Genomic DNA, 72089 nt, shown 5'->3' with positions numbered 1-72089 from the left:
CTCTATAAGCTGGGAGCTGGACGCTAACGACCCGTGCATGCGCCACACAAAAGGTAACTCGACTAACTACAAAACGCATATTGTGATGTAGAAAGTTGGCTCGACTGTTTGAATCAGCTGCAGCTGCGGTTTACTCACGAAGTGAATTGCACGCTTGTTAGAAGTACATTCGGAGCACTTAAAAAATACATCGCTCTCATCGAGTTCCGTCTCAGCGTTCACCGGCTGATGGGCAAGAGCGTGACATGGGATCGCCAGGAACTTACTTAAGGACTATCATCTCATTTGGCATTTACTCACGGACCCAAGAAACCAGTTCCGAAAAATGGTCGAGAATTATAACTTGTCTAATAGCAACTGGAAGATATGTTGCGTCATAAGCCTCTGATGGTTCACAAGGTGCACGGTCCACTCGAAATCCTAATGCTGTATTAGTAGTAAATACACTAAGTCTTCTCTGTTGATGTCAGACTAGAGTTTTATTAGAGTTTTACTTTGCAACAATGGGATTCGAGCAATTGATATGTATATTTTTAATAGTGCACAATGCTACTATTCCTAGGCTGAATGTATGACATGGCTCTTGTGTATCATTATGTATCGTTTCCATTAAGTACTAATTTAAATAAAGTCCCTCTGTCCTCAGTGCTAGGTTGTGGGTTTAATACACATTATTATGATCAACCTGTTGAATAGTATAATAACACTATTCCTGTACAAGTCATTTAGTAATGAACAACCTCAGTTCTGTGAAAGAACATCATGTCTCTGATGTGTACACTGCAGGCCTGACCGGGGTTTGCACGCAAGGGCCTGTGTGTGTGTGTGTGTGTGTGTGTGTGTGTGTGTGTGTGTGTGTGTGTGTGTGTGTGTGTGTGTGTGTGTGTGTGTGTGTGTGTGTGTGTGTGTGTGTGTGTGTGTGTGAAACAAATAAAGATAAATATAGCTAGTGCGGCCACGAGCGGTCGTGCAGGGTAGAGGCTGTTCGAAAACGCCTCTAAAAACAAGCGCGTGCCCACGCCCGATCCGTGGAAGCACGTAGAACTAGCAAACGTACTAGCAGAAATCAACGATCGCACACGGGTCATTGAGTGTGTACAGGGTTCGTCTGCGTGTGTGGCATTGGGCAATCTAGCGGCAACCGAGTGGCCTGAAGGCAGAACCGGCCAACCCGTCGCCCTCACCATCGTTGCGCTTCGAGATGAACTATTGCTAAAGATGATCGTCCTCATCAACCACGGCGCTACCAGAGTAGCTCGTAACGAAGACCCTCTCCGCGACCTCGCGGCCAGTGTGCGCAGTGTACAGCAAATGACAAACGATGTTGCGAGCGATATATCGGAAAAACTTTGCACTGACGCGACGGTCGCCACTGCAGGTTGTGTGAGTCTTGCGCAAAGTGCCATATCAAACGTGCGCAAGCTAGTGACAAGCAACTTCACCAGTTTCGTAGATTCTGCATACGCTCGGATACGAATGAAAGTATCGAGAGATAACACCGACACGAGTTGCGCGACGGCGCTGGCTGCAGTCGCTACAACACTGAATTTATTAATCAACGTAATTGTGATCGTAATGGCGTTTCGAGTGTGCACCAGAAACTACAACCATTACTACAGAAAACTGGCATGAGGGTCGCAGTCTAACGTTATGTTGGTGTCTCGCATCGACCGTCGACGGCCGTTTGCCAGCGGCTGAAAATGGCACAGTTGACGAAATGGAAACGCCGACCGTCGATAGTGCACTCTCGCAAGTTCCAACCGCACCATCTCAGGAGACAGACCACAGAGTCATATTAGCGGAGGGTAGATAGAAAATGCGCAAACCGCCGCAACCGCCCATATACATACTATACGAGTTCAACATAGAGTGGAGTAAGAAGTTACTACCGATCGTATTTCCAACGTGAAAGCAGCTAGTGTGTGACGCTTTACTTGAGTATTACAGAGGTTGCGATGTCCTGTGTTCCACGAGCGCATGGAAACAAGTGAACGAATTTCTACGGACCGTACTGTTGGGGTATGAGCGAGCTGTAAAATCAATACACACTAGACACGCGGACTTTGCCGCATTACTGGACACGCATATCGCCACAACAAAACCGGGTCAAGTGTTCGGGGCGTCACCGCGCTCGACTATACACGTCTTGGCCTACCACGAGTACATGAGCCCACAGATCCTAAGCGAGGTCGAAGCCGTTGTGTCTATCCAACGCAAATTCAGCACAGCCGTGCGCGCTAAGACAAGTCCATCTAGACTGCTGGAAACTTTGGAAACGTGGAAGGCTGGCGTGTACGCGCTTTCTACACATCTCAACGGTATGATCGCGATACTCTCGGCCGCACAACAACTAATGGTCATGTGTTCGGAAGGTCTGATCAGGTCTGACATGACCCGTTGTCAATCCACGTCGAGCGTGCACTCACACACGGATATCCTGGCGTACAGTAAAGCAAAGGCGACCTCTACGCTCACGTTGATCGCCGATGTTTCGAAGGGCAATCGAGTGTGTTGGCTGACGAAAGCTATGGTGACCGACGGTCGCGTCGACTACAATGTGCCTCACTGCGACTGGAGAGGCGTATGTGATCCTTTGCAAATCGACAACACCACCGCGGTCGAGTGCGAAGTCACGGTCGGCGGCGTGTTGTCCTTACTGTGCCCCATACAATGTGACGGTCCGTGTCACGGACCGGTGTGTTACGACCCGACTAACGAAACGTACCAGGTGATAACATTCCATCCGCCCATTACAGCGGAGCGAGCGTTTCGCCACACTCCCAAACCAAGGTTAATAGTTGTAGCGCACGCCCTTTCGGACCTCGGTGCACGCGAAACACTGGCGTACACTCACAACAATGCGCTCGAGACAGCTCAAGCGTTACGCGAAACAAAGGACGTGTTCAAATTCATAGAGAATATACGGTCTTTAGCGTATGCGTATATAAAGAAGGTCGATGAATTTGCAGACCCGGCGGCGTGGGCACCACAGTTGAAGAACAAGGTGCTCTCAAGCGCACACAGATACTGGCCGCATTATCACTCTTGATGTCTATCCTGGCATGCCCGTTTCTGATTTCTATGTATATTAAATTATGACAAGAGCTACTTTAGGTGGTTACGATTACACTCTGACCACGTGCCTTAGTTTCTGCTAGTGACCTATAAATACATTTGCCCACTTGCTTTCGCTGCCATTAAAGCGGCTGTACCCACACGTACAACACCCAAGAAAAAAAAATGATCTCGCTGTCTGTACTGGGTGTACTCTCAGTAGTCGCAGTTGGTCAGGCCATGGTGGTACGCTCACATAATGCCTCTGAGATACGTCCCATCACACCACCTCCTAGACTACACGCGAAGGAGTATTCAACACCCCCTTTGTACGAAGACAACCATTATAACGAGCACAGCACAACGCTTGCTGCACGCGAAGACAACATGCAGGGGACAACGCTACCACCTGTCGTGAGAACAACGGATTCGAGTGACAACGATCGCGACTATGACGAGCACATTACAACACCCTCTGTGCACGAAGACCAGGTGCAGGAGACAACGCTACCACCTGTCGTGAGAAACAAGAGTTTGGTTAACAATGATCATCGTCGTGTCCCATTGTAAACGGGCACGCCATCGCACACATCGTACATGTGTTAACCCACCTGTATGCGACAGATTTTGTGTGTTGCATGACATCGAGATGTATTGACGTATGTGTCAATACAGGACTCTATAAGCTGGGAGCTGGACGCTAACGACCCGTGCATGCGCCACACAAAAGGTAACTCGACTAACTACAAAACGCATATTGTGATGTAGAAAGTTGGCTCGACTGTTTGAATCAGCTGCAGCTGCGGTTTACTCACGAAGTGAATCGCACGGTTGTTAGAAGTACATTCGGAGCACTTAAAAAATACATCGCTCTCATCGAGTTCCGTCTCAGCGTTCACCGGCTGATGGGCAAAAGCGTGACATGGGATCGCCAGGAACTTACTTAAGGGCTATCATCTCATTTGGCATTTACTCACAGACCCAAGAAACCAGTTCCGAAAAATGGTCGAGAATTATAACTTGTCTAATAGCAACTGGAAGATATGTTGCGTCATAAGCCTCTGATGGTTCACAAGGTGCACGGTCCACTCGAAATCCTAATGCTGTATTAGTAGTAAATACACTAAGTCTTCTCTGTTGATGTCAGACTAGAGTTTTATTAGAGTTTTACTTTGCAACAATGGGATTCGAGCAATTGATATGTATATTTTTAATAGTGCACAATGCTACTATTCCTAGGCTGAATGTATGACAAGGCTCTTGTGTATCATTATGTATCGTTTCCATTAAGTACTAATTTAAAGAAAGTCCCTCTGTCCTCAGTGCTAGGTTGTGGGTTTAATACACATTATTATGATCAACCTGTTGAATAGTATAATAACAATATTCCTGTACAAGTCATTTAGTAATGAACAACCTCAGTTCTGTGAAAGAACATCATGTCCCTGATGTGTACACTGCAGGCCTGACCGGGGTTTGCACGCAAGGGCCTGTGTGTGTGTGTGTGTGTGTGTGTGTGTGTGTGTGTGTGTGTGTGTGTGTGTGTGTGTGTGTGTGTGCGTGTGTGTGTGCGTGTGTGTGTGTGTGTGTGTGTGTGTGTGTGTGTGTGTGTGTGTGTGTGTGTGAAACAAATAAAGATAAATATAGCTAGTGCGGCCACGAGCGGTCGTGCAGGGTAGAGGCTGCGCGAAAACGCCTCTAAAACAAGCGCGTGCCCACGCCCGATCCGTGGAAGCACGTAGAACTAGCAAACGTACTAGCAGAAATCAACGATCGCACACGGGTCATTGAGTGTGTACAGGGTTCGTCTGCGTGTGTGGCATTGGGCAATCTAGCGGCAACCGAGTGGCCTGAAGGCAGAACCGGCCAACCCGTCGCCCTCACCATCGTTGCGCTTCGAGATGAACTATTGCTAAAGATGATCGTCCTCATCAACCACGGCGCTACCAGAGTAGCTCGTAACGAAGACCCTCTCCGCGACCTCGCGGCCAATGTGCGCAGTGTACAGCAAATGACAAACGATGTTGCGAGCGATATATCGGAAAAACTTTGCACTGACGCAACGGTCACCACTGCAGGTTGTGTGAGTCTCGCGCAAAGTGCCATATCAAACGTGCGCAAGCTAGTGACAAGCAACTTCACCAGATCCGTAGATTCTGCATACGCTCGGATACGAATGAAAGTATCGAGAGATAACACCGACACGAGTTGCGCGACGGCGCTGGCTGCAGTCGCTACAACACTGAATTTATTAATCAACGTAATTGTGATCATAATGGCGTTTCGAGTGTGCACCAGAAACTACAACCATTACTACAGAAAACTGGCATGAGGGTCGCAGTCTAACGTTATGTTGGTGTCTCGCATCGACCGTTGACGGCCGTTTGCCAGCGGCTGAAAATGGCACAGTTGACGAAATGGAAACGCCGACCGTCGATAGTGCACTCTCGCAAGTTCCAACCGCACCATCTCAGGAGACAGACCACAGAGTCATATTAGCGGAGGGTAGATAGAAAATGCGCAAACCGCCGCAACCGCCCATATACATACTATACGAGTTCAACATAGAGTGGAGTAAGAAGTTACTACCGATCGTATTTCCAACGTGAAAGCAGCTGGTGTGTGACGCTTTACTTGAGTATTACAGAGGTTGCGATGTCCTGTGTTCCACGAGCGCATGGAAACAAGTGAACGAACTCCTACGGACCGTACTGTTGGGGTATGAGCGAGCTGTAAAATCAATACACACTAGACACGCGGACTTTGCCGCATTACTGGACACGCATATCGCCACAACAAAACCGGGTCAAGTGTTCGGGGCGTCACCGCGCTCGACTATACACGTCTTGGCCTACCACGAGTACATGAGCCCACAGATCCTAAGCGAGGTCGAAGCCGTTGTGTCTACCCAACGCAAATTCAGCACAGCCGTGCGCGCTAAGACAAGTCCCTCTAGACTGCTGGAAACTTTGGAAACGTGGAAGGCTGGCGTGTACGCGCTTTCTACACATCTCAACGGTATGATCGCGATACTCTCGGCCGCACAACAACTAATGGTCATGTGTTCGGAAGGTCTGATCAGGTCTGACATGACCCGTTGTCAATCAACGTCGAGCGTGCACTCACACACGGATATCCTGGCGTACAGTAAAGCGACGGCGACCTCTACGCTCACATTGATCGCCGATGTTTCGAAGGGCAATCGAGTGTGTTGGCTGACGAAAGCTATGGTGACCGACGGTCGCGTCGACTACAATGTGCCTCACTACGACTGGAGAGGCGTATGTGATCCTTTGCAAATCGACAACACCACCGCGGTCGAGTGCGAAGTCACGGTCGGCGGCGTGTTGTCCTTACTGTGCCCCATACAATGTGACGGTCCGTGTCACGGACCGGTGTGTTACGACCCGACTAACGAAACGTACCAGCTGATAACATTCCATCCGCCCATTACAGCGGAGCGAGCGTTTCGCCACACTCCCAAACCAAGGTTAATAGTTGTAGCGCACGCCCTTTCGGACCTCGGTGCACGCGAAACACTGGCGTACACTCACAACAATGCGCTCGAGACAGCTCAAGCGTTACGCGAAACAAAGGACGTGTTCAAATCCATAGAGAATATACGGTCTTTAGCGTATGCGTATGTAAAGAAGGTCGATGACATTTGCAGACCCGGCGGCGTGGGCACCACAGTAGAACAACAAGGTGCTCTCAAGCGCACACAGATACTGGCCGCATTATCACTCGTGATGTCTATCCTGACATGCCCGTTTCTGATTTCTATGTATATTAAATTATGACAAGAGCTACTTTAGGTGGTTACGATTACACTCTGACCACGTGCCTTAGTTTCTGCTAGTGACCTATAAATACATTTGCCCACTTGCTTTCGCTGCCATTAAAGCGGCTGTACCAACACGTACAACACCCAAGAAAAAAAAATGATCTCGCTGTCTGTACTGGGTGTACTCTCAGTAGTCGCAGTTGGTCAGGCCATGGTGGTACGCTCACATAATGCCTCTGAGATACGTCCCATCACACCACCTCCTAGACTACTCGCGAAGGAGTATTCAACACCCCCTTTGTACGAAGACAACCATTATAACGAGCACAGCACAACGCTTGCCGCACGAGAAGACAACATGCAGGAGACAACGCTACCACCTGTCGTGAGAACAACGGATTCGAGTGACAACGATCGCGACTATGACGAGCACATTACAACACCCTCTGTGCACGAAGACCAGGTGCAGGAGACAACGCTACCACCTGTCGTGAGAAACAAGAGTTTGGTTAACAATGATCATCGTCGTGTCCCATTGTAAACGGGCGCGCCATCGCACACATCGTACATGTGTGTTAACCCACCTGTATGAGACAGACTTTGAGTGTTGCATGACATCGAGATGTATTGACGTCTGTGTCAATACAGGACTCTATAAGCTGGGAGCTGGACGCTAACGACCCGTGCATGCGCCACACAAAAGGTATCGTACATGTGTTAACCCACCTGTATGCGACAGACTTTGTGTGTTGCATGTGTAACACTCTCTCAGAATTACTTGTGACTCGATTTCAGATTTACCTCACTAAAGTAATTATACTCAAAAAGGGTTCGGACCAGTAGGTTCGGCTACTCACAGAAGAGGTGAAAAAGGAATGAGACTCAGGACAGTACTTCCAATATTTTAGAAATGCCAGCTGGACAAATTTAATGAAGCAAATTTAAAAGAAAAATTAAATAAAACTATTTCGGTCCGAAATATGTCTTTTCCTTTGATACCAACAATTTCGGAGTGGCAATATCTTTTCACAATCGCAACAATTGTTTTTTTTTTTTCTCTGGGTGCACCCTTTTTAGTAACTCAATCTTTCAGATTGGATCAGTACCAGTTCAACATACAATGTCTGTCTGACAGGGTAAAATTTTCAGCTTCCTGCAACAAAACCTCAACTTTTGTTGGAATGGCTCCGACCTGAAACACACCAAATCAGTCCTCGTGTAACGATGTGGATAGTCCAAAACAAAAAGAAAATAGTCCTAAATAATAAGGCGGGATGTCCAAGAGTCCAAGGGAATATGTAGGTGTACGTAAAAGATGCAAGGAGAGGGAATTGGCGTGGTGGGATCCCTTTAGTTTTTTTCCTTTTTTTTTCACTCCTACCACACTCCACCGTGCAGCAAGGATGGAGGAAGTCGCTGCTGATCTGGTTCATCCACGGGACTGGCTCGCCATCAACATCAGAATGTTCATATGTCACAAAAAACCTGACCGATTCCACGAATGGGCAGCACAACAGCATAAAATGGCGCCGCCTCTAAGCTCTGGCCTTCTACAACTCTTTTTTTTCCGAAACGCCGTGCCTACTTTCTCCGCTGGTGTTCTGATCGTGTTCTGCAGCCGAAAAGAACTAACGAGGGCCTGCAGTCCGAGACAGAGAAGATGGGCGGGACATGCAGCGTTTAGCCGCAGCTCATTGGCTGAGAGTGATGCCTTCAGCTCACCCGGGATTTAACCCTTTTTACACTAGAACCGTGGGTTATTAAATTAAACTAAACGTAGCTCTTAAGCTAATAACTTATTTCTTGTTTTTAAAGATTAAAATAAAATGTAGCTGCTTCTTTTATTGTTTTAAGAGACTGAACTCTAAAATATCTCAGGCACATTTATATGTGGGTTACACCCTCCCCACTTCGAAGGTATGCACGTCCCTGTGCATCTAAATGGCTAAACTGCATTGAACTGGAGATAGCTTCATTTAGGCTAGTAAATACTGCATTAACAACATATAGTAACGGGTTACCTAACGTTGAATATTGCAACCTTTCTGGTCTCGGATGTGACCTCTGGGATCGACGAAGGATGTCTTGACCTTCTTGAAGACTACTCCGCACATTAGGTGAACTAGGCTGCTCAGTGACAATGGCTTCTTGCTCATTTTGCGATGCTGATGATATCACTTTTTCCCTAGGCACCATTGGTTCCCTAGTTTGATAATTAGTTTCCACTGGTTCATCTAGCTGAATGTCGGGCTCCGACAAACCGGGTTCAGGTAAGTTCTTACTTCCCTTGGTTTCCTGTTTTTCTCGTTCGTCTCTGCTTGTTGGATTGTCACGTTCAGTTGGATCTGAACATTCAGCAGAATTGTCTTGTTCGGGTTTCTGGACTTGTTCGGTTTGACTGCCACATTCTAGTTCATCACCGGTAACAACCTGTCTTTGGACACTTTCAGTGCCGGGCACAGCAAAAGCTAATGACATTTCAGGCGGTTTGGTAGAGGCGGAAAATGACATGGGAACAGGTAGGTACAAGGGAGGTATTGAGTCATAATCTGGCTCTGAGCCAAAATCCTCCTCATCCTCCTGCACCACGGTCAGCCTGGTCGTCTGGCGAGTCTGAGGCTTTTGAACACTGCTTTCTCTTGAACCCGAGGTATGTATAAAACTACAGGGGAGAAGTAAGTCTCGGTGGAGTGTTCGGACTGGTCTCTCTTTGCCTTCCGGCTTAACTGTATAAATTGGTAGATCGCCTGCTTTCCTCAGAACTACATAAACATCATCCTCCCATCTGTTTGCCAGCTTATGCTTTCCTCTGAGTTTAACATTACGCACGAGAACCTTATCGCCTATGTCGAGAGTTGAGTCAACCACTTTTTTGTCAAAGCGTACTTTATTGCGCTCAGCGTTCTTTTGTGCGCTTGAAGTTGCGAGTTTAAAACTTTCCTCCAATCTGTGTTTCAGGTCACTGACATACTGAGAGTGTGACTTCTTTTCAGCATTAACAGGCAACCCAAATGTTAAGTCGATAGGGAGTCTCGGCCGCCTTCCAAACATTAGCTCATAGGGTGAATAGCCGGTTACGTCATTCTTAGTACAATTATACGCATGTACTAAAGGTTTTACATGGTCTTTCCAATGCAACTTTTCACCATCACTCAGAGTACCAAGCATTTGGAGGAGTGTCCTATTAAACCTCTCAACTGGATTGGCTCTAGGGTGATATGGTGTTGTTCGTATCTTCTTCATGCCAGTAATTTCACATAGCTCACGAATGGTTTTTGATTCAAAATCGGTGCCTTGATCACTTAAAAGTCTCTCTGGGACACCATAAGGAACTATAAAGTTTTCCCAGAGAGCTTTTGCGACGGTTCGAGCTCTTTGATTAGGTGTAGGAATGGCTACCGCAAACTTTGTAAAGTGATCAGTCATGACTAATACATCTTTTGTGTTAGACTGGTCTGGTTCAATAGATAAGTAGTCTATACAGACTAACTCCAGGGGCCTATTCGTCTGTATGTTCATTAGAGGGGCTGCCCTCTCAGGCTTACTCTTCCGACGAACACAGCGTTCACATGTGCTGATCATTGCGCTGTGCTCGTTATAATGGTTGTCTTCGTGCAAAGGGGGTGTTGAATACTCCTTCGCGAGTAGTCTAGGAGGTGGTGTGATGGGACGTATGTCAGAGGCGTTATGTGAGCGTACCACCATGGCCTGAGCAACTGCGACTACTGAGAGTACACCCAGTACAGACAGCGAGATCATTTTTTTTCTTGGGTGTTGTACGTGTTGGTACAGCCGCTTTAATGGCAGTGAGAGCAAGTGGGCAAATGTATTTATAGGTCACTAGCAGAAACTAAGGCACGTGGTCAGAGTGTAATCGTAACCACCGTAGCTCTTGTCATAATTTAATATACATAGAAATCAGAAACGGGCATGTCAGGATAGACATCACGAGTGATAATGCGGCCAGTATCTGTGTGCGTTTGAGAGCACCTTGTTGTTCTACTGTGGTGCCCACGCCGCCGGGTCTGTAAATGTCATCGACCTTCTTTATATACGCATACGCTAAAGACTGTATATTCTCTATGGATTTGAACACGTCCTTTGTTTCGCGTAACGCTTGAGCTGTCTCGAGCGTGATGTTGTGAGTGTACGCCAGTGTTTCGCGTGCACCGAGGTCCGAAAGGGCGTGCGCTACAACTATTAACCTTGGTTTGGGAGTGTGGCGAAATGCTCGCTCCGCTGTAATGGGCGGATGCAATGTTATCACCTGGTACGTTTCGTTAGTCGGGTCGTAACACACCGGTCCGTCACACGGACCGTCACATTGTATGGGGCACAGTAAGGACAACACGCCGCCGACCGTGACTTCGCACTCGACCGCGGTGGTGTTGTCGATTTGCAAAGGATCACATACGCCTCTCCAGTCGCAATGAGGCACATTGTAGTCGACGCGACTGTCGGTCACCATAGCTTTCGTCAGCCAACACACTCGATTGCCCTTCGAAACATCGGCGATCAACGTGAGCGTAGAGGTCGCCGTCGCTTTAATATCCGTGTGTGAGTGCACGCTCGACGTCGATTGACAACCGGTCATGTCAGACCTGATCAGACCTTCCGAACACATGACCATTAGTTGTTGTGCGGCCGAGAGTATCGCGATCATACCGTTGAGATGTGTAGAAAGCGCGTACATGCCAGCCTTCCACGTTTCCAAAATTTCCAGCAGTCTAGAGGGACTTGTCTTAGCGCTACGGCGGTGCTGAATTTGCGTTGAGTAGACACAACGGCTTCGACCTCGCTTAGGATCTGTGGGCTCATGTACTCGTGGTAGGCCAAGACGTGTATAGTCGAGCGCGGTGACGCCCCGAACACTTGACCCGGTTTTGTTGTGGCGATATGCGTGTCCAGTAACGCGGCAAAGTCCGCGTGTCTAGCGTGTATTGATTTTACAGCTCACTCATACCCCAACAGTACGGTCCGTAGAAGTTCGTTCACTTGTTTCCATGCGCTCGTGGAACACAGGACATCGCAACCTCTGTGATACTCAAGTAAAGCGTCACACAGCAGCTGCTTGCACGTTGGAAATACAATCGGTAGTAACTTCTTACTACACTCTATGTTGAACTCGGATAGTATGTATATGGGCGGTTGCGGCGGTTTGCGCATTTTCTATCCACCCTCCGCTAATATGACTCTGTGGTCTGTCTCCTGAGATGGTGCGGTTGGAACTTGCGAGAGTGCACTATCGACGGTCGGCGTTTCCATTTAGTCAACTGTGCCATTTTCAGCCGCTGGCAAACGGCCGTCGACGGTCGATGCGAGACACCAACATCACGTTAGACCGCGACCCTCATGCCAGTTTTCTGTAGTACTGGTTGTAGTTTCTCGTGCACACTCGAAACGCCATTACGATCACAATTACGTTGATTAATAAATCCAGTGTTGTAGCGACTGCAGCCAGCGCCGTCGCGCAACTCGTGTCGGTGTTATCTCTCGATACTTTCATTCGTATCCGAGCGTATGCAGAATCTACGGATCTGGTGAAGTTGCTTGTCACTAGCTTGCGCACATTTGATATGGCACTTTGTGTGAGACTCACACAACCTGCAGTGGCGACCGTCGCGTCAGTGCAAAGTTTTTCCGATATATCGCTCGCAACATCGTTTGTCATTTGCTGTACACTGCGCACACTGGCCGCGAGGTCGCGGAGAGGGTTTTCGTTACGAGTTGTGTAATATCCGCTGACTTGCCGATTCAATTCTGGTGGCGCTGACCCAAACGAGAACGCTTTTAAGGCGCATGTCGTGGTAACTCTGGTAGCGCCGTGGTTGACGAGGACGATCATCTTTAGCAATAGTTCATCTCGAAGCGAAACGATGGTGAGGGCGACGGGTTGGCCGGTTCCGCCTTCAGGCCACTCGGTTGCAGCTAGATTGCCCAATGCCACACACGTAGACAAACCCTGTACACACTCAATGACCCGTGTGCGATCGTTGATTTCTGCTAGTTTGTTTGCTAGTTCTACGTGCTTCCACGGATCGGGCGTGGGCACGCGCTTGTTTTAGAGGCGTTTTCGCGCAGCCTCTACCCTGCACGACCGCTCGTGGCCGCACTAGCTATATTTATCTTTATTTGTTTCACACACACACACACACACACACACACACACACACACACACACACACACACACACACACACACACACACACACACACACACACACACACACACACACACACACACACACACAGGCCCTTGCGTGCAAACCCCGGTCAGGCCTGCAGTGTACACATCAGAGACATGATGTTCTTTCACAGAACTGAGGTTGTTCATTACTAAATGGCTTTTACAGGAATATTGTTATTATACTATTCAACAGGTTGATCATAATAATGTGTATTAAACCCACAACCTAGCACTGAGGACAGAGGGACTTTATTTAAATTAGTACTTAATGGAAACGATACATAATGACACATAAGAGCCATGTCTTACATTCAGCCTAGGAATAGTAGCATTGTGCACTATTAAAAATATACACATCAATTGCTCGAATACCATTGTTGCAAAGTAAAACTCTAATAAAACTCTAGTCTGACATCAACAGAGAAGACTTAGTGTATGTACTACAAATACAGCATTAGGATTTCGAGTGGACCGTGCACCTTGTGAACCATCAGAGGCTTATGACGCAACATATCTTCCAGTTGCTATTAGACAAGTTATAATTCTCGACCATTTTTCGGAACTGGTTTCTTGGGTCCGTGAGTAAATGCCAAATGAGATGATAGTCCTTAAGTAAGTTCCTGGCGATCCCATGTCACGCTCTTGCCCATCAGCCGGTGAACGCTGAGACAGAACTCGATGAGAGCGATGTATTTTTTAAGTGCTCCGAATGTACTTCTAACAAGCGTGCGATTCACTTCGTGAGTAAACCGCAGCTGCAGCTGATTCAAACAGTCAAGCCAACTTTCTACATCACAATATGCGTTTTGTAGTTAGTCGAGTTACCTTTTGTGTGGCGCATGCACGGGTTGTTAGCGTCCAGCTCCCAGCTTAGAGAGTCCTGTATTGACACAGACGTCAATACATCTCGATGTCATGCAACACACAAAGTCTGTCGCATACAGGTGGGTTAACACATGTACGATACCTTTTGTGTGGCGCATGCACGGGTCGTTAGCGTCCAGCTCCCGGCTTATAGAGAGTCCTGTATTGACACAGACGTCAATACATCTCGATGTCATGCAACACACAAAGTCTGTCGCATACAGGTGGGTTAACACACATGTACGATGTGTGCAATGGCGCGCCCGTTTACAATGGGACACGACGATGATCATTGTTAACCAAACTCTTGTTTCTCACGACAGGTGGTAGCGTTGTCTCCTGCACCTGGTCTTCGTGCACAGAGGGTGTTGTAATGTGCTCGTCATAGTCGCGATTGTTGTCACTCGAATCCGTTGTTCTCACGACAGGTGGTAGCGTTGTCTCCTGCATGTTGTCTTTGCGTGCGGCAAGCGTTGTGCTGTGCCCGTTATAATGGTTGTCTTCGTACAAAGGGGGTGTTGAATACTCCTTCGCGAGTAGTCTAGGAGGTGGTGTGATAGGACGTATCTCAGAGGCGTTATGTGAGCGTACCACCATGGCCTGAGCAACTGCGCCTACTGAGAGTACACCCAGTACAGACAGCGAGATCATTTTTTTCTTGGGTTTTGTACGTGTGGGTACAGCCGCTTTAATGGCAGTGAGAGCAAGTGCTCAAATGTATTTATAGGTCACTAGCAGAAACTAAGGCACGTGGTCAGAGTGTAATCGTAACCACCGTAGCTCTTGTCATAATTTAATATACATAGAAATCAGAAACGGGCATGTCAGGATAGACATCGCGAGTGATAATGCGGCCAGTATCTGTGTGCGCTTGAGAGCACCTTGTTGTTCTACTGTGGTGCCCACGCCGCCGGGTCTGTAAATGTCATCGACCTTCTTTATATACGCATACGCTAAAGACCGTATATTCTCTATGGATTTGAACACGTCCTTTGTTTTGCGTAACACTTGAGCTGTCTCGAGCGTGATGTTGTGAGTGTACGCCAGTGTTTCGCGTGCACCGAGGTCCGAATGGGCGTGCGCTACAACTATTAACCTTGGTTTGGGAGTGTGGCGAAACGCTCGCTCCGCTGTAATGGGCAGATGCAATGTTATCACCTGGTACGTTTCGTTAGTCGGGTCGTAACACACCGGTCCGTGATACGGACCGTCACATTGTATGGGGCACAGTAAGGACAACACGCCGCCGACCGTGACTTCGCACTCGACCGCGGTGGTGTTGTCGATTTGCAAAGGATCACATACGCCTCTCCAGTCGCAATGAGGCACATTGTAGTCGACGCGACCGTCGGTCACCATAGCTTTCATCAGCCAACACACTCGATTGCCCTTCGAAACATCGGTGATCAACGTGAGCGTAGAGGTCGCTGTCGCTTTACTGTACGCCAGGATATCCGTGTGTGAGTGCACGCTCGACGTCGATTGACAACCGGTCATGTCAGACCTGATCAGACCTTCCGAACACATGACCATTAGTTGTTGTGCGGCCGAGAGTATCGCGATCATACCGTTGAGATGTGTAGAAAGCGTGTACACGCCAGCCTTCCACGTTTCCAAAGTTTCCAGCAGTCTAGAGGGACTTGTCTTAGCGCGCACGGCTGTGCTGAATTTGCGTTGGGTAGACACAACGGCTTCGACCTCGCTTAGGATCTTGTGGGCTCATGTACTCGTGGTAGGCCAAGACGTGTATAGTCGAGCGCGGTGACGCCCCGAACACTTGACCCGGTTTTTTTGTGGCGATATGCGTGTCCAGTAACGCGGCAAAGTCCGCTTGTCTAGCGTGTATTGATTTTACAGCTCGCTCACACCCCAACAGTACAGTCCGTAGAAGTTCGTTCACTTGTTTCCATGCGCTCGTGGAACACAGGACATCGCAACCTCTGTGATACTCAAGTAAAGCGTCACACACCAGCTGCTTGCACGTTGGAAATACAATCGGTAGTAACTTCTTACTCCACTCTATGTTGAACTCGTATAGTATGTATATGGGCGGTTGCGGCGGTTTGCGCATTTTCTATCTACCCTCCGCTAAAATGACTCTGTGGTCTGTCTCCTGAGATGGTGCGGTTGGAACTTGCGAGAGTGCACTATCGACGGTCGGCGTTTCCATTTCGTCAACTGTGCCATTTTCAGCCGCTGGCAAACGGCCGTCGACGGTCGATGCGAGACACCAACATAACGTTAGACCGCGACCCTCATGCCAGTTTTCTGTAGTACTGGTTGTAGTTTCTGGTGCACACTCGATACGCCATTACGATCACAATTACGTTGATTAATAAATCCAGTGTTGTAGCGACTGCAGCCAGCGCCGTCGCGCAACTCGTGTCAGTGTTATCTCTCGATACTTTCATTCGTATCCAAGCGTATGCAGAATCTACGGATCTGGTGAAGTTGCTTGTCACTAGCTTGCACACGTTTGATATGGCACGTTGCGCGAGACTCACACAACCTGCAGTGCCGACCGTCGCGTCAGTGCAAAGTTTTTCCGATATATCGCTCGCAACATCGTTTGTCATTTGCTGTACACTGCGCACACTGGCCGCGAGGTCGCGGAGAGGGTCGTCGTTACGAGTTGTGTAATATCCGCTGACTTGCCGATTCAATTCTGGTGGCGCTGACCCAAACGAGAACGCTTTTAAGGCGCATGTCGTGGTAACTCTGGTAGCGCCGTGGTTGACGAGGACGATCATCTTTAGCAATAGTTCATCTCGAAGCACAATGATGGTGAGGGCGACGGGTTGGCCGGTTCCGCCTTCAGGCCACTCGGTTGCCACTAGATTGCCCAATGCCACACACGCAGACGAACCCTGTACACACTCAATGACCCGTGTGCGATCGTTGATTTCTGCTAGTACGTTTGCTAGTTCTACGTGCTTCCATGGATCGGGCGTGGGCACGCGCTTGTTTTAGAGGCGTTTTCGCGCAGCCTCTTCCCTGCATGACCTCTCGTGGCCGCACTAGCTATATTTATCTTTATTTGTTTCACACACACACACACACACACACACACACATACACACACACACACACACACACACACACACACACACACACACACACACACACACACACACACACACACACACACACACACACACACACACACAGAAACACACACACACACACATACACACACGCACACACACACACACACACACACACACACACACACACACACAGGCCCTTGCGTGCAAACCCCGGTCAGGCCTGCAGTGTACACATCAGAGACATGATGTTCTTTCACAGAACTGAGGATGTTCATTACTAAATGACTTTTACAGGAATATTGTTATTATACTATTCCACAGGTTGATCATAATAATGTGTATTAAACCCACAACCTAGCACTGAGGACAGAGGGACTTCATTTAAATTAGTACTTAATGGAAACGATACATAATGATACATAAGAACCATGTCATACATTCAGCCTAGGAATAGTAGCATTGTGCACTATTAAAAATATACACATCAATTGCTCGAATCCCATTGTTGCAAAGTAAAACTCTAATAAAACTCTAGTCTGACATCAACAGAGAAGACTTAGTGTATGTACTACAAATACAGCATTAGGATTTCGAGTGGACCGTGCACCTTGTGAACCATCAGAGGCTTATGACGCAACATATCTTCCAGTTGCTATTAGACAAGTTATAATTCTCGACCATTTTTCGGAACTGGTTTCTTGGGTCCGTGAGTAAATGCCAAATGAGATGATAGTCCTTAAGTAAGTTCCTGGCGATCCCACGTCACGCTCTTGCCCATCAGCCGGTGAACGCTGAGACGGAACTCGATGAGAGCGATGTATTTTTTAAGTGCTCCGAATGTACTTCTAACAAGCGTGCGATTCACTTCGTGGGTAAACCGCAGCTGCAGCTGATTCAAACAGTCAAGCCAACTTTCTACATCACAATATGCGTTTTGTAGTTAGTCGAGTTACCTTTTGTGTGGCGCATGCACGGGTTGTTAGCGTCCAGCTCCCAGCTTAGAGAGTCCTGTATTGACACAGACGTCAATACATCTCGATGTCATGCAACACACAAAGTCTGTTGCATACAGGTGGGTTAACACATGTACGATACCTTTTGTGTGGCGCATGCATGGGTCGTTAGCGTCCAGCTCCCGGCTTATAGAGAGTTCTGTATTGACACAGACGTCAATACATCTCGATGTCATGCAACACACAAAGTCTGTCGCATACAGGTGGGTTAACACACATGTACGATGTGTGCGATGGCACGCCCGTTTACAATGGGACACGACGATGATCATTGTTAACCAAACTCTTGTTTCTCACGACAGGTGGTAGCGTTGTCTCTTGCACCTGGTCTTCCTGCACAGAGGGTGTTGTAATGTGCTCGTCATAGTCGCAATCGTTGTCACTCGAATCCGTTTTTCTCACGACAGGTGGTAGCGTTGTCTCCTGCATGTTGTCTTCGCGTGCGGCAAGTGTTGTGCTGTGCTCGTTATAATGGTTGTCTTCGTACAAAGGGGGTGTTGAATACTCCTTCGCGAGTAGTGTAGGAGGTGGTGTGATGGGACCTATCTCAGAGGCGTTATGTGAGCGTACCACCATGGCCTGAGCAACTGCGACTACTGAGAGTACACCCAGTACAGACAGCGAGATCATTTTTTTTCTTGGGTGTTGTACGTGTGGGTACAGCCGCTTTAATGGCAGTGAGAGCAAGTGGGCAAATGTATTCATAGGTCACTAGCAGAAACTAAGGCACCTGGTCAGAGTGTAATCGTAACCACCGTAGCTCTTGTCATAATTTAATATACATAGAAATAAGAAACGGGCATGTCAGGATAAACATCGCGAGTGATAATGCGGCCAGTATCTGTGTGCGCTTGAGAGCACCTTGTTGTTCTACTGTGGTGCCCACGCCGCCGGGTCTGTAAATGTCATCGACCTTCTTTATATACGCATACGCTAAAGACCGTATATTCTCTATGGATTTGAACACGTCCTTTGTTTCGCGTAACGCTTGAGCTGTCTCGAGCGTGATGTTGTGAGTGTACGCCAGTGTTTCACGTGCACCGAGGTCCGAAAGGGCGTGCGCTACAACTATTAACCTTGGTTTGGGAGTGTGGCGAAACGCTCGCTCCGCTGTAATGGGCGGATGCAATGTTATCACCTGGTACGTTTCGTTAGTCGGGTCGTAACACACCGGTCCGTCACACGGACCGTCACATTGTATGGGGCACAGTAAGGACAACACGCCGCCGGCCGTGACTTCGCACTCGACCGCGGTGGTGTTATCGATTTGCAAAGGATCACATACGCCTCTCCAGTCGCAATGAGGCACATTGTAGTCGACGCGACCGTCGGTCACCATAGCTTTCGTCAGCCAACACACACGATTGCCCTTCGAAACATCGGCGATCAACGTGAGCGTAGAGGTCGCCGTCGCTTTACTGTACGCCAGGATATCCGTGTGTGAGTGCACGCTCGACGTGGATTGACAACCGGTCATGTCAGACCTGATCAGACCTTCCGAACACATGACCATTAGTTGTTGTGCGGCCGAGAGTATCGCGATCATACCGTTGAGATGTGTAGAAAGCGCGTACACGCCAGCCTTCCACGTTTCCAAAGTTTCCAGCAGTCTAGAGGGACTTGTCTTAGCGCACACGGCTGTGCTGAATTTGCGTTGGGTAGACACAACGGCTTCGACCTCGCTTAGGATCTGTGGGCTCATGTACTCGTGGTAGGCCAAGACGTGTATAGTCGAGTGCGGTGACGCCCCGAACACTTGACCCGGTTTTGTTGTGGCGATATGCGTGTCCAGTAACGCGGCAAAGTCCGCGTGTCTAGCGTGTATTGATTTTACAGCTCACTCATACCCCAACAGTACGGTCCGTAGAAGTTCGTTCACTTGTTTCCATGCGCTCGTGGAACACAGGACATCGCAACCTCTGTGATACTCAAGTAAAGCGTCACACACCAGCTGCTTGCACGTTGGAAATACAATCGGTAGTAACTTCTTACTCCACTCTATGTTGAACTCGTATAGTATGTATATGGGCGGTTGCGGCGGTTTGCGCATTTTCTATCTACCCTCTGCTAATATGACTCTGTGGTCTGTCTCCTGAGATGGTGCGGTTGGAACTTGCGAGAGTGCACTATCGACGGTCGGCGTTTCCATTTCGTCAACTGTGCCATTTTCAGCCGCTGGCAAACGGCCGTCGACGGTCGATGCGAGACACCAACATAACGTTGGACCGCGACCCTCATGCCAGTTTTCTGTAGTACTAGTTGTAGTTTCTGGTGCACACTCGAAACCCCATTACGATCACAATTACGTTGATTAATAAATCCAGTGTTGTAGCGACTGCAGCCAGCGCCGTCGCGCAACTCGTGTCAGTGTTATCTCTCGATACTTTCATTCGTATCCGAGCGTATGCAGAATCTACGGATCTGGTGAAGTTGCTTGTCACTAGCTTGTGCACGTTTTATATGGCACTTTGCGCGAGACTCACACAACCTGCAGTGGTGACCGTCGCGTCAGTGCAAAGTTTTTCCGATATATCGCTCGCAACATCGTTTGTCATTTGCTGTACACTGTGCAAACTGGCCGCGAGGCCGCGGAGAGGGTCTTCGTTACGAGCTACTCTGGTAGCGCAGTGGTTGATGAGGATGATCATCTTTAGCAATAGTTCATCTCGAAGCGCAACGATGATGAGGGCGACGGGTTGGCCGGTTCCGCCTTCAGGCCACTCGGTTGCCGCTAGATTGCCCAATGCCACACACGCAGACGAACCCTGTACACACTCAATGACCTGTGTGCGACCGTTGATTTCTGCTAGTACGTTTGCTAGGTCTACGTGCTTCCACGGATCGGGCGTGGGCACGCGCTTGTTTTTAGAGGCGTTTTCGTGCAGCCTCTACCCTGCACGACCGCTCGTGGCCGCACTAGCTATATTTATCTTTATTTGTTTCACACACACACACACACACACACACACACACACACACACACACACACACACACACACACACACACACACACACACACACACACACACACACACACACACACACAGGCCCTTGCGTGCAAACCCCGGTCAGGCCTGCAGTGTACACATCAGAGACATGATGTTCTTTCACAGAACTGAGGTTGTTCATTACTAAATGACTTTTACAGGAATATTGTTATTATACTATTCAACAGGTTGATCACAATAATGTGTATTAAACCCACAACCTAGCACTGAGGAAAGAGGGACCTTATTTAAATTAGTACTTAATGGAAACGATACATAATGATACATAAGAGGTATGTCATACATTCAGCCTAGGAATAGTAGTATTGTGCACTATTAAAAATATACACATCAATTGCTCGAATCCCATTGTTGCAAAGTAAAACTCTAATAAAACTCTAGTCTGACATCAACAGAGAAGACTTAGTGTATGTACTACAAATACAGCATTAGGATTTCGAGTGGACCGTGCACCTTGTGAACCATCAGAGGCTTATGACGCAATATATCTTCCAGTTGCTATTAGACAAGTTATCACAATTACGTTGTTTAATAAATCCAGTGTTGTAGCGACTGCAGCTAGCGCCGTCGCGCAACTCGTGTCGGTGTTATCTCTCGATACTTTCATTCGTATCCGAGCGTATGCAGAATCTACGGATCTGGTGAAGTTGCTTGTCACTAGCTTGCGCACATTTGACATGGCACTTTGCGCGTGACTCACACAACCTGCAGTGGCGACCGTCGCGTCAGTGCAAAGTTTTTCCGATATATCGCTTCCAACATCGTTTGTCATTTGCTGTACACTGCGCACACTGGCCGCGAGGTCGCGGAGAGGGTCTTCGTTACGAGTTGTGTAATATCCGCTGACTTGCCGATTCATTTCTGGTGGCACTGACCCAAACGAGAACGCTTTTAAGGCGCATTTCGTGGTAACTCTGGTAGCACCGTGGTTGACATGGACGATCATCTTTAGCAATAGTTCATCTCGAAGCGCAACGATGGTGAGGGCGACGGGTTGGCCGGTTCCACCTTCAGGCCACTCGGTTGCCGCTAGATTGCCCAATGCCACACACGCAGACGAACCCTGTACACACTCAATGACCCATGTGCGATCGTTGATTTCTGCTAGTACGTTTGCTAGTTCTACGTGCTTCCACGGATCGGGCGTGGGTACGCGCTTGTTTTAGAGGCGTTTTCGCGCAGCCTCTACCCTGCACGAGCGCTCGTGGCCGCACTAGCTATATTTATCTTTATTTGTTTCACACACACACACACACACACACACACACACACACACACACACACACAAACACACACACACACACACACACACACACAGGCCCTTGCGTGCAAACCCCGGTCCGGCCTGCAGTGTACACATCAGAGACATGATTTTCTTTCACAGAACTGAGGTTGTTCATTACTAAATGACTTTTACAGGAATATTGTTATTATACTATTCAACAGGTTGATCATAATAATGTGTATTAAACCCACAACCTAGCACTGAGGACAGAGGGACCTTATTTAAATTAGTACTTAATGGAAACGATACATAATGATACATAAGAGCCATGTCATACATTCAGCCTAGGAATAGTAGCATTGTGCACTATTAAAAATATACACATCAATTGCTCGAATCCCATTGTTGCAAAGTAAAACTCTAATAAAACTCTAGTCTGATATCAACAGAGAAGACTTAGTGTATGTACTACAAATACAGAATTAGGATTTCCAGTGGACCGTGCACCTTGTGAACTTTCAGAGGCTTATGACGCAACATATCTTCCAGTTGCTATTAGACAAGTTATAATTCTCAACCATTTTTCGGAACTGGTTTCTTGGGTCCGTGAGTAAATGCCAAATGAGATGATAGTCCTTAAGTAAGTTCCTGGCGATCCCATGTCACACTCTTGCCCATCAGCCGGTGAACGCTGAGACGGAACTCGATGAGAGCGATGTATTCTTTAAGTGCTCCGAATGTACTTCTAACAAGCGTGCGATTCACTTCGTGAGTAAACCGCAGCTGCAGCTGATTCAAACAGTCAAGCCAACTTTCTACATCACAATATGCGTTTTGTAGTTAGTCGAGTTACCTTTTGTGTGGCGCATGCACGGGTTGTTAGCGTCCAGCTCCCAGCTTAGAGAGTCCTGTATTGACACAGACGTCAATACATCTCGATGTCATGCAACACACAAAGTCTGTCGCATACAGGTGGGTTAACACATGTACAATACCTTTTGTGTGGCGCATGCACGGGTCGTTAGCGTCCAGCTCCCGGCTTATAGAGTCCTGTATTGACACAGACATCTATACATCTCGATGTCATGCAACACACAAAGTCTGTCGCATACAGGTGGGTTAACACACATGTACGATGTGTGCGATGGCACGCCCGTTTACAATGGTACACGACGATGATCATTGTTAACCAAACTCTTGTTTCTCACAACAGGTGGTAGCGTTGTCTCCTGCACCTGGTCTTCGTGCACAGAGGGTGTTGTAATGTGCTCGTCATAGTCGCGATCGTTGTCACTCGAATCCGTTGTTCTCACGACAGGTGGTAGCGTTGTCTCCTGCATGTTGTCTTCGCGTGCTGCAAGCGTTGTGCTGTGCTCGTTATAATGGTTGTCTTCGTACAAAGGGGGTGTTGAATACTCCTTCGCGAGTAGTGTAGGAGGTGGTGTGATGGGACGTATCTCAGAGGCGTTATGTGAGCGTACCACCATGGCCTGAGCAACTGCGACTACTGAGAGTACACCCAGTACAGACAGCGAGATCATTTTTTTTTCTTGGGTGTTGTACGTGTGGGTACAGCCGCTTTAATGGCAGTGAGAGAAAGTGGTCAAATGTATTTATAGGTCACTAGCAGAAACTAAGGCACGTGGTCAGAGTGTAATCGTAACCAATGTAGCTCTTGTCATAATTTAATATACATAGAAATCAGAAACGGGCATGTCAGGATAGACATCGCGAGTGATAATGCGGCCAGTATCTGTGTGCGCTTGAGAGCACCTTGTTGTTCTACTGTGGTGCCCACGCCGCCGGGTCTGTAAATGTCATCGACCTTCTTTATATACGCATACGCTAAAGACCGTATATTCTCTATGGATTTGAACACGTCCTTTAGTTTCGCGTAACGCTTGAGCTGTCTCGAGCGTGATGTTGTGAGTGTACGCCAGTGTTTCGCGTGCACCGAGATCTGAAAGGGCGTGCGCTACATCTATTAACCTTGGTTTGGGAGTGTGGCGAAACGCTCGCTCCGCTGTAATGGGCAGATGCAATGTTATCACCTGGTACGTTTCGTTAGTCGGGTCGTAACACACCGGTCCGTGACACGGACCGTCACATTTTATGGGGCACAGTAAGGACAACACACCGCCGACCGTGACTTCGCACTCGACCGCGGTGGTGTTGTCGATTTGCAAAGGATCACATACGCCTCTCCAGTCACAATGAGGCACATTGTAGTCGACGCGACCGTCGGTCACCATAGCTTTCGTCAGCCAACACACTCGATTGCCCTTCGAAACATCAGCGATCAACGTGAGCGTAGAGGTCGCTGTCGCTTTACTGTACGCCAGGATATCCGTGTGTGAGTGCACGCTCGACGTCGATTGACAACCGGTCATGTCAGACCTGATTAGACCATCCGAACACATGACCATTAGTTGTTGTGCGGCCGAGAGTATCGCGATCATACCGTTGAGATGTGTAGAAAGCGCGTACACGCCAGCCTTCCACGTTTCCAAAGTTTCCAGCAGTCTAGAGGGACTTGTCTTAGCGCGCACGGCTGTGCTGAATTTGCGTTGGGTAGACACAACGGCTTCGACCTCGCTTAGGATCTTGTGGGCTCATGTACTCGTGGTAGGCCAAGACGTGTATAGTCAAGCGCGGTGACGCCCCGAACACTTGACCCGGTTTTGTTGTGGCGATATGCGTGTCCAGTAACGCGGCAAAGTCCGCGTGTCTAGCGTGTATTGATTTTACAGCTCGCTCATACCCCAACAGTACGGTCCGTAGAAGTTCGTTCACTTGTTTCCATGCGCTCGTGGAACACAGGACATTGCAACCTCTGTGATACTCAAGTAAAGCGTCACACACCAGCTGCTTGCACGTTGGAAATACAATCGGTAGTAACTTCTTACTCCACTCTATGTTGAACTCGTATAGTATGTATATGGGCGGTTGCGGCGGTTTGCGCATTTTCTATCTACCCTCCGCTAATATGACTCTGTGGTCTGTCTCCTGAGATGGTGCGGTTGGAACTTGCGAGAGGGCACTATCGACGGTCGGTGTTTCCATTTCGTCAACTGTGCCATTTTCAGCCGCTGGCAAACGGCCGTCGATGCGAGACACCAACATAACGTCAGACCGCGACTCTCATGCCAGTTTTCTGTAGTACTGGTTGTAGTTTCTGGTGCACACTCGATACGCCATTACGATCACAATTACGTTGATTAATAAATCCAGTGTTGTAGCGACTGCAGCCAGCGCCGTCGCGCAACTCATGTCGGTGTTATCTCTCGATACTTTCATTCGTATCCGAGCGTATGCAGAATCTACGGATCTGGTGAAGTTGCTTTTCACTAGCTTGCGCACGTTTGATATGGCACTTTGCGCGAGACTCACACAACCTGCAGTGGCGACCGTTGCATCAGTGCAAAGTTTTTCCGACATATCGCTCGCAACATCGTTTTTCATTTGCTGTACACTGCGCACACTGGCCGCGAGGTCGCGGAGAGGGCCTTCGTTACGAGTTGTGTAATATCCGCTTACTTGCCGATTCAATTCTGGTGGAGCTGACCCAAACGAGAACGCTTTTAAGGTGCATGTCGTGGTAACTCTGGTAGCGCCGTGGTTGACGAGGACGATCATCTTTAGCAATAGTTCATCTCGAAGCGCAACGATGGTGAGGGCGACGGGTTGGCCGGTTCCGCCTTCAGGCCACTCGGTTGCCGCTAGATTGCCCAATGCCACACACGCAGACGAACCCTGTACACACTCAATGACCCGTGTGCGAACATTGATTTCTGCTAGTACGTTTGCTAGTTCTACGTGCTTCCACGGATCGGGCGTGGGCACGCGCTTGTTTTAGAGGCGTTTTCGCGCAGCCTCTACCCTGCACGACTGCTCGTGGCCGCACTAGCTATATTTATCTTTATTTGTTTCACACACACACACACACACACACACACACACACACACACACACACACACACACACACACACACACACACACACACACACACACACACACACACACACACACAGGCCCTTGCGTGCAAACCCCGGTCAGGCCTGCAAGGTACACATGGTGGTACGCTCACATAACGCCTCTGAGATACGTCCCATCACACCACCTCCTAGACTACTCGCGAAGGAGTATTCAACACCCCCTTTGTACAAAGACAACCATTATAACGAGCACAGCACAACGCTTGCCGCACGCGAAGACAACATGCAGGAGACAACGCTACCACCTGTCGTGAGAACAACGGATTCGAGTGACAACGATCGCGACTATGACGAGCACATTACAGCACCCTCTGTGCACGAAGACCAGGTGCAGGAGACAACGCTACCACCTGTCGTGAGAAACAAGAGTTTGGTTAACAATGATCATCGTCGTGTCCCATTGTAAACGGGCGTGCCATCGCACACATCGTACATGTGTGTTAACCCACCTGTATGCGACAGACTTTGCGTGTTGCATGACATCGAGATGTATTGACGTCTGTGTCAATACATGACTCTCTATAAGCCGGGAGCTGGACGCTAACGACCCTTGCATGCGCCACACAAAAGGTATCGTACATGTGTTAACCCACCTGTATGCGACAGACTTTGTGTGTTGCATGACATCGAGATGTATTGACGTCTGTGTCAATACAGGACTCTACAAGCTGGGAGCTGGACGCTAACGACCTGTGCATGCGCCACACAAAAGGTAACTCGACTAACTACAAAACGCATATTGTGATGTAGAAAGTTGGCTCGACTGTTTGAATCAGCTGCAGCTGCGGTTTACTCACGAAGTGAATCGCACGCTTGTTAGAAGTATATTCGGAGCACTTAAAAAATACATCGCTCTCATCGAGTTCCGTCTCAGCGTTCACCGGCTGATGGGCAAGAGCGTGACATGGGATCGCAAGGAACTTACTTAAGGACTATCATCTCATTTGGCATTTACTCACGGACCCAAGAAACCAGTTCCGAAAAATGGTTGAGAATTATAACTTGTCTAATAGCAACTGGAAGATATGTTGCGTCATAAGCCTCTGATGGTTCACAAGGTGCACGGTCCACTCGAAATCCTAATGCTGTATTTGTAGTAAATACACTAAGTCTTCTCTGTTGATGTCAGACTAGAGTTTTATTAGAGTTTTACTTTGCAACAATGGGATTCGAGCAATTGATGTGTATATTTTTAATAGTGCACAATGCTACTATTCCTAGGCTGAATGTATGACATGGCTCTTATGTATCATTATGTATCGTTTCCATTAAGTACTAATTTAAATAAAGTCCCTCTGTCCTCAGTGCTAGGTTGTGGGTTTAATACACATTATTATGATCAACCTGTTGAATAGTATAATAACAATATTCCTGTAAAAGTCATTTAGAAATGAACAACCTCAGTTCTGTGAAAGAACATCATGTCTCTGATGTGTACACTGCAGGCCTGACCGGGGTTTGCACGCAAGGGCCTGTGTGTGTGTGTGTGTGTGTGTGTCTGTGTGTGTGTGTGTGTGTGTGTGTGTGTGTGTGTGTGCGCTTATGGTTTGTGAGACCTATTTGTCAGTTTACACACCAGCATTATGAAACCAATAGGTTTATGAGACCATTTTTGATGGTCTCGTAAACCGTGACTTTTAAAGTGTTGTAATCTTTGAAAAATATAAAAAGTAAACATTGTTAATATATTATTACAAACTTTGTAACAGCCATTATCATCTTATTTAGTTATTTCTGCAACTTAACCTTCCTTTTGTGTTTTATAGCCAATTAAAAAATTGGTTTCGTAAACCATATCGGTTGTGTTGTATATAATATCAGAGCCCCCTGCAGGTAGAAAACTGCATAGCAGGGCTGATACAACCGATACAACTTAGCACCTCAGCAGCAGGACTTCTCCTGGCCTAATACTGACTTCTCGCTAAAAAATATAAATTGCCATAATGTCATCATCGTAGGACACAGAGTCTCGAAAATTTTTGTGGTTGTTTGTCATCCACTCCTAAACAACAATCAATAATCAGATGATGACATCATCAAGGCTCCACCCCCTCACAACAGAAAAGGTCATGTTTACTCTGAAAGCTCCCAATTATACCCTTTTGATCTAACCAATATGAATCACTGCCAAATAACAGTTGACATGTTGGGCTCACTTAGCATCCAGTACTGGCAGGTGTTGAAAGAGGGCGGGGCTGTGGCAGTATGGCGAATTCAGGCGTAACGCCGTAGCAATATGTTTGCCTCATTTCCTCATTCCTCAACTTATCTGCAGGAAATTTTGCATGAATGTGACTAATCTGACCTCAAACAGATATGGATGCAAACATCCTGTGGGTGTGGTCTATTTTTTCAAATAGCTCCCCCTAGGACCATTGAAATGGTAAGCCCCATGTCATGCTTTTACTGAGGATTATGAAAATTGGTACACTTATGTAGTGTCTCAGAGCCTACAAAAAGGTCTATGGAGCCACTTTCCAAATCTGACAGGAAGTCTGCCATTTTAGTCACATGACTATTTCTTCTTTTCTTTTTTGCACATGCTTAATTAAAGCTAACTTATCGTAGAGTTTTTGACCTATAGACTTAAAAATGACATATTTCACTCATAAGCCACTGAGGATCAAAAGTTGTGAAAAACATACTCAAAAGTATAACTGTGTAGGCATGGCTAAGCCTAAGATATTGACCCCTTGCCACATCAGTGGGTGTGACCTATTTCTTTAAAATAGCAGGCCCCTAGGGCAATTAAAACTATCAGCCTCATACCATGCTTTTACTGAGGATTATGAAATTTGTTACACATATGTAGTGTCTGGTAGGTTTCAAAAGAGGGTGGGGCTTAAGGAGTATGGCGAATTTAGGCATCACACCATGGAATTACGTTTGCCTCTAATTTCTTCAATTCACATCTCATCTGTGCGAAATGTAATGTGATTTACTCTAATCCAACCCCAAACAGATAATTATACAAATTTTCCATAGGCATGGCTTAGTTTTAACATAGTGCTCCCTAGGACCATCACAACAGTCAGCTCTATGTCATGCTTTGACTGAGGATTATGATATTTGGTACATTCATGATGTGTCTTGAGACTTACAAAAAGTCTCCTGAAACCATGTTTCAAGACCAGCAGGAAGTTGGTCATTTTGGTCAGATGATGCCATTTTATGAGGCCAGAACAGTCTCAATAAGAATTAAGTCACACAACGTTTTCCACAAATGCGCATGTTCATTCGGAAATCCACACTGTGTTTCATAAAATATAATTCGGAGGAACACAAATGCACACGCTCATTTGGAAATTCATACTCTTTGACACATAAATATAATGTGAAACAATAAGTCACGCAACATTTTCCACAAATGCACACGCTAATTCTGAAGTTCACACTCTGTGGTTCACAAATATAATTTGTAAGAACACTTGTAATATAAACTCACAGATCATACGAATAGCTGAATGTGCATTTACGAACAGCTTCTCATTTGTGAACCTTTCTGCGTTTGTGAGTGAAATCTGTGTGGTGCATTCACGAACAGCTTCTCATTTGTGAACCTTCCTGCATTCGTGAGAGAAATCGGTGTGCTGAATTTTGAGACTCTCCTAACGTCGCAGATCAACAAACGTCACCATTGGCTAATGAATCTGTCAATCAAATATATGATTCTGCCAGGGCTGTTCGATTTCAGCCAGTCATATGGCTCCTTATATTACGGAACAGATCTGCTGTGCGCATGCGTATTGCAGTTCACATGGCAGAGCGGGATGGACCGGTCACAATCTGTGAGTAACAGTTTTATCTTATTCCCTCGTTGTAATTTATGCAATGTTATAGAATTATGAGTAGAAGCGTTCTTCATGGTCAAGTAAAATGTTTTATGTTAAATTCAGTCCAGACGTTACGTGAAGTCTGGTACATTCTTCATCTAGTTTAACATCAAGCTAAACTCAGGCGAACATTTGTTAGTTAGCGTGTCTAGGTACCATTTTTTTAGGCCACGGTTGTCAAACTCAAGCCCTTGGTCTATTTTTTTTTGCCCCGCGAAATCAAATATCAAATATATAATATTAAAACTGGCCCGCCGGGTGATTTTGCAGATAAGACTACTAATCCCACAGTGCTTTGCAGCGTTTGCGCGCGAGACGAAGCAAGCCCTCTTTTATGTTTACGATCATTAGCATCCATGCTAGTAGAATCAGCGTGTGCAGCGTTACCCTCAGTCTTAAACAACTGAAGATACTCCTCTAAGCGCCCAGTTTACTCAGCGAGTTTCCGACTTTGAACGCCTAGAAAGAAGGTATCTGGCTGGAAAAGTTGACCATCAGATTGGAGCGAACTGAGCTTGAAATATTTAATTGTCATGCACTTTTTCTGCTCCAAAGCATGAAAGTTAATAACTGAGATATTTTCATAGAAGATAATTGCTATTTTTGGTTTTTGTTGTTGGCCTGTGAAAAAAAGATTAAACTTACTCTAAAATGGGAACTGGACAGACTACAAATTGAAGAATAGAATAGAAAATCCCTTTATTGTCCCTCAGTGGGGAAACTGTGGTGTCACAGCAGCAATAACGTTCATTACAGGAGCCAAACAGGAGAGTAAAACATAATAATAAAGAGTAAACTAAAAGAAAACATAAAACAGACAAACTTAAAATATCAAAAAGGTAAAACAATCTAAATACTGAATATGTACACATTGTAAGGAGTAAAAAGAGTAAATAAAAATTGAGACATAAGTAACGAGTGATGTGTTTTATTTAAAACACGTGTGTAATTTGGTCATATCAGATTCTGTGTTCAGATGCAAAAATAAGTTTCTTTCCATTTGAATAACAAGACATCTGTAAATAAACTTTTCAATAAATATTGAGTTTGGGCCGCAATTTTGTCCCAGTTTTTAATTTGGTCCTATTGTGAATTTGAGTTTGACACCCCTGCTTTAGGCTGTGCGTGCAGTAATAAGGAGACAGACACTGGCTGAGCCAGTGCATAAATGTTTGATTTTCTGGCGGTGGGCAATAGTTAAAGAAATATTATTTTTTTTTAATAAAATACATCTTTAAATTTTGGCCAATGAGCTCTGGCACATAATAAACAGAAATACTGCTTCATCATTTCATGTACCTTTGAATCTACAGTTGGTCTTATTTAAAAATGTTTTTTTATTAAAACTAGCATAGCTGGAGTGTTAAAAAAATAAAAGTGCCATAAGATATTTGGAAGTTGTTATTTTATTTCTATTACCCAACAGTTATCCAATTCATGTTTGTTCAGTTTTTTTTTTTCCTCTAGGAATCATTGAGGCTTGACATCCTTCAAAGGTTGTACGATCGACTGTCAAGCATCTTGGAGAGGCAACCTGTTGATGGGGAAGGGCTACAGTTTGCTTGTCACCATTATTTAGTTTTATTAGGTGCTCTAGGTGACATTGTTGATGTAGGAGAGGATATACTTTCTGCTCTTTCAGATCTGAATACTATTATCCAGCAGGAAAGAGATAATCAAAAGGCATTAATAACGGTACACGTTGAAAGAGGTTCTCGTGGCCGCCCACGACTGGCGGTGTCGCGAGAGGCTCTCGAACACCTTGTGGAAATGGGTCTGCCAACAAGTGTCATTACCAAACTCCTTGGTGTATCCAGAGTAACTCTATTTAGACGGATGTCTGAAAATATTATACCTGTATCTGCCACATACAGTAAATGCAGTTATGAGGAACTAGATTCATTTATCACAGTAATTAAGAGCAACATGCCAGATGCTGGGTACAGGGTAGTCCGAGGTGCTCTACTTCCCCAGGGACATAGAGTACAGTGGGACCGACTGTATGCATCGTGTGGACAGTGCGGGTGTACTTGCTCGAATGACATGTCTGGGATGTGTAGTGAGAAGGACGTACACAGTTCCTTGCCCAAAGTATATGGTGCACATTGACATCAGGTAATGTCTGTGTGTAATTGGAGATGTTATTTTTTGTTTTGGGAGTTGCATTTTTAATTGTCTGTGTTTTAACAGGTACAATTTTATTATCTTTGGGGGAATAGACGGCTATTCAAGGAAGGTAGGTGTTTTCATTGTCAAGGACCAAACAGCTGCAAATGTGTTTTATGACTATCTTCTGTTTTATAGATATGTTTTATACCTTTAACAACTTATATTTTGAAGTAAAGGGCTGCATAGGAATGGGTCCCAGCAGGAGCGAGCAGTTTGAACAGTTGGCTAAAAACCAAAGGGATTTTCAGAAATCCCAAAATATACACATTATTATTTTTTGCATATTTGTAAAGTCAGTTAATGTAAGGGCTTGTAATAATCATTAGCCTTTACTCCTCCATATTCTCGTCTCGTCTTCCTCCGCTTATCCGGGTCCGGGTCGCGGGGGCAGCATCCCAACTAGGGAGCTCCAGGCCGTCCTCTCCCCGGCCTTGTCCACCAGCTCCTCCGGCAGGACCCCAAGGCGTTCCCGGACCAGATTGGAGATGTAACTTCTCCAACGTGTCCTGGGTCGACCCGGGGGCCTTCTGCCGGCAGGACATGCCCGAAACACCTCCCCAGGGAGGCGTCCAGGAGGCATCCTGACCAGATGCCCAAACCACCTCAACTGGCTCCTTTCGATCCGGAGGAGCAGCGGTTCTACTCCGAGTCCCTCCCGAATGTCCGAGCTCCTCACCCTATCTCTAAGGCTGAGCCCGGCCACCCTACGGAGGAAACTCATTTCGGCCGCTTGTATCCGCGATCTCGTTCTTTCGGTCATTACCCAAAGCTCATGACCATAGGTGAGGATTGGGACGTAGATCGACCGGTAAATCGAGAGCCTGGCTTTCTGGCTCAGCTCCCTCTTCCCCACGACAGATCGGCTCAGCGTCCGCATCACTGCAGACGCCGAACCAATCCGCCTGTCGATCTCCCGATCCCTCCTACCCTCACTCGTGAACAAGACCCCGAGATACTTAAACTCCTCCACTTGAGGTAGGACCTCTCCCCCGACCCGGAGGTGGCAAGCCACCCTTTTCCGGTCGAGAACCATGGTCTCAGATTTGGAGGTGCTGATCCTCATCCCAGCCGCTTCACATTCGGCCGCGAACCTACCCAGCAAGAGCTGAAGGTCAGAGCTGGATGAAGCTAGGAGGACCACATCATCCGCAAAAAGCAGAGACGAGATTCTCCTGCCACCAAACTCGACACACTCCACACCACGGCTGCGTCTAGAAATTCTGTCCATAAATGTGATGAACAGAACCGGTGACAAAGGGCAGCCCTGGCGGAGTCCAACCCTCACTGGGAACAGGTCCGACTTACTACCGGCTATGCGGACCAAACTCACGCTCCTCTGGTAAAGGGACTGAATGGCCCTTAACAGAAAGCCACCCACCCCATACTCCTGGAGCGTCCCCCACAGGGTGCCCCTGGGGACACGGTCATAAGCCTTCTCCAAATCCACAAAGCACATGTGGATTGGTTGGGCAAACTCCCATGCCCCCTCCATCACCCTTGCAAGGGTATAGAGCTGGTCCACAGTTCCACGGCCAGGACGAAAACCACATTGCTCCTCCTCTATCTGAGATTCAACTATCGATCGGACCCTCCTCTCCAGTACCTTGGAGTAGACCTTTCCAGGGAGGCTGAGGAGTGTGATCCCCCTATAGTTGGAACACACCCTCAGGTCACCCTTCTTAAAGATGGGGACCACCACCCCGGTCTGCCACTCCCTAGGAACTGCCCCCGATGACCACGCAATGTTGTAGAGACGTGTCAACCATGACAGCCCTACAACATCCATAGCCTTGAGATACCCAGGACGAACCTCATCCGCCCCCGGGGCTCCGCCGCTGTGTAGTTGTTTGACTACCTCAGCAACTTCTGCCCCCGAGATCGGACAGTCCATCCCCAGGCCTCCCAGCTCTGGTTCCTCCTCGGAATGCGCATTGGTGGGATTGAGGAGCTCCTCAAAGTATTCCTTCCACCGTCCGACTATAGCCTCAGTTGACGTCAGCAGCTCCCCATCCCCACTGTAAACAGTGTGAGCGAGTTGCTGCCTTCCTCTCCTGAGGCGCCGGACAGTTTGCCAGAACCTCTTTGGAGCCGATCGATAGTCTTTCTCCATGGCCTCACCAAACTCCTCCCACGCCCGAGATTTTGCCTCGGCAACTGCCACTGCTGCACCCCGCTTGGCTATCCGGTACCTGTCTGCTGCCTCCGGAGACCCACAGACCAGCCACGCCCTGTAGGCCTCCTTCTTTAGCCTGACGGCTCCCCGAACCTCTGGTGTCCACCAGCGGGTACGGGGGTTGCCACCACGACTGGCACCGGCCACCTTACGACCACAGCTAGCAACAGCCGCCTCGACAATCGCAGAGTGGAACAAGGCCCACTCGGACTCAATGTCCCCCACTGCTCTCGGGACGTGGTCAAAGCTCTGCCGGAGGTGGGAGTTGAAGACCGTCTTGACAGGTTCTTCTGCCAGGCGTTCCCAGCAGACCCTCACTATGCGTTTGGGTCTGCCAGGTCTACGCGGCATGTTCCCTTGCCATCTGATCCAACTCACCACCAGGTGGTGATCAGTTGACAGCTCCGCCCCTCTCTTCACTCGGGTGTCCAAAACATACGGTCGCAGGTCAGATGATACGACTACAAAATCTATCATCGACCTGTGACCTAGGCTGCCCTGGTACCAAGTGTACCGGTGGGCATCCTTATGTTCGAACATGGTGTTCGTTATGGCCAAACTGCGGCTTGCACAGAAGTCCAATAACAAAACACCGCTCGAGTTCTGATCAGGTGGGCCGTTCCTCCCAATCACACCCCTCCAGGTCAAGCTGTCATTGCCCACGTGAGCATTGAAGTCCCCCAGCAGGACAATGGAGTCCCCTGATGGAGCACTATCTAGCACTCGTCCCAGGGACTCCAAAAAGGGTGGGTACTCTGAACTGATATTTGGCCCATACGCACAAACAACAGTCAGGACCCGTTCCCCGACCCGAAGGCGCAAGGAAGCTACCCTCTTGTCCCCCGGGGTAAACCCCAACACACAGGCAGAGAGTCTCGGGGCTAACAAAAAGCCAACCCCAGCCCTCCGCCTCTCACCCGGAGCAACTCCAGCAAAGTAGAGTGTCCAACCCCTCTCCAGGTCTCGGGTTCCAGAGCCAATGCAATGTGTCGAGGTGAGTCCGACTATATCTAGCCGGTACCGCTCAACCTCTGCCACAAGCTCCGGCTCCTTCCCCGCCAGCGAGGTGACGTTCCATGTCCCAAAAACTAGTTTCCTTGTCCGGGGATTGGACCGCCAAGGCTCCCGCCTTGGTCTGCCACCCGATTCACATTGCACCGGACCCTTCATGTTCCTCCTGCGGGTGGTGGGTCCACAGTTGGACGAGCCCATGTATCCGGTTCGGGCTGGGCCCGGCCGGGCCCCATGGGCGAAAGCCCGGCCACCAGGCGCTCGCTCACGGGCCCCAACCCCAGGCCTGGCTCCAGGGTGGGACCCCGGTAACCCTCCGGGCCGGGTACTCCGACTCTTCGTTTTCACCGCCATGAAAGATCCTTCGAACCGTTCTTTGTCTCACCCTTCACCTAAGACCAATTTGTCATGGGAGACCCTACCAGGGGCACTAAGTGCCCCAGGCAACATAGCTCCTAGGATCATTAGGGCACTCAAACTCCTCCACCACGATAAGGTGACGGTTCAAGGAGGAGTACTCCTCCATATTGATTTTTAAATGGAAGAATATGATACACAATCCCATGAATCCAATAATAGTCTGTCATGCCATGTTTTCTCCTGCACGATGAGTGAATACACAAAATCAGTGCATCTTAATTATATTGTGGGTAATAGTTCTGAGTGTCACTGGAGAATGTGGAAGTAAACCACATTGCGGGTGGTCAGAAATTCAAAAGAAGATGGCGGGAGAGGGATGAAAACAGTATAGTGCAGTGGTCTTCTGTAAACTGCATCCATCACTCCTGTGAGATTTGACACAAACAATACAGTTTATCAGATCTTAACTTATTTAATTATCTAACATGTTATTGTATGGCTGTTGTACCTTTAATTTGGTAATTGATTGTTTTGGCCCCTATAAAAGTGTGTCATATGAGAGTGTTTGTGCTTGAATTACATAGATCATGTACCTGAAGGTAGCTGACAACAACCGGGCAGGACACCCACCTTGCCTCTTCAGTGAAGCTGTGAATGAGCATGGCTTTCCTCTGAGGTATTCATGTTATTCCCAACTTTACCCTCTGTTACCCTGTTACAAATCTGCTTTTGCCTAAAGTGTGTTATTGACCAAAGATAACATGCCATTTGAGGTCATAAAGTGAAATTTATGGGGGGGGGGGGGGGGGGGGGGATGAACATTTCCCTCTTTCAAAAAAAAAATTCCCCAGCAGAGGGTTAATAATGCCACAATGTTTACTCACTTAGTAGCAAGGTACATGAGGAAATTTCTGTAAAACTTAAATTGATGTAGATTGTTATAGATGTGCATTAAAAATGTTTGAAGCAAGATTCTAATGTTTGTTTGTTTCAGGGTGAGAGGAGATCATGGCAGAGAAAATGCAGGTGATGCAGAATTAATGTTCTCAGTTCGTGGAACTGACACCAACAGCTTCATTGCAGGAAAAAGTGTACACAATCAGCGGTGAGTTTAACCTAATTTGGAAGCTTTGTGTGTGTGTGCGCGCGTGCCTGTGCCTGTTGACCTGCCCAGGGTGTACCCTTCGTCTCACACTTTGACTGCTGGAGATAGGCACCAGTCCCCCTGTGACCATTCAAAAGATAACTCAAGTTGAAAATGGATGAATGGACATGTAAATGTGTGTGTATATTTTAATTTTCTTTTATTTAATCCCCCTCCAAATCCAGAATTGAGCGCCTCTGACGTGATGTCTTCATGAGTGTTACTGGTTTATATTAGAACATCCTGCACTCTCTGGAAGACCAAGACTTGCTCGACATCAGTAACATCCTTCACCTGTTTTGTTGCCACTATATTTTCTTGTCTCGCATCCAGGCCAGCCTGGATGTCTTTAGAGATGCATGGGACAACCATCCAATCAGGACAGAGGAAAACATGACACCAAATCAGCTGTGGCATCTGGGCCAGGCTCTGAATCCTGTTTCTGATCCAGGGGCAAATGTATGTTCTGTTAAAATGACTGATCACATGTCAAGTTGATCCTTAACTAAAAATCAAATGTTCAACACTTTGATAATCTACCTCTGCACTATGCTTCTTGGATTCAAGATGAAATGGCTATTGAAATTACAGTTCTGTTTGTGTGCACCTCTACTGAAATGGACACTGTCAACTATAATGTCATGACATTACAAAGTCATGACACATCTGCAAGTTCAAAATGCAAGGCATTAGACCTTCCAGATGTGATATTCTCACTGCTGTTTTAACATAAAATTTGTCCATTAATTAAAAAATAATAATAATTTATGAAATAATGGAGATGCTAGGTTCTGCCTGACATCATTGATGTTAAGTAATTGTTAAAAGGTCATGATAAAGCTTTATTAAATGTGTTTTCTTGAGATTCATTATGCACAATGCTCATACACACTTTCTTTTTCCAGAGTATACCGATACCAGAGATTGAATGGGAGGAAAATGGATACATGACTGAACCTCATCCTGGGATCAATGTCCCTGTACTGGACAGTCCTCTTTCAGATCATGAAATGTTGGAACTGCAGGACAGCATTAATCCGTTGCAACATTTAGACTCTTTTGGAGTGGACATATATCTTCACACTGTCCAGTATGTTGAGAACTTACTTGAGGCTAGATGATTACATGTGTGAAGAAGGAAGGAGAGAGAAGGTAGGGAGTTAGGAAGAAAGAAAACAATTAATGAGACAGGAAGGAAGAAAGTTAAAAAGTGAAGGAGTGGTCCATTTTAAGGTTAATATACTGTATATTGTTATTCAAGGGATTTGCCGTCGTAAATTTGAAATGCTAAAGGATAGACCCCCAAATAGATTTCTAAATTCATTTATAGTTGTGTATTTCCTTAAAGGCTGTGTCAGCCTGATTTATTTTAGACCAGGAATGTATTTGAAAAGGCTGCTGTCCACTTAATCTATGCTACAATTCTTCAAAATGTAGATGTTCTATCATTGCTAGTGTTGGTTTAGTAACATACATCTTCCTGTGTATCCAGCTCTAATAAAAACATATTTAAAGGTGAAGCACCTACTTCTTATCAGGAGATCCATTTCTTTTTACATGTTATTGTTTGAATTTTGTCTCGTTTCATAACTTTTGCTCAACATTTAAGGGGAACTGTGTTACCCTGCGATCATCTTCATTACACTTGAAAACTCGTACTATACCTCCGTCCGTCTACTTATTAAATTGAATAACATGACAAGATTCTATCTACAGTTTTTTTGATCAAGGGATGATTAGGTGTTGTGAGAAGATTCTCTATGCTACTGAGTCTGTGTTAAATTGCAACTGGACACACATACTCACACACAGTTTGTTCATTTGTTCTCAGAATGAGAATAATGTCTTTTAGAGTTAAAAAGTTATTTTTTTTTCTTGATGTCACTGAAGGCTGTGTTAGAAATATATGCAGCTCATTAAAAGGAAAAGTAACTGATGTAACCAAGAGCCTGAACACAGGAGAATAGAGACACCTGCCAAGATAAAGAGCTGAGCTTTTGCTCCTTTTCAGAGTCACTCCCATGGAATAGGTCTGATGATTTACTAGCTTCTCTTACCTTCTCTGCAGACAATGTTTAATATGAGCTTCAAGAGGTCTCTGCCCCTAACGGGGTTTGCTTTCACATAGTAAAAATGCATAATTTTTCTGAATAAGATTATTAAGAGGCCACCCATAGGGTGGAACGTTGGTTATGTATTGTAACCCCAGATTCTATGAGTATAGTGTAGCCCTCTGAGCAATCGCCTATTGGATTAATTCCATCCCCTTAACTGCGCAGATTGGATCAGCGGTGATCGGCGAGCAGTGCTTGCCGGCTAGATTTGTGTCCGACTTGACGCCGACTTGCTCTATCTCTATCGTAGGCAACGATAACCTTGTGAGATCAAGGTGGCCGCAGATTTTGGAGCAAGGCGCTGCAGTTGCTCTCCCTCGACTGCAAAACCCAGGGCATGACGGGAAACGCCTGGCTCTCACCTGATCTAAGATCTGATTGGTTCATATTTTGATCCAAACATCCGGTGGTAGAACATGAAATGTTAGTTGGTCACATGTATTCTGTAAATCATGTAACGTTGATGATGACAACTATATAGGCCATAAAGAGAAATGTGATTTGTGTTCTTTTGTCACGTCTCCTATGAGCACACTAAACCTACAGCTGATAACCTTTACTTATTATTACAGTCATGTCTCCATATACAATATATGATATCCACAAGCACGTGAGGATGTGTTTCAGCTGCTAACAGGCACCAGAATTAAAATGGAAAATTAAACAAGTGTGAACGCTAACGTGATATCTTCAGCCATCGTCACCCCCGAGCTACACATGTGATGTAGGGAATTGTGTCCGACTATGCGCACAGCAGATCTGTTCCGTAATATAAGGAGCCATATGATTGGCTGAAAGCGAACAGCCCTGGCAAAATCATATATTTGATTGACAGATTCATTAGCCAATGGTGACGTTTGTTGATCTGCGACGTTAGGAGAGTCTCAAAATTCAGCACACCGATTTCTCTCACGAATGCAGGAAGGTTCACAAATGAGAAGCTGTTCGTGAATGCACCACACAAATTTCACTCACAAACGCAGAAAGGTTCACAAATGAGAAGCTGTTCGTAAATGCGCATTCAGCAATTCGTATGATCTGTGAGTTTATATTACAAGTGTTCTTACAAATTATATTTGTGAACCACAGAGTGTGAACTTCAGAATTAGCGTGTGCATTTGTGGAAAACGTTGTGTGACTTAATTCTTATTGAGACTGTTCTGGCCTCATACCATTTTGTCATTTTATCACATATTATATTTTAACTAACTTGTCCTAGGGCTTTAGGCCTATGACCTAAAATTGATAAGCCATTGGGAATCAAAAGTTGTCTAAATAGTTTTCAAAAGGACTAATGGTGTAGTTCGGGCTTAGTCTCAAATATTGATCTTTTTACATTAAAGTTCTTGGTTTATTAACTTGCAGACACATGATCAGAGCTATATCCAACTTAGTGTCATGTCAAATCTCAAGACAATGACAGTGTCATTTCCTGCCATCACCAAAGCCACTACCCCTGACAACAGGAAGTTTATTGTTTTACTCTAAAAGGTCCAACTTTGACCCTTTGTATAGAATCAACATGAGACACTGCCCAATGTCAGAAGACATGCTGGTGTAATGCAGCATTCAGTACTGAGATATTTCAAGAGAGAATGGGGTTGTGGTGAGACGGCAAAATTGGATGGCAAGCCGTGGCCTTACAATTGGCTGTAATTTCATCATACACACTGATTTTCACCAAATTAAACACAACAGATGTTACAGTCTCTCAAAGAAATGTTTGCAAATTGTTGGTAATTAAAGTCTTAATTTTGCTTTAGGGCCCCTTGCATGCATTCATGTTTTAAATAACTTCTACAAGAAAAGGTCATAATATGTCAGTATGACTTTCTTGTTTGTACACTCTGTGAGCCCCTAGCTGCCTTTTTTACACAACAAGCCATCAACAAGCTATCCTATCCAATCCTGATATCCTTTAAATAAAGTTATTGTCCCATAAATAAATCTGAGATACTCACTCAAAAATTGAACCACAATTAGCCACCTCCTCTACATAGATGACATAAAACTGTATATCAAGACCGAGCGAGACATTGACTCACTGATCCAAACCACCAGGATCTACAGCATTGATATTGGAATGTCATCTGGACTTGAGAAGTGTGGTCGAATGTTGACAAAGTAAGAGAAGATAATAGATACAGGAGGGGTCTCACTCCCAGAAGGAAAAAAGTCAGACCTTGAGGACAGCTACAAATTCCTTGGTGTCCAGCAAGCAAATGGCAACCTCGATGAGGCTGCAAGGAAATAAGCCACAACCAAATACTTAAAACAAATAAGGAGAGCACTAAGAAATCAGCTCAAGGGCAAGAACAAGATTTGGGAAATAAACAGCTATGCCCTGCTAGTAATCAGATATCTGTCAGGAATAATGAGCTGGCCAAAAGGAAAAAATACAGACCACAGATGTTAAGACACAAAAGCTCCTAACCATGCATGGACCATTACACCCCAAATCCAGCACCCTGAAACGGTATGCTAGCAGTAAGGAAGGAGTCAGAGGACTAGCTAGTGTGAGACCTATGATCCAAGATAAAACAGCCAAGGTCTTTAAGTACCATCAAGGATAAGACCTCTACAGATGACATGCTCAGTGAATGTCACAGACATGGGCAAACAGAGGAGCAGGTGCTGGAAATACTATTGTGGAAAGACACCCCTACATGTGATGTACCACCGACAGGACATAGGTCAACTAAGACAAACAAAAACTGAGTTTTAGGTAGCAGTAGGTTGCGGTTTCTGAACAGAAACATTAGTAGAAATGTTAGCTTTATCTATGCACTCTTCTAAATAAAAATTTCTGAAGTTTATCCTGGAATATGCCCATCTCTCTCCAAGTTAAATGGTCACAGGCCTAAGTGCTCGATTAACCAATGGTACTTCTGAGGCCTTGACTTCCCCAAAAAACCTCTATTTCCTCTTTGATTCCTTGATATTTTGAATGTTATATATAAATGTGTATACTGGTCTCATAATGTTTAAATGTCTCCTTAAACCATGAAACAGTCAGAATTGTATATTTTTGTAAACAGACCTCATAAACCCTAATTGTCTCCATAAACCACCAGGTTGTCAAGTCCTCATAAGCCTGTGTAAATTCATATGTGAAATGTATGTATGTTCTGATATGTTTTTCTTAATTTTGAAGTGAGAATTTTCTTCTATGGGTAAAATCAAAATTTTTGACATACTTTTCGTGTTCACCAGATGCAGGGAAAGGTGTGTCCTCATAAACCACCAAAATGTCATAGTGGCTTCATAAACCATATCTACATGTATGCGTGTATGTGTGTGTGTGTGTGTGTGTGTGTGTGTGTGTGTGTGTGTGTGTGTGTGTGTTTGTGTGTGTGTGTGTGAAACAAATAAAGATAAATATAGCTAGTGCGGCCACGAGCGGTCGTGCAGGGTAGAGGCTGCGCGAAAACGCCTCTAAAACACGTGGAAGCACGTAGAACTAGCAAACAAACTAGCAGAAATCAACTATCGCACACGGGTCCTTGAGTGTGTACAGGGTTTGTCTACGTGTGTGGCATTGGGCAATCTAGCTGCAACCGAGTGGTCTGAAGGCGGAACCGGCCAACCCGTCGCCCTCACCATCGTTGCGCTTCGAGATGAACTATTGCTAAAGATGATCGTCCTCGTCAACCACGGCGCTACCAGAGTTACCACGACATGCGCCTTAAAAGCGTTCTCGTTTGGGTCAGCGCCACCAGAATTGAATTGGCAAGTCAGCGGATATTACACAACTCGTAACGAAAACCCTCTCCGCGACCTCGCGGCCAGTGTGCGCAGTGTACAGCAAATGAAAAACGATGTTGCGAGCGATATATCGGAAAAACTTTGCACTGACGCGACGGTCGCAACTGCAGGTTGTGTGAGTCTCACACAAAGTGCCATATCAAATGTGCGCAAGCTAGTGACAAGCAACTTCACCAGATCCGTAGATTCTGCATACGCTCGGATACGAATGAAAGTATCAAGAGATAACACCGACATGAGTTGCGCGACGGCGCTGGCTGCAGTCGCTACAACACTGGATTTATTAATCAACGTAATTGTGATCGTAATGGCGTTTCGAGTGTGCACGAGAAACTACAACCAGTACTACAGAAAACTGGCGTGAGGGTCGCGGTCTAACGTTATGTTGGTGTCTCGCATCGACCGTCGACGGCCGTTTGCCAGCGGCTGAAAATGGCACAGTTAACGAAATGGAAACGCCGACCGTCGATAGTGCACTCTCGCAAGTTCCAACCGCACCATCTCAGGAGACAGACCACAGAGTCATATTAGCGGAGGGTGGATAGAAAATGCGCAAACCGCCGCAACCGCCCATATACATACTATCCGAGTTCAACGTAGAGTGGAGTAAGAAGTTACTACCGATTGTATTTCCAACGTGCACGCAGCTGCTGTGTGACACTTTACTTGAGTATCACAGAGGTTGCGATGTCCTGTGTTCCACGAGCGCATGGAAACAAGTGAACGAACTTCTACGGACCGTACTGTTGGGGTATGAGTGAGCTGTAAAATCAATACACGCTAGACACGCGGACTTTGCCGCGTTACTGGACACGCATATCGCCACAACAAAACCGGGTCAAGTGTTCGGGGCGTCACCGCGCTCGACTATACACGTCTTGGCCTACCACGAGTACATGAGCCCACAGATCCTAAGCGAGGTCGAAGCCGTTGTGTCTACTCAACGCAAATTCAGCACAGCCGTAGCGCTAAGACAAGTCCCTCTAGACTGCTGGAAATTTTGGAAACGTGGAAGGCTGGCGTGTACGCGCTTTCTACACATCTCAACGGTATGATCGCGATACTCTCGGCCGCACAACAACTAATGGTCATGTGTTCGGAAGGTCTGATCAGGTCTGACATGACCGGTTGTCAATCGACGTCGAGCGTGCACTCACACACGGATATTAAAGCGACGGCGACTTCTACGCTCACGTTGATCGCCGATGTTTCGAAGGGCAATCGAGTGTGTTGGCTGACGAAAGCTATGGTGACCGACAGTCGCGTCGACTACAATGCGCCTCATTGCGACTGGAGAGGCGTATGTGATCCTTTGCAAATCGACAACACCACCGCGGTCGAGTGCGAAGTCACGGTCGGCGGCGTGTTGTCCTTACTGTGCCCCATACAATGTGACGGTCCGTGTGACGGACCAGTGTGTTACGACCCGACTAACGAAACGTACCAGGTGATAACATTGCATCCGCCCATTACAGCGGAGCGAGCGTTTCGCCACACTCCCAAACCAAGGTTAATAGTTGTAGCGCACGCCCTTTCGGACCTCGGTGCACGCGAAACACTGGCGTACACTCACAACATCACGCTCGAGACAGCTCAAGCGTTACGCGAAACAAAGGACGTGTTCAAATCCATAGAGAATATACAGTCTTTAGCGTATGCTTATATAAAGAAGGTCGATGACATTTACAGACCCGGCGGCGTGGGCACCACAGTAGAACAACAAGGTGCTCTCAAACGCACACAGATACTGGCCGCATTATCACTCGTGATGTCTATCCTGACATGCCCGTTTCTGATTTCTATGTATATTAAATTATGACAAGAGCTACGGTGGTTACGATTACACTCTGACCACGTGCCTTAGTTTCTGCTAGTGACCTATAAATACATTTGCCCACTTGCTCTCACTGCCATTAAAGCGGCTGTACCCACACGTACAACACCCAAGAAAAAAAATGATCTCGCTGTCTGTACTGGGTGTACTCTCAGTAGTCGCAGTTGCTCAGGCCATGGTGGTACGCTCACATAACGCCTCTGACATACGTCCCATCACACCACCTCCTAGACTACTCGCGAAGGAGTATTCAACACCCCCTTTGTACGAAGACAACCATTATAACGAGCACAGCACAACGCTTGCCGCACGCGAAGACAAGATGCAGGAGACAACGCTACCACCTGTCGTGAGAACAATGGATTCGAGTGACAACGATCGCGACTATGACTTGCACATTACAACACCCTCTGTGCACGAAGACCAGGTGCAGGAGACAACGCTACCACCTGTCGTGAGAAACTAGAGTTTGGTTAACAATGATCATCGTCGTGTCCCATTGTAAACGGGCGCGCCATCACACACATCGTACATGTGTGTTAACCCACCTATATGCGACAGACTTTGTGTGTTGCATGACATCGAGATGTATTGACGTCTGTGTCAATACAGGACTCTCTATAAGCCGAGAGCTGGACGCTAACAACCCGTGCATGCGCCACACAAAAGGTATTGTACATGTGTTAACCCACCTGTATGCGACAGACTTTGTGTGTTGCATGACATCGAGATGTATTGACGTCTGTGTCAATATAGTACATACACTAAGTCTTCTCTGTTGATGTCAGACTAGAGTTTTATTAGAGTTTTACTTAGCAACAATGGGATTCGAGCAATTGATGTGTATATTTTTAATACTGCACAATGCTACTATTCCTAGGCTGAATGTATGACATGGCTCTTATGTATCATTATGTATCGTTTCCATTAAGTACTAATTTAAATAAAGTCCCTCTGTCCTCAGTGCTAGGTTGTGGGTTTAATACACATTATTATGATAAACCTGTTGAATAGTATAATAACAATATTCCTGTAAAAGTCATTTAGTAATGAACAACCTCAGTTCTGTGAAAGAACATCATGTCTCTGATGTACACACTGCAGGCCTGACCGGGGTTTGCACGCAAGGGCCTGTGTGTGTGTGTGTGTGTGTGTGTGTGTGTTTTTGTGTGTGTGTGTGTGTGTGTGTGTGTGTGTGTGTGTGTGTGTGTGTGTGTGTGTGTGTGTGTGTGTGTGTGTGTGTGTGTGTGTGTGTGTGTGTGTGTGTGTGTGTGTGTGTGTGAAACAAATAAAGATAAATATAGCTAGTGCGGCCACGAGCGGTCGTGCAGGGTAGAGGCTGCGGGAAAACGCCTCTAAAACAAGCGCGTGCCCGCGCCCAATCCGGCGTCTACTTGTTCGACGAACTCAGCAGGTTCTCCAACAATAGGGTCGGCGTGATCGTGTCCTTACCACATGTCAACACTGGGTCTGACAGAGGGCCTCCAGAAGAGAGGCCCAAGCAAGACGTGCCCCGAGGAGCGTCTTGCCACATGTCACCTCTGGATCTGACTGAGCGCCTCCAGGAGAGAGGCCGAAGCAAGACGCGCCCCCAGGAGCGTCTTGTCACATGTCAACACTGGGTATGACTGAGCGCCTAAATGAGAGAAGCCCCAGCAAGACGTGCCCCGAGGAGCGTCTTGCCACTTGTCAGCACTCGGTCTGACTGAGCACCTCCAGGAGTGAGGCCCAAGCAAGATGCGCCCCGAGGAGCGTCTTGCCACTTGTCAACAATGGGTCTGACTGAGGGCCTCCAGGAGAGAAGCCCAAGCAAGATGCGCCCCGAGGAGCGTCTTGCCACATGCCAGCACTCGGTCTGACTGAGCGCCTCCAGGAGAGAGGCCCAAGCAAGACGCGCCCCGAGGAGCGTCTTGTCACATGTCAACACTGGGTCTGACTGAGCGCCTCCAGGAGAGAAGCCCCAGCAAGACGCGTCCCGAGGAGCGTCTTGCCACATGTCAACGAAGGGTCTGACTGAGGGCCTCCAGGAGAGAAGCCCAAGCAAGACGCGCTCCGAGGAGCGTCTTGCCACATGTCAGCACTAGGGCTGACTGAGCGCCTCCAGGGGAGAGGCCAAAGCAAGACGCGCCCCGAGGAGCGTCTTGCCACATGTCACCTCTGGGTCTGACTGAGCGCCTCCAGGAGAGAGGCCCAAGCAAGACGCGCCCCGAGGAGCGTCTTGTCACATGTCAACACTGGGTCTGACTGAGCGCCTCCAGGAGAGAAGCCCCAGCAAGACGTGCCCCGAGGAGCGTCTTGCCACATGTCAGCACTCGGTCTGACTGAGCGCCTCCAGGAGAGAGGCCCAAGCAAGAAGTGCCCCGAGGAGCGTCTTGCCACGTGTCAACACTGGGTCTGATTGAGGGCCTTCTGGAGAGAGGCCCAAGCAAGACGCGCCCCGAGGAGCGTCTTGCCACATGTCAACAATGGGTCTGACTGAGGGCCTCCAGAAGAGAAGCCCAAGCAAGACGCGCCCCGAGGAGCGTCTTGCCACATGTCAGCACTCGGTCTGACTGAGCGCCTCCAGGAGAGAGGCCCAAGAAAGACGTGCCCCGAGGAGCGTCTTGCCACATGTCAACACTGGGTCTGACTGAGCTTCTCCAGGAGAGAGGCCCAAGCAAGACGCGCCCCGAGGAGCGTCTTGTCACATGTCAACACTGGGTCTGACTGAGCGCCTCCAAGAGAGAGGCCCAAGCAAGAAACGCCCCGAGGAGCGTCTTGCCACATGTCAACACTGGGTCTGACAGAGGGCCACCAGGAGAGAGGCCCAAGCAAGACGCGCCCCAAGGAGCGTCTTGCCACATGTCACCTCTGGGTCTGACTGAGCGCCTCCAGGAGAGAGGCCCAAGCAAGACGCGCCCCGAGGAGCGTCTTGTTACATGTCAACACTGGGTCTGACTGAGCGCCTCCAGGAGAGAAGCCCCAGCAAGACGTGCCCCGAGGAGCGTCTTGCCACATGTCAGCACTCGGTCTGACTGAGCGCCTCCAGGAGAGAGGCCCAAGCAAGATGCGCCCCGAGGAGCGTCTTGCCACATGTCAACAATGGGTCTGACTGAGGGCCTCCAGGAGAGAATCCCAAGCAAGAGGAGCCCCGAGGAGCGTCTTGCCACATGTCAGCACTCGGTCTGACTGAGCGCCTCCAGGAGAGAGGGCCAAGCAAGAAGCGCCCCGAGGAGCGTCTTGCCACATGTCAACACTGGGTCTGACTGAGCGCCTCCAGGAGAGAGGCCCAAGCAAGACACGCCCCGAGGAGCGTCTTGACACATGTCAACACTGGGTCTGACTGAGGGCCTCCATGAGAGAAGCCCAAGAAAGACGCGCCCCGAGGAGAGTCTTGCCACATGTCAACACTGGGTCTGACAGAGGGCATCCAGGAGAGAGGCCTAAGCAATACGCGCCCCGAGGAGCGTCTTGGCACATGTCACCACTGGGTCTGACTGAGCACCTCCAGGAGAGAGGCCCAAGCAAGAAGCGCCCCGAGGAGCGTCTTGCCACATGTCAACAATGGGTCTGACTGAGGGCCTCCAGGAGAGAAGCCCAAGCAAGACGCGCCCCGAGGAGCGTCTTGCCACATGTCAGCACTCGGTCTGACTGAGCGCCTCCAGGAGAGAGGCCCAAGCAAGACGTGCCCCGAGGAGCGTCTTGCCACATGTCAACACTGGGTCTGACTGAGCTTCTCCAGGAGAGAGGCCCAAGCAAGACGCGGCCCGAGGAGCGTCTCGCCACATGTCACCTCTGGGTCTGACTGAGCACCTCCAGGAGAGAGGCCCAAGCAAGACGCGCCCCGAGGAGCGTCTTGTCACATGTCAACACTGGGTCTGACTGAGCGCCTCCAAGAGAGAGGCCCAAGCAAGAAACGCCCCGAGAAGCGTCTTGCCACATGTCAACACTGGGTCTGACAGAGGGCCTCCAGGAGAGAGGCCCAAGCAAGACGCGCCCCGAGGAGCGTCTTGCCACATGTCACCTCTGGGTCTGACTGAGCGCCTCGAGGAGAGAGGCCCAAGCAAGACGCGCCCCGAGGAGCGTCTTGTTACATGTCAACACTGGGTCTGACTGAGCGCCTCCATGAGAGAAGCCCCAGCAAGACGTGCCCCGAGGAGCGTCGTGCCACATGTCAGCACTCGGTCTGACTGAGCGCCTCCAGGAGAGAGGCCCAAGCAAGATGCGCCCCGAAGGAGCGTCTTGCCACATGTCAACAATGGGTCTGACTGAGGGCCTCCAGGAGAGAATCCCAAGCAAGAGGAGCCCCGAGGAGCGTCTTGCCACATGTCAGCACTCGGTCTGACTGAGCGCCTCCAGGAGAGAGGGCCAAGCAAGAAGCGCCCGGAGGAGCGTCTTGCCACATGTCAACACTGGGTCTGACTGAGCGCCTCCAGGAGAGAGGCCCAAGCAAGACACGCCCCGAGGAGCGTCTTGACACATGTCAACACTGGGTCTGACTGAGGGCCTCCATGAGAGAAGCCCAAGCAAGACGCGCCCCGAGGAGAGTCTTTCCACATGTCAACACTGGGTCTGACAGAGGGCATCCAGGAGAGAGGCCCAAGCAATACGCGCCCCGAGGAGCGTCTTGCCACATGTCACCACTGGGTCTGACTGAGCGCCTCCAGGAGAGAGGCCCAAGCAAGAAGCGCCCCGAGGAGCGTCTTGCCACGTGTCAACACTGGGTCTGATTGAGGGCCTTCTGTAGAGAGGCCCAAGCAAGACGCGCCCCGAGGAGCGTCTTGCCACATGTCAACAATGGGTCTGACTGAGGGCCTCCAGAAGAGAAGCCCAAGCAAGACGCGCCCCGAGGAGCGTCTTGCCACATGTCAGCACTCGGTCTGACTGAGCGCCTCCAGGAGAGAGGCCCAAGCAAGACGTGCCCCGAGGAGCGTCTTGCCACATGTCAACACTGGGTCTGACTGAGCTTCTCCAGGAGAGAGGCCCAAGCAAGACGCGCCCCGAGGAGCGTCTTGCCACATGTCACCTCTGGGTCTGACTTAGCACCTCCAGGAGAGAGGCCCAAGCAAGACGCGCCCCGAGGAGCGTCTTGTCACATGTCAACACTGGGTCTGACTGAGCTCCTCCAGGAGAGAGGCCCAAGCAAGAAACACCCGAGGAGCGTCTTGACACATGTCAACACTGGGTCTGACTGATCGCCTCCCCAGGAGAGAGGCCCAAGCAAGAAACACCCGAGGAGCGTCTTGACACATGTCAACACTGGGTCTGACTGATCGCCTCCCCAGGAGAGAGGCCCAAGCAAGACGCGCCCTGAGGAGCGTCTTGCCACATGTGAACACTGGGTCTGACTGAGCGCCTCCAGGAGAGAGGCCCAAGCAAGACGCGCCCGGAGGAGCGTCTTGCCACATGTCAGCACTTGGTCTGACTGAGCGCCTCCAGGAGAGAGGCCCAAGCAAGACGCGCCCCGAGGAGCATCTTGACACATGTCTCCTCTGGATCTGACTGAGCGCCTCCAGGAGAGAGGCCCAAGCAAGACGTGCCCCGAGGAGCGTCTTGCCACATGTCAACACTGGGTCTGACTGAGTGCCTCCATGAGAGAAGCCCCAGCAAGACGTGCCCCGAGGAGCATCTTGCCACATGTCAACACTGGGTCTGACTAAGAACCTCCAGGAGAGAGGCCCAAGCAAGACGCGCCCCGAGGAGCGTCTTGCCACATGTCAACACTGGGTCTGACTGAGCGCCTCCAGGAGAGAGGCCCAAGCAAGACGCGCCCCGAGGAGAGTCTTGTCACATGTCACTACTCGGTCTGACTGAGCGCCTCCAGGAGAGAGGCCCAAGCAAGACGTGCCCCGAGGAGCGTCTTGCCACATGTCAACACTGGGTCTGACTGAGCTTCTCCAGGAGAGAGGCCCAAGCAAGACGCGCCCCGAGGAGCGTCTTGCCACATGTCACCTCTGGGTCTGACTTAGCACCTCCAGGAGAGAGGCCCAAGCAAGACGCGCCCCGAGGAGCGTCTTGTCACATGTCAACACTGGGTCTGACTGAGCTCCTCCAGGAGAGAGGCCCAAGCAAGAAACACCCGAGGAGCGTCTTGACACATGTCAACACTGGGTCTGACTGATCGCCTCCCCAGGAGAGAGGCCCAAGCAAGAAACACCCGAGGAGCGTCTTGACACATGTCAACACTGGGTCTGACTGATCGCCTCCCCAGGAGAGAGGCCCAAGCAAGACGCGCCCTGAGGAGCGTCTTGCCACATGTGAACACTGGGTCTGACTGAGCGCCTCCAGGAGAGAGGCCCAAGCAAGACGCGCCCGGAGGAGCGTCTTGCCACATGTCAGCACTCGGTCTGACTGAGCGCCTCCAGGAGAGAGGCCCAAGCAAGACGCGCCCCGAGGAGCATCTTGACACATGTCTCCTCTGGGTCTGACTGAGCGCCTCCAGGAGAGAGGCCCAAGCAAGACGTGCCCCGTGGAGCGTCTTGCCACATGTCAACACTGGGTCTGACTGAGTGCCTCCATGAGAGAAGCCCCAGCAAGACGCGCCCCGAGGAGCATCTTGCCACATGTCAACACTGGGTCTGACTAAGAACCTCCAGGAGAGAGGCCCAAGCAAGACGCGCCCCGAGGAGCGTCTTGCCACATGTCAACACTGGGTCTGACTGAGCGCCTCCAGGAGAGAGGCCCAAGCAAGACGCGCCCCGAGGAGAGTCTTGTCACATGTCACTACTCGGTCTGACTGAGCGCCTCCAGGAGAGAGGCCCAAGCAAGACGTGCCCCGAGGAGCGTCTTGCCACATGTCAACACTGGGTCTGACTGAGCTTCTCCAGGAGAGAGGCCCAAGCAAGACGCGCCCCGAGGAGCGTCTTGCCACATGTCACCTCTGGGTCTGCCTTAGCACCTCCAGGAGAGAGGCCCAAGCAAGACGCGCCCCGAGGAGCGTCTTGTCACATGTCAACACTGGGTCTGACTGAGCTCCTCCAGGAGAGAGGCCCAAGCAAGAAACACCCGAGGAGCGTCTTGACACATGTCAACACTGGGTCTGACTGATCGCCTCCCCAGGAGAGAGGCCCAAGCAAGAAACACCCGAGGAGCGTCTTGACACATGTCAACACTGGGTCTGACTGATCGCCTCCCCAGGAGAGAGGCCCAAGCAAGACGCGCCCTGAGGAGCGTCTTGCCACATGTGAACACTGGGTCTGACTGAGCGCCTCCAGGAGAGAGGCCCAAGCAAGACGCGCCCGGAGGAGCGTCTTGCCACATGTCAGCACTCGGTCTGACTGAGCGCCTCCAGGAGAGAGGCCCAAGCAAGACGCGCCCCGAGGAGCATCTTGACACATGTCTCCTCTGGATCTGACTGAGCGCCTCCAGGAGAGAGGCCCAAGCAAGACGTGCCCCGAGGAGCGTCTTGCCACATGTCAACACTGGGTCTGACTGAGTGCCTCCATGAGAGACGCCCCAGCAAGACTTGCCCCAAGGAGCATCTTGCCACATGTCAACACTGGGTCTGACTGAGAACCTCCAGGAGAGAGGCCCAAGCAAGACGCGCCCCGAGGAGCGTCTTGCCACATGTCAACACTGGGTCTGACTGAGCGCATCCAGGAGAGAGGCCCAAGCAAGACGCGCCCCGAGGAGCGTCTTATCACATGTCACTACTCGGTCTGACTGAGCGCCTCCAGGAGAGAGGCCCAAGCAAGACGTGCCCCGAGGAGCGTCTTGCCACATGTCAACAATGGGTCTGACTGAGGGCCTCCAGGAGAGAAGCCCAAGCAAGAAGCACCCCGAGGAGCGTCTTGCCACATGTCAACACTGGGTCTGACTGAGCGCCTCCAGGAGAGAGGCCCAAGCAAGACACGCCCCGAGGAGCGTCTTGACACATGTCAACACTGGGTCTGACTGAGGGCCTCCATGAGAGAAGCCCAAGCAAGACGCGCCCCGAGGAGAGTCTTGCCACATGTCAACACTGGGTCTGACAGAGGGCATCCAGGAGAGAGGCCCAAGCAATACGCTCCCCGAGGAGCGTCTTGCCACATGTCACCACTGGGTCTGACTGAGCGCCTCCAGGAGAGAGGCCCAAGCAAGAAGCGCCCCGAGGAGCGTCTTGCCACATGTCAGCACTCGGTCTGACTGAGCGCCTCCAGGAGAGAGGCCCAAGCAAGACGTGCCCCGAGGAGCGTCTTGCCACATGTGAACACTGGGTCTGACTGAGGGCCTCCAGGAGTGAGGCCCAAGGAAGACGCGCCCGGAGGAGCGTCTTGCCACATGTCAGCACTCGGTCTGACTGAGCGCCTCCAGGAGAGAGGCCCAAGCAAGACGCGCCCCGAGGAGCATCTTGACACATGTCTCCTCTGGGTCTGACTGAGCGCCTCCAGGAGAGAGGCCCAAGCAAGACGTGCCCCGTGGAGCGTCTTGCCACATGTCAACACTGGGTCTGACTGAGTGCCTCCATGAGAGAAGCCCCAGCAAGACGCGCCCCGAGGAGCATCTTGCCACATGTCAACACTGGGTCTGACTGAGCGCCTCCAGGAGAGAGGCCCAAGCAAGACGCGCCCCGAGGAGAGTCTTGTCACATGTCACTACTCGGTCTGACTGAGGGCCTCCATGAGAGAAGCCCAAGCAAGACGCGCCCCGAGGAGAGTCTTGCCACATGTCAACACTGGGTGTGACAGAGGGCATCCAGGAGAGAGGCCCAAGCAATACGCGCCCCGAGGAGCGTCTTGCCACATGTCACCACTGGGTCTGACTGAGCGCCTCCAGGAGAGAGGCCCAAGCAAGAAGCGCCCCGAGGAGCGTCTTGCCACGTGTCAACACTGGGTCTGATTGAGGACCTTCTGGAGAGAGGCCCAAGCAAGACGCGCCCCGAGGAGCGTCTTGCCACATGTCAACAATGGGTCTGACTGAGGGCCTCCAGGAGAGAAGCCCAAGCATGACGCGCCCCGAGGAGCTTCTTGCCACATGTCAGCACTCGGTCTGACTGAGCGCCTCCAGGAGAGAGGCCCAAGCAAGACGCGCCCCGAGGAGTGTCATGCCACATGTCAACACTGGGTCTGACGGAGCGCCTCCAGGAGAGAGGCCCAAGCAAGACGCGCCCCGAGGAGCGTCTTGCCACGTGTCAACACTGGGTCTGACTTAGCACCTCCAGGAGAGAGGCCCAAGCAAGATGCGCCCCGAGGAGCGTCTTGCCACGTGTCACCACTGGGTCTGACTGAGCTCCTCCAGGAGAGAGGCCCAAGAAAGACGCGCCCCGAGGAGCGTCTTGCCACGTGTCACCACTGGGTCTGATTGAGCACCTCCAGGAGAGAGGCCCCAGCAAGACGCGACCCGAGGAGCGTCTTGCCTTATGTCAGCACTCGGTCTGACTGAGCGCCTCCAGGAGAGAGGCCCAAGCAAGACGTGCCCCGAGGAGCGTCTTGCCACATGTCAACAATGGGTCTGACTGAGGGCCTCCAGGAGAGAGGCCCCAGCAAGACCCGCCCCGAGGAGCGTCTTGCCTTATGTCAGCACTCGGTCTGACTGAGCGCCTCCAGGAGAGAGGCCCAAGCAAGACGTGCCCCGAGGAGCGTCTTGCCACATGTCAACAATGGGTCTGACTGAGGGCCTCCAGGAGAGAGGCCCCAGCAAGACCCGCCCCGAGGAGCGTCTTGCCTTATGTCAGCACTCGGTCTGACTGAGCGCCTAAAGGAGAGAGGCCCAAGCAAGACCCGCCCCGAGGAGCGTCTTGCCACATGTCACTACTCGGTCTAACTGAGCGCCTCCAGGAGAGAGGTCCAAGCAAGACACGCCCCGAGGAGCGTCTTGCCACGTGTCAACACTGGGTCTGATTGAGGGCCTTCTGGAGAGAAGCCCAAGCAAGACGCGCCCCGAGGAGCGTCTTGCCACATGTCAACAATGGGTCTGACTGAGGGCCTCCAGGAGAGAAGCCCAAGCAAGACGCACCCCGAGGAGCTTCTTGCCACATGTCAGCACTCGGTCTGACTGAGCGCCTCCAGGAGAGAGGCCCAAGCAAGACGCGCCCCGAGGAGTGTCATGCCACATGTCAACACTGGGTCTGACGGAGCGCCTCCAGGAGAGAGGCCCATGCAAGACGCTCCCCGAGGAGCATCTTGCCACGTGTCAACACTGGGTCTGACTTAGCGCCTCCAGGAGAGAGGCCCAAGCAAGATGCGCCCCGAGGAGCGTCTTGCCACGTGTCACCACTGGGTCTGACTGAGCTCCTCCAGGAGAGAGGCCCAAGAAAGACGCGCCCCGAGGAGCGTCTTGCCACGTGTCACCACTGGGTCTGATTGAGCACCTCCAGGAGAGAGGCCCCAGCAAGACGCGACCCGAGGAGCGTCTTGCCTTATGTCAGCACTCGGTCTGACTGAGCGCCTCCAGGAGAGAGGCCCAAGCAAGACGTGCCCCGAGGAGCGTCTTGCCACATGTCAACAATGGGTCTGACTGAGGGCCTCCAGGAGAGAGGCCCCAGCAAGACCCGCCCCGAGGAGCGTCTTGCCTTATGTCAGCACTCGGTCTGACTGAGCGCCTAAAGGAGAGAGGCCCAAGAAAGACCCGCCCCGAGGAGCGTCTTGCCACATGTCACTACTCGGTCTAACTGAGCGCCTCCAGGAGAGAGGTCCAAGCAAGACACGCCCCGAGGAGCGTCTTACCACATGTCACTACTCGGTCTGACTGAGCGCCTCCAGGAGGGAGGTCCAAGCAAGACGCACCCCGAGGAGCGTCTTGCCACATGTCACTACTCGGTCTGACTGAGCGCCTCCAGGAGAGAGGCCCAAGCAAGACGTGCCCCGAGGAGCGTCTTGCCACATGTCAACAATGGGTCTGACTGAGGGCCTCCAGGAGAGAAGCCCAAGCAAGACGCGCCCCGAGGAGCGTCTTGCCACATGTCAACACTGGGTCTGACTGAGGGCCCCCAGGAGAGAGGCCCAAATAAGACGCGCCCCGAGGAGCGTCTTGCCACATGTCAACACTGGGTCTGACTGAGGGCCTCCAGGAGAGAAGCCCAAGCAAGATGCGCCCCGAGGAGCGTCTTTCCACATGTCAGCACTCGGTCTGACTGAGCGCCTCCAGGAGAGAGGCCCAAGCAAGACGCGCCCCGAGGAGCGTCTTGCCACATGTCAACAATGGACCTGACTGAGGGCCTCCAGGAGAGAAGCCCAAGGAAGATGCGCCCCGAGGAGCTTCTTGCCACATGTCAGCACTCGGTCTGACTGAGCGCCTCCAGGAGAGAGGCCAAAGCAAGATGCGCCCCGAGGAGCGTCTTGACACATGTCAACACTGGGTCTGACAGAGGGCCTCCATGAGAGAGGCCCAAGCAAGACGCGCCCCGAGGAGTGTCTTGCCACATGTCAACACTGGGTCTGACTGAGCGCCTCCAGGAGAGAGGCCCAAGCAAGACGCGTCCCGAGGAGCGCCTTGCCACGTGTCAACACTGGGTCTGACTTAGCGCCTCCAGGAGAGAGGCCCAAGCAAGATGCGCCCCGAGGAGCGTCTTGCCACGTGTCACCACTGGGTCTGACTGAGCTCCTCCAGGAGAGAGGCCCAAGCAAGACGCGCCCCGAGGAGCGTCTTGCCACGTGTCACCACTGGGTGTGATTGAGCACCTCCAGGAGAGAGGCCCCAGCAAGACGCGCCGCGAGGAGCATCTTGCCTTATGTCAGCACTCGGTCTGACTGAGCGCCTCCAGGAGAGAGGCCCAAGCAAGACTCGCCCCGAGGAGCGTCTTGCCACATGTCACTACTCGGTCTAACTGAGCGCATCCAGGAGAGAGGTCCAAGCAAGACACGCCCCGAGGAGCGTCTTGCCATATGTCACTACTCGGTCTGACTGAGCGCCTCCAGGAGGGTGGTCCAAGCAAGACGCGCCCCGAGGAGCGTCTTGCCACATGTCACTACTCGGTCTGACTGAGCGCCTCCAGGAGAGAGGCCCAAGCAAGACGTGCCCCGAGGAGCGTCTTGCCACATGTCAACAATGGGTCTGACTGAGGGCCTCCAGGAGAGAAGCCCAAGCAAGATGCGCCCCGAGGAGCGTCTTGCCACATGTCAACACTGGGTCTGACTGAGGGCCCCCAGGAGAGAGGCCCAAATAAGACGCGCCCCGAGGAGCGTCTTGCCACATGTCAACACTGGGTCTGACTGAGGGCCTCCAGGAGAGAAGCCCAAGCAAGATGCGCCCCGAGGAGCGTCTTGCCACATGTCAGCACTCGGTTTGACTGAGCGCCTCCAGGAGAGAGGCCCAAGCAAGACGTGCCCCGAGGAGCGTCTTGCCACATGTCAACACTGGGTCTGACTGAGCGCCTCCAGGAGAGAGGCCCAAGCAAGACGCGCCCCGAGGAGCGTCTTGCCACATGTGAACACTGGGTCTGACTGAGCGCCTCCAGGAGAGAGGCCCAAGCAAGACGCACCCGGAGGAGCGTCTTGCCACATGTCAGCACTCGGTTTGACTGAGCGCCTCCAGGAGAGAGGCCCAAGCAAGACACGCCCCGAGGAGCGTCTTGACACATGTCTCCTCTGGGTCTGACTGAGCGCCTCCAGGAGAGAGGCCCAAGCAAGACGTGCCCCGAGGAGCATCTTGCCACATGTCAACACTGGGTCTGACTGAGTGCCTCCATGAGAGAAGCCCCAGCAAGACGCGCCCCGAGGAGCGTCTTGCCACATGTCAACACTGGGTCTGACTGAGCACCTCCAGGAGAGAGGCCCAAGCAAGACGCGCCCCGAGGAGCGTCTTGCCACATGTCAACACTGGGTCTGAGTGAGCGCCTCCAGGAGAGAGGCCCGAAGAGCGTCTTGCCACATGTCACCTCTGGGTCTGACTGAGCGCCTCCAGGAGAGAGGCGCAAGCAAGACGCGCCCCGAGGAGCGTCTTGCCACATGTCAACACTGGGTCTAATTGAGCGCCTCCAGGAGAGAGGCCCAAGCAAGACGCGCCCCGAGGAGCGTCTTGCCACATGTCACTACTCGGTCTGACTGAGCGCCTCCAGGAAAGAGGTCCAAGCAACACGCGCCCCGAGGAGCGTCTTGCCACATGTCAACACTGGGTCTGACTGAGTGCCTCCATGAGAGAAGCCCCAGCAAGACGCGCCCCGAGGAGCGTCTTACCACATGTCACTACTCGGTCTGACTGAGCGCCTCCAGGAGAGAGGCCCAAGCAAGACGCGCCCCGAGGAGCGTCTTGCCACGTGTCAACACTGGGTCTGACTGAGGGCCTCCAGGAGTGAGGCCCAAGGAAGACGCGCCCGGAGGAGCGTCTTGCCACATGTCAGCACTCGGTCTGACTGAGCGCCTCCAGGAGAGAGGCCCAAGCAAGACGCGCCCTGAGGAGCATCTTGACACATGTCTCCTCTGGGTCTGACTGAGCGCCTCCAGGAGAGAGGCCCAAGCAAGACGTGCCCCGTGGAGCGTCTTGCCACATGTCAACACTGGGTCTGACTGAGTGCCTCCATGAGAGAAGCCCCAGCAAGACGCGCCCCGAGGAGCATCTTGCCACATGTCAACAGTGGGTCTGACTAAGAACCTCCAGGAGAGAGGCCCAAGCAAGACGCGCCCCGAGGAGCGTCTTGCCACATGTCAACACTGGGTCTGACTGAGCGCCTCCAGGAGAGAGGCCCAAGCAAGACGCGCCCCGAGGAGAGTCTTGTCACATGTCACTACTCGGTCTGACTGAGCGCCTCCAGGAGAGAGGCCCAAGCAAGACGTGCCCCGAGGAGCGTCTTGCCACATGTCAACAATGGGTCTGACTGAGGGCCTCCAGGAGAGAAGCCCAAGCAAGAAGCGCCCCGAGGAGCGTCTTGCCACATGTCAACACTGGGTCTGACTGAGCGCCTCCAGGAGAGAGGCCCAAGCAATACACGCCCCTAGGAGCGTCTTGACACATGTCAACACTGGGTCTGACTGAGGGCCTCCATGAGAGAAGCCCAAGCAAGACGCGCCCCGAGGAGAGTCTTGCCACATGTCAACACTGGGTCTGACAGAGGGCATCCAGGAGAGAGGCCCAAGCAATACGCGCCCCGAGGAGCGTCTTGCCACATGTCACCACTGGGTCTGACTGAGCGCCTCCAGGAGAGAGGCCCAAGCAAGAAGCGCCCCGAGGAGCGTCTTGCCACGTGTCAACACTGGGTCTGATTGAGGGCCTTCTGGAGAGAGGCCCAAGCAAGACGCGCCCCGAGGAGCGTCTTGCCACATGTCAACAATGGGTCTGACTGAGGGCCTCCAGGAGAGAAGCCCAAGCAAGACGCGCCCCGAGGAGCTTCTTGCCACATGTCAGCACTCGGTCTGACTGAGCGCCTCCAGGAGAGAGGCCCAAGCAAGACGCGCCCCGAGGATAGTCATGCCACATGTCAACACTGGGTCTGACGGAGCGCCTCCAGGAGAGAGGCCCAAGCAAGACGCGCCCCGAGGAGCGTCTTGCCACGTGTCAACACTGGGTCTGACTTAGCGCCTCCAGGAGAGAGGCCCAAGCAAGATGAGCCCCGAGGAGCGTCTTGCCACGTGTCACCACTGGGTCTGACTGAGCTCCTCCAGGAGAGAGGCCCAAGAAAGACGTGCCCCGAGGAGCGTCTTGCCACGTGTCACCACTGGGTCTGATTGAGCACCTCCAGGAGAGAGGCCCCAGCAAGACGCGCCCCGAGGAGCGTCTTGCCACATGTCAACACTGGGTCTGACTGAGGGCCCCCAGGAGAGAGGCCCAAATAAGACGTGCCCCGAGGAGCGTCTTGCCACATGTCAACACTGGGTCTGACTGAGGGCCTCCAGGAGAGAAGCCCAAGCAAGATGTGCCCCGAGGAGCGTCTTTCCACTTGTCAGCACTCGGTCTGACTCAGCGCCTCCAGGAGAGAGGCCCAAGCAAGACGCACCCCGAGGAGCGTCTTGCCACATGTCAACACTGGGTCTGACTGAGCGCCTCCAGGAGAGAGGCCCAAGCAAGACGCGCCCCGAGGAGCGTCTTGCCACATGTGAACACTGGGTCTGACTGAGCGCCTCCAGGAGAGAGGCCCAAGCAAGACGCGCCCGGAGGAGCGTCTTTCACATCAGCACTCGGTCTGACTGAGCGCCTCCAGGAGAGAGGCCCAAGCAAGACGCGCCCCGAGGAGCGTCTTGACACGTCTCCTCTGGGTCTGACTGAGCGCCTCCAGGAGAGAGGCCCAAGCAAGACGTGCCCCGAGGAGCATCTTGCCACATGTCAACACTCGGTCTGACTGAGCGCCTCCAGGAGAGAGGCCCAAGCAAGACGCGCCCCGAGGAAAGTCTTGCCACATGTCAGCACTCGGTCTGACTGAGCGCCTCCAGGAGAGAGGCCCAAGCAAGACGCGCCCCGAGGAGCGTCTTGACACATTTCTCCTCTGGGTCTGACTGCGCGCCTCCAGGAGAGAGGCCCAAGCAAGACGTTCCCCGAGGAGCGTCTTTCCACATGTCAACACTGGGTCTGACTGAGTGCCTCCATGAGAGAGGCCCAAGCAAGACGCACCCCGAGGAGCGTCTTGCCACATGTCAACACTGGGTCTGACTACGCACCTCCAGGAGAGAGGCCCAAGCAAGACGCGCCCCGAGGAGCGTCTTGCCACATGTCAACACTGGGTCTGACTGAGCGCCTCCAGGAGAGAGGCCCGAGGAGCGTCTTGACACATGTCACCTCTGGGTCTGACTGAGCGCCTCCAGGAGAGAGGCCCAAGCAAGACGCGCCCCGAGGACCGTCTTGTCACATGTCAACACTGGGTCTGACTGAGCGCCTCCAGGAGAGAGGTCCAAGCAACACGCGCCCCGAGGAGCGTCTTGCCACATGTCAACACTGGGTCTGACTGAGTGCCTCCATGAGAGAAGCCCCAGCAAGACGCGCCCCGAGGAGCGTCTTGTCACATGTCACTACTCGGTCTGACTGAGCGCCTCCCGGAGAGAGGCCCAAGCAAGACGTGCCCCGAGGAGCGTCTAGCCACATGTCAACAATGGGTCTGACTGAGGGCCTCCAGGAGAGAAGCCCAAGCAAGAAGCGCCCCGAGGAGCGTCTTGCCACATGTCAACACTGGGTCTGACTGAGCGCCTCCAGGAGAGAGGCCCAAGCAAGACACGCCCCGAGGAGCGTCGTGACACATGTTAACACTGGGTCTGACTGAGGGCCTCCATGTGAGAAGCCCATGCAAGACGCGCCCCGAGGAGAGTCTTGCCACATGTCAACACTGGGTCTGACAGAGGGAATACAGGAGAGAGGCCCAAGCAATACGCGCCCCGAGGAGCGTCTTGCCACATGTCAACAATGGGTCTGACTGAGGGCCTCCAGGAGAGAAGCCCAAGGAAGATGCGCCCCGAGGAGCTTCTTGCCACATGTCAGCACTCGGTCTGACTGAGCGCCTCCAGGAGAGAGGCCAAAGCAAGATGCGCCCCGAGGAGCGTCTTGACACATGTCAACACTGGGTCTGACAGAGGGCCTCCATGAGAGAGGCCCAAGCAAGACGCGCCCCGAGGAGTGTCTTGCCACATGTCAACACTGGGTCTGACTGAGCGCCTCCAGGAGAGAGGCCCAAGCAAGACGCGCCCCGAGGAGCGCCTTGCCACGTGTCAACACTGGGTCTGACTTAGCGCCTCCAGGAGAGAGGCCCAAGCAAGATGCGCCCCGAGGAGCGTCTTGCCAAGTGTCACCACTGGGTCTGACTGAGCTCCTCCAGGAGAGAGGCCCAAGCAAGACGCGCCCCGAGGAGTGTCTTGCCACGTGTCACCACTGGGTGTGATTGAGCACCTCCAGGAGAGAGGCCCCAGCAAGACGCGCCGCGAGGAGCATCTGGCCTTATGTCAGCACTCGGTCTGACTGAGCGCCTCCAGGAGAGAGGCCCAAGCAAGACCCGCCCCGAGGAGCGTCTTGCCACATGTCACTACTCGGTCTAGCTGAGCGCATCCAGGAGAGAGGTCCAAGCAAGACACGCCCCGAGGAGCGTCTTGCCACATGTCACTACTCGGTCTGACTGAGCGCCTCCAGGAGGGAGGTCCAAGCAAGACGCGCCCCGAGGAGCGTCTTGCCACATGTCACTACTCGGTCTGACTGAGCGCCTCCAGGAGAGAGGCCCAAGCAAGACGTGCCCCGAGGAGCATCTTGCCACATGTCAACAATGGGTCTGACTGAGGGCCTCCAGGAGAGAAGCCCAAGCAAGATGCGCCCCGAGGAGCGTCTTGCCACATGTCAAAACTGGGTCTGACTGAGGGCCCCCAGGAGAGAGGCCCAAATAAGACGCGCCCCGAGGAGCGTCTTGCCACATGTCAACACTGGGTCTGACTGAGGGCCTCCAGGAGAGAAGCCCAAGCAAGATGCGCCCCGAGGAGCGTCTTGCCACATGTCAGCACTCGGTTTGACTGAGTGCCTCCAGGAGAGAGGCCCAAGCAAGACGTGCCCCGAGGAGCGTCTAGCCACATGTCAACAATGGGTCTGACTGAGGGCCTCCAGGAGAGAAGCCCAAGCAAGAAGCGCCCCGAGGAGCGTCTTGCCACATGTCAACACTGGGTCTGACTGAGCGCCTCCAGGAGAGAGGCCCAAGCAAGACACGCCCCGAGGAGCGTCGTGACACATGTTAACACTGGGTCTGACTGAGGGCCTCCATGTGAGAAGCCCATGCAAGACGCGCCCCGAGGAGAGTCTTGCCACATGTCAACACTGGGTCTGACAGAGGGAATACAGGAGAGAGGCCCAAGCAATACGCGCCCCGAGGAGCGTCTTGCCACATGTCAACAATGGGTCTGACTGAGGGCCTCCAGGAGAGAAGCCCAAGGAAGATGCGCCCCGAGGAGCTTCTTGCCACATGTCAGCACTCGGTCTGACTGAGCGCCTCCAGGAGAGAGGCCAAAGCAAGATGCGCCCCGAGGAGCGTCTTGACACATGTCAACACTGGGTCTGACAGAGGGCCTCCATGAGAGAGGCCCAAGCAAGACGCGCCCCGAGGAGTGTCTTGCCACATGTCAACACTGGGTCTGACTGAGCGCCTCCAGGAGAGAGGCCCAAGCAAGACGCGCCCCGAGGAGCGCCTTGCCACGTGTCAACACTGGGTCTGACTTAGCGCCTCCAGGAGAGAGGCCCAAGCAAGATGCGCCCCGAGGAGCGTCTTGCCAAGTGTCACCACTGGGTCTGACTGAGCTCCTCCAGGAGAGAGGCCCAAGCAAGACGCGCCCCGAGGAGTGTCTTGCCACGTGTCACCACTGGGTGTGATTGAGCACCTCCAGGAGAGAGGCCCCAGCAAGACGCGCCGCGAGGAGCATCTTGCCTTATGTCAGCACTCGGTCTGACTGAGCGCCTCCAGGAGAGAGGCCCAAGCAAGACCCGCCCCGAGGAGCGTCTTGCCACATGTCACTACTCGGTCTAGCTGAGCGCATCCAGGAGAGAGGTCCAAGCAAGACACGCCCCGAGGAGCGTCTTGCCACATGTCACTACTCGGTCTGACTGAGCGCCTCCAGGAGGGAGGTCCAAGCAAGACGCGCCCCGAGGAGCGTCTTGCCACATGTCACTACTCGGTCTGACTGAGCGCCTCCAGGAGAGAGGCCCAAGCAAGACGTGCCCCGAGGAGCATCTTGCCACATGTCAACAATGGGTCTGACTGAGGGCCTCCAGGAGAGAAGCCCAAGCAAGATGCGCCCCGAGGAGCGTCTTGCCACATGTCAAAACTGGGTCTGACTGAGGGCCCCCAGGAGAGAGGCCCAAATAAGACGCGCCCCGAGGAGCGTCTTGCCACATGTCAACACTGGGTCTGACTGAGGGCCTCCAGGAGAGAAGCCCAAGCAAGATGCGCCCCGAGGAGCGTCTTGCCACATGTCAGCACTCGGTTTGACTGAGCGCCTCCAGGAGAGAGGCCCAAGCAAGACGTGCCCCGAGGAGCGTCTTGCCACATGTCAACACTGGGTCTGACTGAGCGCCTCCAGGAGAGAGGCCCAAGCAAGACGCGCCCCGAGGAGCGTCTTGCCACATGTGAACACTGGGTCTGACTGAGCGCCTCCAGGAGAGAGGCCCAAGCAAGACGCACCCGGAGGAGCGTCATGCCACATGTCAGCACTCGGTTTGACTGAGCGCCTCCAGGAGAGAGGCCCAAGCAAGACACGCCCCGAGGAGCGTCTTGACACATGTCTCCTCTGGGTCTGACTGAGCGCCTCCAGGAGAGAGGCCCAAGCAAGACGTGCCCCGAGGAGCATCTTGCCACATGTCAACACTGGGTCTGACTGAGTGCCTCCATGAGAGAAGCCCCAGCAAGACGCGCCCCGAGGAGCGTCTTGCCACATGTCAACACTGGGTCTGACTGAGCACCTCCAGGAGAGAGGCCCAAGCAAGACGCGCCCCGAGGAGCGTCTTGCCACATGTCAACACTGGGTCTGAGTGAGCGCCTCCAGGAGAGAGGCCCGAAGAGCGTCTTGCCACATGTCACCTCTGGGTCTGACTGAGCGCCTCCAGGAGAGAGGCGCAAGCAAGACGCGCCCCGAGGAGCGTCTTGCCACATGTCAACACTGGGTCTAATTGAGCGCCTCCAGGAGAGAGGCCCAAGCAAGACGCGCCCCAAGGAGCGTCTTGCCACATGTCACTACTCGGTCTGACTGAGCGCCTCCAGGAAAGAGGTCCAAGCAACACGCGCCCCGAGGAGCGTCTTGCCACATGTCAACACTGGGTCTGACTGAGTGCCTCCATGAGAGAAGCCCCAGCAAGACGCGCCCCGAGGAGCGTCTTACCACATGTCATTACTCGGTCTGACTGAGCGCCTCCAGGAGAGAGGCCCAAGCAAGACGCGCCCCGAGGAGCGTCTTGCCACGTGTCAACACTGGGTCTGACTTAGCGCCTCCAGGAGAGAGGCCCAAGCAAGATGCGCCCCGAGGAGCGTCTTGCCACATGTCACCACTGGGTCTGACTGAGCTCCTCCAGGAGAGAGGCCCAAGCAAGACGCGCCCCGAGGAGCGTCTTGCAACATGTCACTACTCGGTCTGACTGAGCGCCTCCAGGAGAGAGGCCCAAGCAAGACGTGCCCCGAGGAGCGTCTTGCCACATGTCAACAATGGGTCTGACTGAGGGCCTCCAGGCGAGAGGCCCAAGCAAGACACGCCCCGAGGAGCGTCTTGACACATGTCAACACTGGGTCGGACTGAGGGCCTCCATGAGAGAAGCACAAGCAAGACGCGCCCCGAGGAGAGTCTTGCCACACGTCAACACTCGGTCAGACAGAGGGCATTCAGGAGAGAGGCCCAAGCAATACGCGCCCAGAGGAGCGTCTTGCCACGTGTCAACACTGGGTCTGACTGAGCGCCTCCAGGAGAGAGGCCCAAGCAAGACGCGCCCCGAGGAGCGTCTTTCCACGTGTCACCACTGGGTCTGACTGAGCGCCTCCAGGAGAGAGGCCCAAGCAAGACGCACCCCGAGGAGCGTCTTGCCACATGTTAACACTGGGTCTGACTGAGCGCCTCCAGGAGAGAGGCCCAAGCAAGACGCGCCCCGAGGAGCGTCTTGCCACTTGTCAACACTGGGTCTGACTGAGCGCCTCCAGGAGAGAAGCCCAAGCAAGACGCGCCCCGAGGAGCGTCTTGCCACATGTCAACAATGGGTCTGACTGAGGGCCTCCAGGAGAGAGGCCCAAGCAAGATGCGCCCGGAGGAGCGTCTTGCCACATGTCAACACTGGGTCTGACAGAGGGCCTCCAGGAGAGAGGCCCAAGCAAGACACGCCCCGAGGAGCGTCTTGTCACTTGTCAACACTGGGTCTGTCTGAGCGCCTCCAGGAGGGAAGCCCAAGCAAGACGCGCAGCGAGGAGCGTTTTGCCACATGTCAACAATGGGTCTGACTGAAGGCCTCCAGGAGAGAAGCCCAAGCAAGACGCGCCCCGAGGAGCGTCTTGACACATGTCAACACTGGGTCTGACAGAAGGCCTCCACGAGAGAGGCCCAAGCAAGACGCGCCCCGAGGAGTGTCTTGCCACATGTCACCACTGGGTCTGACTGAGTGCCTCCAGGAGAGAGGCCCAAGCAAGACGTGCCCCGAGGAGCGTCATCCCACATGTCACTACTCAGTCTGACTGAGCGCCTCCAGGAGAGAGGCCCAAGCAAGACGCGCCCCGAGGAGCGTCTTGCCACATGTCAGCACTGGGTCTGACTGAGCGCCTCCAGGAGAGAGGCCCCAGCAAGACGCGCCCCGAGGAGCGTCTTGCCTTATGTCAGCACTCGGTCTGACTGAGCGCCTCCAGGAGAGAGGCCCAAGCAAGACTCGCCCCGAGGAGCGTCTTGCCACATGTCAACAATGGGTCTGACTGAGGGCCTCCAGGAGAGAGGCCCAAGCAAGATGCGCCCGGAGGAGCGTCTTGCCACATGTCAACACTGGGTCTGACTGAGGGCCTCCAGGAGAGAGGCCCAAGCAAGACGCGCCCCGAGGAGCGTCTTGCCACATGTCACCTCTGGTTCTGACTGAGCGCCTCCAGGAGAGAGGCCCAAGCAAGACGCGCGCCGAGGAGCGTCTTGTCACATGTCAACATTGGGTCTTTCTGAGCGCCTCCAGGAGAGAAGCCCAAGCAACACGCGGCCCGAGGAGCTTCTTGCCACATGTCAGCACTCGGTCTGACTGAGCGCCTCCAGGAGAGAGGCCAAAGCAAGTCGCCCCCCAAGGAGCGTCTTGACACATGTCATCACTGGGTCTGACAGAGGGCCTCCATGAGAGAGGCCCAAGCAAGACGCGCCCCGAGGAGTGTCTTGCCAAATGTCAACACTGGGTCTGACTGAGCACCTCAGGGAGAGAGGTCCAAGCAAGACGCGCCCCGAGGAGCGTCTTGCCACATGTCACTACTCGGTCTGACTGAGCGCCTCAGGGAGAGAGGTCCAAGCAAGACGCGCCCCGAGGAGCATCTTGCCACATGTCAACACTGGGTCTGACTGAGTGCCTCCATGAGAGAAGCCCCAGCAAGACGCGCCCCGAGGAGCATCTTGCCACATGTCAACACTGGGTCTGACTGAGCGCCTCCAGGAGAGAGGCCCAAGCAAGACACGCCCCGAGGAGCGTCTTGACACATGTCAACACTGGGTCTGACCGAGGGCCTCCATGAGGTAAGCCCAAGCAAGACGCGCCCCGAGGAGAGTCTTGCCACATGTCAACACTCGGTCTGACAGAGGGCATCCAGGAGAGAGGCCCAAGCAATACGCGGCCCGAGGAGTGTCTTGCCACATGTCACCACTGGGTCTGACTGAGCGCCTCCAGGAGAGAGGCCCAACCAAGACGCGCCCTGATGAGCGTCTTGCCACATGCCAACACTGGGTCTGACAGAGGGCCTCCAGGAGAGAGGCCCAAGCAAGATGCACCCCGAGGAGTGTCTTGCCACATGTCACCACTGGGTCTGACTGAGCGCCTCCAGGAGAGAGGCCCAAGCAACACGCGCCCCGAGGAGCGTCAGGCCACATGTCACTTCTCAGTCTGACTGAGCGCCTCCAGGAGAGAGGCCCAAGTAAGACGCGCCCCGAGGAGCGTCTTGCCACGTGTCAACACTGGGTCTTATAGAGGGCCTTCTGGAGAGAGGCCCAAGCAAGACGCGCCCCGAGGAGCGTCTTGCCACATATCACTACTCGGTCTGACTGAGCGCCTCCAGGAGAGAGGCCCAAGCAAAACGTGCCCCGAGGAGCGTCTTGCCACATGTCAACAATGGGTCTGACTGAGGGCCTCCAGCAGAGAAGCCCAAGCAAGACGCGCCCCGAGGAGCGTCTTGCCACATGTCAACACTGGGTCTGACTGAGGGCCTCCAGGAGAGAGGCCCAAATAAGACGCGCCCCGAGGAGCGTCTTGCCACATGTCAACACTGGGTCTGACTGAGGGCCTCCAGGAGAGAAGCCCAAGCCAGATGCGCCCCGAGGAGCGTCTTGCCACATGTCAGCACTCGGTCTGACTGAGCGCCTCCAGGAGAGAGGCCCCAGCAAGACGTGCCCCGAGGAGCGTCTCGCCACATGTCAACACTGGGTCTGACTGAGCGCCTCCAGGAGAGAGGCCCGAGGAGCGTCTTGCCACATGTCACCTCTGGGTCTGACTGAGCGCCTCCAGGAGAGAGGCGCAAGCAAGAAACGCCCGAGGAGCGTCTTGACACATGTCAACACTGGGTCTGACAGAGGGCATCCAGGAGAGAGGCCCAAGCAATACGCGCCCCGAGGAGCGTCTTGCAACATGTCAACAATGGTTCTGACTGAGGGCCTCCAGGAGAGAAGCCAAAGCAAGACGCGCCCCGAGCAGTGTCTTGCCACATGTCAACACTGTGTCTGACTGAGCGCCTCCATGAGAGAGGCCCAAGCAAGACGCGCCCCGAGGAGCGTCTTGCCACGTGGCAACACTGGGTCTGACTTAGCGCCTCCAGGAAAGAGGCCCAAGCAAGATGCGCCCCGAGGAGCGTCTTTCCACGTGTCACCACTGGGTCTGATTGAGCACCTCCAGGAGAGAGGCCCCAGCAAGACGCGCCCCGAGGAGCGTCTTGCCTTATGTCAGCACTCGGTCTGACTGAGCGCCTCCAGGAGAGAGGCCCAAGCAAGACGCGCCCCGCGGAGCGTCTTGCCGCATGTCACTACTCCGTCTAACTGAGTGCCTCCAGGAGAGAGGTCCAAGCAAGACGTGCCCCGAGGAGCGTCTTGCCACATGTCAACAATGGGTCTGACTGAGGGCCTCCAGGAGAGAAGCCCAAGCAAGACGCGCCCAGAGGAGCGTCTTGCCACATGTCAACACTGGGTCTGACTGAGCGCCTCCAGGAGAGAGGCCCAAGCAAGACACGCCCCGAGGAGCGTCTTGACACATGTCAACACTGGGTCGGACTGAGGGCCTCCATGAGAGAAGCCCATGCAAGACGCGCCCCGAGGAGAGTCAGGCCACATGTCAACACTCGGTCTGACAGAGGGCATTCAGGAGAGAGGCCCAAGCAATACGCGCCCCGAGGAGCGTCTTGTCACATGTCACCACTGGGTCTGAATGAGCGCCTCCAGGAGAGAGGCCCAACCAAGACGCGCCCCGAGGAGTGTCTTGCCACATGCCAACACTGGGTCTGACTGAGCGCCTCCAGGAGAGAGGCCCAAGCAAGATGCGCCCCGAGGAGCGTCTTGCCACGTGTCAACACTGGGTCTGACTGAGCGCCTCCAGGAGAGAGGCCCAAGCAAGACGCGCCCCGAGGAGCGTCTTTCCACGTGTCACCACTGGGTCTGACTGAGCGCCTCCAGGAGAGAGGCCCAAGCAAGACGCGCCCCGAGGAGCGTCTTGCCACGTGTCAACACTGGGTCTGACTGAGCGCCTCCAGGAGAGAGGCCCAAGCAAGACGCGCCCCGAGGAGCGTCTTGCCACATGTCAGCACTGGGTCTGACTGAGCGCCTCCAGGAGAGAGGCCCCAGCAAGACGCGCCCCGAGGAGCGTCTTGCCTTATGTCAGCACTCGGTCTGACTGAGCGCCTCCAGGAGAGAGGCCCAAGCAAGACGCGCCCCGAGGAGCGTCTTGCCACATGTCAACAATGGGTCTGACTGAGGGCCTCCAGGAGAGAGGCCCAAGCAAGATGCGCCCGGAGGAGCGTCTTGCCACATGTCAACACTGGGTCTGTCTGAGCGCCTCCATGAGAGAGGCCCAAGCAAGACGCGCCCCGAGGAGCGTCTTGTCACATGTCAACACTGGGTCTGTCTGAGCGCCTCCAGGAGAGAAGCCCAAGCAAGACGCGCCCCGAGGAGTGTCTTGCCACATGTCAACAATGGGTCTGACTGAGGGCCTCCAGGAGAGAAGCCCAAGCAAGACGCGCCCCGAGGAGCGTCTTGACACATGTCAACACTGGGTCTGACAGAGGGCCTCCAGGAGAGAGGCCCAAGCAAGACGCGCCCCGAGGAGTGTCTTGCCACATGTCACCACTGGGTCTGACTGAGCGCCTCCAGGAGAGAGGCCCAAGCAAGAAGCGCCCCGAGGAGCTTCTTGCCACATGTCAACAATGGGTCTGACTGAGGGCCTCCAGGAGAGAAGCCCAAGCAAGACGCGCCCCGAGGAGCGTCTTGCCACATGTCAACACTGGGTCTAATTGAGCGCCTCCAGGAGAGAGGTCCAAGCAACACGCGCCCCGAGGAGCGTCTTGCCACATGTCAGCACTGGGTCTGACTGAGTGCCTATATGAGAGAAGCCCCAGCAAGACGCGCCCCGAGGAGCGTCTTGCCACATGTCACTACTCGGTCTGACTGAGCGCCTCCAGGAGAGAGGCCCAAGCAAGACGTGCCCCGAGGAGCATTTTGCCACATGTCAACAATGGGTCTTACTGAGGGCCTCCATGAGAGAAGCCCAAGCAAGACGCGCCCCGAGGAGTGTCTTGCCACATGTCAACACTGTGTCTGACTGAGCGCCTCCATGAGATAGGCCCAAGCAAGACGCGCCCCGAGGAGCGTCTTGCCACGTGTCACCACTGGGTCTGACTGAGCTCCTCCAGGAGAGAGGCCCAAGCAAGACGCACCCAGAGGAGCGTCTTGCCACGTGTCAACACTGGGTCTGACTTAGCGCCTCCAGGAAAGAGGCCCAAGCAAGATGCGCCCCGAGGAGCGTCTTGCCACGTGTCACCACTGGGTCTGATTGAGCACCTCCAGGAGAGAGGCCCCAACAAGACGCGCCCCGAGGAGCGTCTTGCCTTATGTCAGCACTCGGTCTGACTGAGCGCCTCCAGGAGAGAGGCCCAAGCAAGACGCGCCCCGAGGAGCGTCTTGCCGCATGTCACTACTCGGTCTAACTGAGCGCCTCCAGGAGAGAGGTCCAAGCAAGACGTGCCCCGAGGAGCGTCTTGCCACATGTCAACAATGGGTCTGACTGAGGGCCTCCAGGAGAGAAGCCCAAGCAAGACGCGCCCAGAGGAGCGTCTTGCCACATGTCAACACTGGGTCTGACTGAGCGCCTCCAGGAGAGAGGCCCAAGCAAGACACGCCCCAAGGAGCGTCTTGACACATGTCAACACTGGGTCGAAATGAGGGCCTCCATGAGAGAAGCCCAAGCAAGACGCGCCCCGAGGAGAGTCTTGCCACATGTCAACACTCGGTCTGACAGAGGGCATTCAGGAGAGAGGCCCAAGCAATACGCGCCCCGAGGAGCGTCTTGTCACATGTCACCACTGGGTCTGAATGAGCGCCTCCAGGAGAGAGGCCCAACCAAGACGCGCCCCGAGGAGTGTCTTGCCACATGCCAACACTGGGTCTGACTGAGCGCCTCCAGGAGAGAGGCCCAAGCAAGACGCGCCCCGAGGAGCGTCTTGCCACGTGTCAACACTGGGTCTGACTGAGCGCCTCCAGGAGAGAGGCCCAAGCAAGACGCGCCCCGAGGAGCGTCTTTCCACGTGTCACCACTGGGTCTGACTGAGCGCCTCCAGGAGAGAGGCCCAAGCAAGACGCGCCCCGAGGAGCATCTTGCCACGTGTCAACACTGGGTCTGACTGAGCGCCTCCAGGAGAGAGGCCCAAGCAAGACGCGCCCCGAGGAGCGTCAGGCCACATGTCACTACTCGGTCTGACTGAGCGCCTCCAGGAGAGAGGCCCAAGCAAGACGCGCCCCGAGGAGCGTCTTGCCACATGTCAACACTGGGTCTGATTGAGGGCCTTCTGGAGAGAGGCCCAAGCAAGACGCGCCCCGAGGAGCGTCTTGCCACATGTCAACAATGAGTCTTACTGAGGGCCTCCAGGAGAGAGGCCCAAGCAAGACGCGCCCCGAGGAGCGTCAGGCCACATGTCACTACTCAGTTTGACTGAGCGCCTCCAGGAGAGAGGCCCAAGCAAGACGCGCCCCGAGGAGCGTCTTGCCACGTGTCAACAGTGGGTCGGACTGAGGGCCTCCATGAGAGAAGCCCAAGCAAGATGCGCCCCGAGGAGAGTCTTGCCACATGTCAACACTCGGTCTGACAGAGGGCATTCAGGAGAGAGGCCCAAGCAATACGCGCCCCGAGGAGCGTCTTGTCACATGTCACCACTGGGTCTGAATGAGCGCCTCCAGGAGAGAGGCCCAACCAAGACGCGCCCCGAGGAGTGTCTTGCCACATGCCAACACTGTGTCTGACTGAGCGCCTCCAGGAGAGAGGCCCAAGCAAGACATGCCCCGAGGAGCGTCTTGCCACGTGTCAACACTGGGTCTGACTGAGCGCCTCCAGGAGAGAGGCCCAAGCAAGACGCGCCCCGAGGAGCGTCTTGCCACGTGTCAACACTGGGTCTGACTGAGCGCCTCCAGGAGAGAGGCCCAAGCAAGACGCGCCCCGAGGAGCGTCAGGCCACATGTCACTACTCGGTCTGACTGAGCGCCTCCAGGAGAGAGGCCCAAGCAAGACGCGCCCCGAGGAGCGTCTTGCCACATGTCAACACTGGGTCTGATTGAGGGCCTTCTGGAGAGAGGCCCAAGCAAGACGCGCCCCGAGGAGCGTCTTGCCACATGTCAACAATGAGTCTTACTGAGGGCCTCCAGGAGAGAGGCCCAAGCAAGATGCGCCCGGAGGAGCGTCTTGCCACATGTCAACAATGGGTCTGACAGAGGGCCTCCAGGAGAGAGGCCCAAGCAAGACGCGCCCCGAGGAGCGTCTTGCCACATGTCACCTCTGGT

The sequence above is a fragment of the Nothobranchius furzeri genome, chromosome 11 (assembly GCF_043380555.1).
Source record: "Nothobranchius furzeri strain GRZ-AD chromosome 11, NfurGRZ-RIMD1, whole genome shotgun sequence".
NCBI lineage: Eukaryota > Metazoa > Chordata > Actinopteri > Cyprinodontiformes > Nothobranchiidae > Nothobranchius > Nothobranchius furzeri.
The sequence above is the reverse complement of the archived record's forward strand: the minus strand, read 5'-3'. Positions refer to the sequence as shown.